The sequence below is a fragment of the Tamandua tetradactyla genome, chromosome 2 (genome assembly GCF_023851605.1).
Source record: "Tamandua tetradactyla isolate mTamTet1 chromosome 2, mTamTet1.pri, whole genome shotgun sequence".
NCBI classification, from domain to species: Eukaryota; Metazoa; Chordata; class Mammalia; order Pilosa; family Myrmecophagidae; genus Tamandua; species Tamandua tetradactyla.
This window is the reverse complement of record NC_135328.1, coordinates 43,611,372-43,683,460: the sequence shown is the minus strand read 5'-3', so window position 1 is coordinate 43,683,460 and position 72,089 is coordinate 43,611,372. Positions and strand designations below refer to the sequence as shown.

At 37.0% G+C, this 72,089-nt stretch overlaps 3 protein-coding genes across 3 annotated transcripts; 1 reads left to right on the top strand and 2 right to left on the bottom strand.

The window, feature by feature from the left end:
• Positions 1-23,635: 23,635 nt before the first annotated feature.
• On the bottom strand, positions 23,636-24,577 carry LOC143659855 (olfactory receptor 1J4-like). Its single transcript, XM_077133187.1, has one exon. It carries the CDS (start codon positions 24,575-24,577, stop codon positions 23,636-23,638), a length of 942 nt encoding a protein of 313 aa, XP_076989302.1.
• Positions 24,578-39,973: 15,396 nt separating this feature from the next.
• On the bottom strand, positions 39,974-40,912 carry LOC143659848 (olfactory receptor 1J2-like). The gene has a single exon (XM_077133175.1). It carries the CDS (start codon positions 40,910-40,912, stop codon positions 39,974-39,976), a length of 939 nt encoding a protein of 312 aa, XP_076989290.1.
• Positions 40,913-64,645: 23,733 nt separating this feature from the next.
• On the top strand, positions 64,646-65,623 carry LOC143656063 (olfactory receptor 1J2-like). Its single transcript, XM_077127778.1, has one exon. The coding sequence runs from the start codon at positions 64,646-64,648 to the stop codon at positions 65,621-65,623; it is 978 nt and encodes a 325-aa protein (XP_076983893.1).
• Positions 65,624-72,089: the final 6,466 nt, after the last annotated feature.

Genomic DNA, 72,089 nt, shown 5'->3' with positions numbered 1-72,089 from the left:
GAGACATAACTACTGACCTCACAGAAATAAAGGAGGTAATAACAGGATACTATGAACAACTTTACGCTAATAAATACAACAATTTAGATGAAATGGATGGGTTCCTGGAAAGACATGAATAACCAACTTTAACTCAAGAAGAAATAGATGACCTCAACAAACCAATCACAAGTAAAGAAATTGAATCAGTCATTCAAAAGCTTCCTAAAAAGAAAAGTCCAGGACCAGACGGCCTCACATGTGAATTCTATCAGACATTCCAGAAAGAATTAGTACCAACTCTCCTCAAACTCTTCCAAAAAATCGAAGCGGAGGGAAAACTACATAATTCATTCTATGAAGCCAACATCACCCTCATACCAAAACCAGGCAAAGACATTACAAAAAAAGAAAACTACAGACCAATATCTCTAATGAATATAGATGCAAAAATCCTCAATAAAATTCTAGCAAATCATATCCAACAACACATTAAAAGAATTATACATCATGACCAAGTAGGATTCATCCCAGGTATGCAAGGATGGTTCACCATAAGAAAATCAATTAATGTAATACACCATATCAACAAATCAAAGCAGAAAAATCACATGATCATCTCAATTGATGCAGAGAAGGCATTTGACAAGATTCAACATCCTTTCCTGTTGAAAACACTTCAAAAGATAGGAATACAAGGGAACTTCCTTAAAATGATAGAGGGAATATATGAAAAACCCACAGCTAATATCATCCTCAATGGGGAAAAATTGAAAACTTTCCCCCTAAAATCAGGAACAAGACAAGGATGTCCACTATCACCACTATTATTCAACATTGTGTTGGAGGTTCTAGCCAGAGTAATTAGACAAGAAAAAGAAATACAAGGCATCAAAATTGTAAAGGAAGAAGTAAAACTATCACTGTTTGCAGATGATATGATACTATACGTCAAACCCGGAAAAATCCACAACAAAACTACTAGAGCTAATAAATGAGTACAGCAAAGTATCAGGTTACAAGATCAACATTCAAAAATCGGTAGCATTTCTATACACTTGCAATGAACAAGTGGAGGGGGAAATCAAGAAATGAATCCCATTTACAATTGCAACTAAAAGAATAAAATACCTAGGAATAAATTTAACTAAAGAGACAAAAAAACCTATATAAAGAAAACTACAAAAAACTGTTAAAAGAAATCACAGAAGACCTAAATAGATGGAAGGGCATACCGTGTTCATGGATTGGAAGACTAAATATAGTTAAGATGTCAATCCTACCTAAATTGATTTACAGATTCAATGCAATACCAATCAAAATCCCAACAACTTATTTTTCAGAAATAGAAAAACCAATAAGCAAATTTATCTGGAAGGGCAGGGTGCCCCGAATTGCTAAAAACATCTTGAGGTAAAAAAACGAAGCTGAAGGTCTTGCACTGCCTGACTTTAAGGCATATTATGAAGCCACAGTGGTCAAAACAGCATGGTATTGGCATAAAGATAGATATATCGACCAATGGAATCGAATAGAGTGCTCAGATATAGACCCTCTCATCTATGGACATTTGATCTTTGATAAGGCAGTCAAGCCAACTCACCTGGGACAGAACAGTCTCTTCAATAAATGGTGCCTAGAGAACTGGCTATCCATATGCAAAAGAATGAAAGAAGACCCATATCTCACACCCTATACAAAAGTTAACTCAAAATGGATCAAAGATCTAAACATTAGGTCTACGACCATAAAACAGTCAGAAGAAAATGTTGGGAGATTTCTTATGAAACTTACAATTGGAGGCGGTTTTATGGACCTTAAACCTAAAGCAAGAGCACTGAAGAAGGAAATAAATAAATGGGAGCTCCTCAAAATTAAACACTTTTGTACATCAAAGAACTTCATCAAGAAAGTAGAAAGACAGCCTACACAATGGGAGACAATATTTGGAAATGACATATCAGATAAAGGTCTAGTATCCAGAATTTATAAAGAGATTGTTCATCTCAACAACAAAAAGACAGCCAACCCAATTACAAAATGAGAAAAAAACTTGAACAGACACCTACCAGAAGAGGAAATACAAATGTCCAAAAGGCACATGAAGAGATGCTCTGTGTCCCTGGCCATTAGAGAAATGCAAATCAAAACCACAATGAGATATCATCTCACACCCACCAGAGTGGCCATTATCAACAAAACACAAAATGACAAGTGCTGGAGAGGATGCGGAGAAAGAGGCACACTTATCCACTGTTGGTGGGAATGTCAAAGGGTGCAACCACTGTGGAAGGCAGTTTGGCGGTTCCTCAAAAAGCTGACTATAGAATTGCCATACGACCCAGCAATACCATTGCTGGGTATCTACTCAAAGGACTTAAGGGCAAAGACACAAACAGACATTTGCACACCAATGTTTATAGCAGCATTATTTACAATTGCAAAGAGATGGAAACAGCCAAAATGTCCATCAACAGACGAGTGGCTAAACAAACTGTGGTATAGACATACGATGGAATATTATGCAGCTTTAAGACAGGATAAACTTATGAAGTATGTAATAACGTAGATGGACCTAGAGAACATTATGCTGAGTGAGTCTAGCCAAAAACTAAAGGACAAATACTGTATGGTCCCACTGATGTGAACCGACATTTGAGAATAAACTTGGAATATGTCATTGGTAACAGAGTCCAGCAGGAGTTAGAAACAGGGTAAGATAATGGGTAATTGGAGCTGAAGGGATACAGACTGTGCAACAGGACTAGATCCAAAAACTCAAAAATGGACAGCACAATAGTACCTAATTGTAAAGTAATCATGTTAAAACACTGAATGAAGCTGCATCTGAGCTATAGGTTTTTTTTTTTACTATTATTATTATTTTTATTTTTTTCTCTATATTAACATTCTATATCTTTTTCTGTTGTGTTGCTAGTTCTTCTAAACCGATGCAAATGTACTAAGAAATGATGATCATGCATCTATGTGATGATGTTAAGAATTACTGATTGCATATGTAGGATGGTATGATTTCTAAATGTTGGGTTAATTTCTTTTTTCTGTTAATTAATCAAAATAAATAAATAAATAATATAAATCATTGGTCTCCTCTTAATGAAAGATTCTTAACCATCTAAGTAGTCTGTCTAAAAAAATAAAAAATTATATCATGTCAGAATAATATTCTTATTAATGTTTATGTTGACCGTATCATCCTTTATTTCTGAAGTTTTCTCATTCTTAAAGGAAAACTGTTCACCTTGTTAAAAGTGAAGTGCTAAAATAGTTTAAGATATTAAATATTACAATAATTAAAAGAAATTTTTCTATCCTTCTGTTAAGCTAAAATTTGTCATACATTTAGAAATTGAATAAAATTCCTAAAAACTTAACAATATTCTCACTGTTTATCTTATATCCTAATATTATCTATATAATAACCAAATGTTCTTGTAAATTATATTACTTTTCTCTAAGGCCTCTGTGTTAGTTAGATTCAGTTGTCAACTTGGCCAGGTGAGCATACCTAGTCTTGTTGCTGCAGACATAAGCCAATGGTACGTGACCCTCATCTGTTGCTAATTACATCTGCAGTCGGCTAGGAGGCATGTCTGCTGTAATGAGTGACATTTGACTTAATTGGCTGGTGCTTAAATGAGAGAACGCAATGTAGCACAGCCTAAGCAGCTCAGCGTTCCTCATCTCAGCACTCGCAGGTCAGCCCAGGCCTTTGGAGACGCAGAAAGAAGTCACCCCAGGGGAAGTTGTTGGAACCCAGGGGCCTGGAGAGAAGACAAACAGAGACCATCCTGTACCTTCCACGTAAGAAAGAACCTCAGTGGAAAGTTAGCTGCCTTTCCTCTGAAGAACCTACAAAATAAATCCCCTTTTATTAAAAGCCAATCCATTTCTGGTGTGTTGCATTCTGGCAGCTAGCAAACTAGAACAGCCTCTATAAAAGTACACATGGATAGCTCTAAGTCAGAACTTCACCTTCAATAAAAAGGACTTTAAAGGAAAAACAAGGGAATTATATAAAATATGTTTTATTTGTTAATTAACATAGTCCTAATAGATGCTTAAAGGCAAAAGAGGACAAAACTTCTGCTATAGTTTGTCAAATATTTCTTTTTCTAAAAGTAACTTCATTAACCAACAACAAAAAGTGCCAAGTATTCAATATCCAGGCAAACTAGTGTGAAACCAAAACCCTGTCCCCAGGAACCTTAGCTCAAAAAGCAGAACTAATTGCCCTCACCTGAGGTCTAGAACTAAGAAAAGGGAAAAGGCTAAATCTCTCCACTGATTCCAAGTATGCTTTCCTAGTCCTGCATGCTCATGCATCAGTGTGAAAAGAGCGAACCTTTTTCACAAAAGGCAGAAGTCCAATTAAACACCATAAAGAGAAACTCAATCTCTTAAATGCAACAGAAATAGCTGCAATTCATTGCCTTGGCCATCAAAGAAATAATACTAACATCTCTTGAGGAAATAAACAGGCCAATTCAGCAGCTAAGAAATCAATCCAGCCCCTTCTAAGTCTCATTCAAACATCTCTTAGCTTGACACATGTGCCCTCTTATTCTCCAGTTGAACAGGAATAAGTTTCCCAGCTAGGATTCATCCTTGGACCTGAAAAATTCTTTCCCTCTTCCCCAGTCCCACTTGGCTAAAGCTTCTCCTAAGCCCACTCACTTCTATCCTCCCCTTGCTATTAATCATCCCTTGCATTTTCTTTTTTTTTGGGGGGGGTGCATCATCCAGGAATCAAACCCGGTCTCCTGCATGAAAGGCGAGCATTCTACCACTGAACCCCTGCATTTTTAACTTTTCACCAAGTTCATTTCTTTCAGACTAGAAACATTTCACTCCAAACCAATGTGAGGATTTTCAACCAATCACCCTTCCAGAATACTCTTAAATGAGATAGCCAGAAAGTTCTATACCCTCTCAGGCAAGGTCTATACATCCTGACAAGCAAGAAGGAGCTACAGAAGACCAGATCCTCATCCCTCAGCACCCCTTATGATTAACGGGCAAGAACTCTTTGAGGAGAAAGTTGAGGCAGGCTGGAAGAGAAGCAACCTAAGCCCACCTCTACTTTGGCCTTGGTCTCACACACACCCCTGGCAGGGAGAGTCTGCTAAAAAGTAAAGGCATCACATCACTTTATGCTGATGAGAAGCTGCAAGCAGACAAGCACCACATGCTGGGCAGGATAGGAAAAGCAGAGAGTCTAGAGGCTTCATAGGAAAGTCTGACAACCTGCTGTGTCTCACCCTCAAGGAAACTTGGTACAGGCTTCTCTCCCTTCCTGAGACATGGGCCTGTCTAGTCTGTGAAAATTTGACTGGGGTCAGTCAGATCTGGAGACATCCTCCTCCTCAAAATAAAAAGTTTCCATATAAGTAGGGAAAGAAACAAAAACAAGAACTGAAAAATTCTGATCAGTTAAACAGAATGTATGCTGGAGGCCTAGAATAAATTGAACTGAATGCCAAGGAATAGATTGCCAAAAAACAATCCAACAGGAAAATCTTAGGTAAAAGAGTGAAAACAGCCTATAGAACAAACTAATTAAGGGAATCAAATGGCTAGACACCGGCAAAAAATAACAAGTCATGCTAGGAAAATTGAAGATATGACCCAGTCAAAGAACAAATCAACATTTCAAATGAGATACAGAAGTTGAAGAAATTAATTCAGGATGTTTAAACAAACATGCAAAATCTCATCAAAAATAAAATCAGTGAGTTGAGGGAGAATATAAAGAAGACATTGGGCAAACATAAAGAACTCAAAAGTTTGAAAAAACAAGTCACAGAACTTAAGGAAATAAAAGGCACAATAAAAGAGATGAAAACAATGGAGGTCTACAACAATAAATTTGAAGAGACAGAAGAAAGGATTAGTGAACTAGAGAACAGAGCATCTGAAATCCAACATACAAAAGAAAATACAGGGAAAATAATGGGAAAAAATATGAGCAGATTCTCAGGGAATCGAATGACAACATGAAGCACATGAATATATGTGTTATATGTGTCCTGGAGTTGAAGAGAAAAGGAGCAGAAAGACTAATGGAGGAAATAATCACTAAAAAGTTCCCATCTCTGATGAAAGACATAAAATTACAGATCCAAGAAGTGCAGCACACCCCAAACAGCATGGATCCAAATAGACTTACTACAAGACTCTTAGTGTTCAGATTGTCTAATGCCAAATACAGAGAGAGAATTTTTAAAGCAGCAAACAAAAAGCAATCCATCACATACACAAGGGAAGTTTTATGATACTGTGTATGGATTTCTCAGCAGAAACCATGGAGGCAAGAAGGCAGTGGTATGATATATTTAAGATTCTGAAAGAGAAAAACTGCCCACCAAGAATTCTATACCCAGCAAATGCGTCCTTCAAATATGAGGGGGAGATTAAAATATTTTCAGGCAAACAGTCACTCTGACAATTTTTTACTAAGAGACTGGTTCTACATGAAATACTAAAAGGAGCACTACAGACAGACAGGAAATGCAGGAGAGAGAGATCTGGAGAAGAATGTAAAATGAAGGCTATCAGTAAAGGTGAAAAGAGGGAAAGAAAATAGATATGACATAAAATCCAAAAGACAAACTGGTAGAAGGAAGTACTACCTTTACAGTTATAAAATTAAATGTTCATGGATTAAACTCCCCAATCAAAATACATACTAGCAGAACGGTTTTTGAAAAAATCAGAACCAATCTATATGCTGTCTACAGGAGACTCATTTTAGACCCAAGGGAAAAATAGGTTGAAAGTGAAAGGTTGGAAAAAAGATATTTCATGCAACCAATGATCAGAAAAGATCAGGGGTAGCTATACTAATATAAAAAATACTAGAACTTTAAATGTAAAAAATTAAAAGAGACAAGGATGGACACTATGTATTAATAAAAGGAACAATTCAACAAGAAGACATAACAATCATATATATTTATACACCAAGCCAGAGTGCTCAAAAATACGTGAAGCAAACACTGACAACACTGAAGGGAGAAGTAGACAACTCTATTATAATAGTTGGAGACTTCAATTCCCCACTCTCATCAATGTATAGAATATTTAGACAAAAGATCAATAAGGAAACAGAAATTTGGAATAATGCAATAAATGAACTGTACTTAACAGATATTTACAAAACATTAAACCCAACAGCAGGCTACACATTTTTCTCAAATGTTCACAGATCATTCTCAAAGTTGGACCATATGTTGGGTCACAAAGAAAGTCTCATTAAATTTAAAAAGATTGAAATTATGCAAAGCACTTTCTCATATCATTAGGAAATGAAGCTGGAAAACAATAACAGGCAGAGGGTCAGAAAATTCACAAACATATGGAAGCTAAACAACACACTGTTAAACAACCAGTGGGTCAAGGAAGAAATTATAGGAGAGATCAGTAAATAAATTGAGGGAGATCTGGAAGAAGGCACAGAATTGAAGAGTACTACTAAGGATAATTTAAATAATACAAAGAGAAAGAGAGAAAAGAATATATACAGCTGACAAATAAAATAAAAAAGATAAGATAGTGGACTCAAGAAATGCCTTTTCAGTAATAACTGAATGTAAAGGACTAAACTTACCAATTAAAGATACAAATTGGCAGAATGGATTAAGAAACATAATCCAGTATATACTGCTTGCAAGAGACTCATCTTAGACACAAGGATACAAATAGATCGAAAGTGAAATGATGGAAAAGGGTTTTCCATGCAAGTTGCAACCAAAGGAAGCAGGAGTAGCTATAATAGTATCAGGCAAAATAGACTTTAAATGTAAAGACATCATAAAGAGACAGAGAAGGACACTACATATTAATTAAAGGGCCAATTCACCAAGAAAATATAAAAATCATAAATGTTTATGCTCCTGATCAAGAGCTCCAAAGTACATGAGACAGACATTGGCAAAACTGACATAAGCAATAGATATTTCAACAATAATAGTAGGGACTTCAATACATCACTGTCCTCTATAGATAGAAAAACAAGACAGAAGATCAACAAGGAAATAGAGAAGTTAAATAACTTGATGAATGAATTAGACCTAACAGACATATACAGACCATTGCAGCCCAAAGTGCAAGGTTATACATTCTTCTCTAGAGCTCAAGGAACGTTCTCCAGGATAGATCATATGCTGAGGCACAAAACAGGTCCTTATAAATTTTAAAATACTGAAATTATTCAAAGCACTTTCTCTGATCACAATGGGGTGAAGCTGGATCTCAATAACCAGCAAAGAATGAGAACATTCACAAATATGTGGAGATTAAATAACACACTCTTAAACAACCAGTGGGTCAAAGAAGAAATTATTAGAGAAATCAGCAGCTATCTGGAGGTGAATGAAAATGAGAATACAACTTATCAGAACTTATGGGATGCAGCGAAGGTTGTGCTGAGAGGGAAATTCATTGCCTTAAATGCCTGTATTAAAAAAACAGAAAGTGCAAAAATCGAGGACTTAACAGCAAACCTGGAGGAGAAAGAACAGCAAACTAACCCCAAAGCAAATAGGAGAAGAGAAATGGCAAAGATTAAAGCAGAGATAAATGAATGGGAGAATAAAGGACAATAGAAAGAATCAATAAAATCAAAAGTTGGTTCTTTGAGAAAATTAATAAAATTGATGGGCCACTAACAAAAATGACAAAGAAAAAAAGAGAGGGGGGATGCAAATAAACAAAATCAGAAATGAGAAGTGATGTGTTACTACAGACCCTGAAGAAATAAAAGAAGTCATAAGAGGATACTATGAACAACTATATGCCAACAAACTAGACAACTTAGATGAAATGGACAAATTCCTGGAGACACACAAACAAGCTACACTGACTCAGGAAGAAATAGAAAATCTCAACAAACCAATCACAAGTAAAGAGAGTCAATCAGTCATCAAAAATCTTTCTACAAAGAAAAGTCCAGGACAGATGGTTTCACAGGGGAATTTTGTCAACATTCCATAAAGAACTAACACCAACACCAATCCTGCTCAAACATTTCCAAAAAATTGAGGAAAAAGGAATGCTACCTAACACATTTTATGAAGCTAATATAATTTTAATACCAAAGCCAGATAAAAGGTTATAAGAAAGGAAAACTACAGGCCAATCTCCTTAATAAACATAGCTGTAAAAATTCTCAATAAAATATGAGAAAATCAAATCCAACAGCTCATTAAAAGAAATATACACCATGACCAAGTGGGGTTTATACTAGGAATGCAAGGATGTTTCAACACAAGAAAATCAATTAATGTAATACAGCACATTAATAAATTAAATGGGAAAAATTACATGATCATCTCAATTAATGCTGAAAAAAATTTGACAAAATTCAGCATCCTTTTCTGATAAAAACACTCCAAAAGATAGGAATCAAAGGTAACTATCTCATGATAAAAGGAATATTTGAAAAACCAATTGCCAGCATCATACTCAATGGAAAGAGACTGAAAGTCTTCCCGCTAAGATCAGGTAGAAGACAAGGACAATAGTCACCACAATTATTCAACATTGTGCTAGAAGTTCTAACTAGAGCAATCAGGCAGGACAAAGAAATAAAAGGCATCCAAATAGGAAAGGAAGAAGTAAAACTCTCATTATTTCCAGATGATATAATATTATGCTTGGAAGATCCTGAGAAATCTACAGCAAAGTTACTTGAGCTAATAAATTCAGAAAGGTGGCAGGATACAAAATTCATGTGCAAAATCAGTAACATTTCTATACACAAGCAATGACATAGCTGAAGAGTCAGTTAAGGAAAAAATTCCATTTAAAATAGCAACTAAAAGTATCAAACACTTATAATTGAACTTAACCAGAAACATAAAGGATTTGTACACAGAAAACTACATAACATTGCTAAAACAAATCAAAAGAGATCTAAAAAGGTTGAAAGACATTTCCTGCTCAAGTATAGGAAGGCTAAATATAGTTAAGATGTCAATTCTCCCCAAATTGATCTACAGATTCAACACAGTATCAATCAAAATTTCAACAACCTACTTTGAAGATTTGGAAAAGCTACCAAATTCATCTGGAAGGGTAAGAGACCCTGAATCACTAAAATCATCCTTAAAAAAGAAGAATGAAGTGGCAGGATTAACATTCCCTAACTTTAAAACCTGTAATAAAGCCACAGTGGTCAAAACAGCAAGGTACTGGCACAAAGACAAAAGCATTGACCAATATAATCAAATCAAGAGTGCAGAAATAGACCACCAAATCCATGGTCAACTGATTTTTGGCAGGGCCCCCAAATCCTCTGAACTGGGACAAAATAGTCTTTCCAATAATTGGGCATGGAAGAAGTGCATATCAATAGCCAAGAGAATGAAAGAGGACCCCTATTTTACATCCTACACAAAAATTAACTCAAAGTGGATCAAACCCCTCAGTATAAGAACTAGCACCATAAAGCTTCAAGAAGAAAACGTGAGGAAACATCTTCATGACCTAGTAATAGGGGGTAGCTTCCTAAACTTTACATCCAATGCATAAGCAACAAAAGAAAAAATAGATAAATGGGAACTCCTCAAAATCAAATGCTTCTGCACCACAAAGACTTTGTGAAAAAGGTGAGGAAGCAGCCAAGTTAATGGGAGAAAATATTTGGAAATCATGTATCAGACAAAGGTTTGATTTCTTGTATATACGATGAAATCATACAACTCAACAATCCAATTATAAAATGGGCTAAAGATATGAAGAGGCATTTTTCCAAAGAGCAAATACAGATGGCTCAAAAGCACATGAAAAGATGCTCATTTTCACTGGCTGTAAGGGAAATGCAGATCAAGACTCCAATGAGATACCACCTCACATCTATAAGAATGGCTGCTATTAAAGAAACAGGAAACTATAAATGTTTGAGAGGATGTGGAGAAACTGGGACAGTTATGCACTGCTGGTGGGAATGTATAATGGTGCAGCCACCATGGAAGATGTTTAAATATTGAATTGCCCTATGACCCAGCAATAGCACTGCTTGGTATATACCCAGAAGAGCTGAAAGCAATGACACAAACCGACATTCCACACTGATGTTCATAGCAGCATTATTTACAATTGGCAAAAGATGGAAACAAACCAAATGCCCATCAACAGACAAGTGGATCAACAAAATATGGTATATACATACTGTGCTAATTTGAAAGGATGTATGTAACCCTGAAAAGCCTGGTTTAATCTTAATCCCATTTTGTAAAGGCAGCCATTTCTTCTAATTCTTATTCAGTATTGTATGTTTGAAAGTATAATCAAATCATCTCCCTGAAGATGTAATTTAATCAAGAGTGGTTGTTAAACTGGATAAGGTGGAGGCATGTCTTCACCCATTTGGGTGAGTCAAGATTAGTTTACTGGGGCAGGCCACAGTGGCTCAGCAGGCAAGAACGCTTGCCTGGAATGCCAGAGGACCCAGGTTCGATTCCCAGTGCCTGCCCATGTTTAAAAAAAAAAAAAAGATTAGTTTACTGGAATCTTATAAAAAAGAATGACAAGAGAGAAAGCCAGGAAGTTCAGAGAGAGAGCAGAAAATCCTGCAGCCCATAAAGCAGAGTACAACAGAGAGTGCTTTTGAGATGAAGAAGGAAAATGTCTTCAGGGGAAATTCATGAAACAGGAAGCCAGGAGAAAAAGTTCACAGATAATGCCGTGCTCACCATGTGCCCTTCCAGGCAAGAGAGAAATAATGACTGTGTTCACCATGTGCCTTTTTACATGAAAAAGAAACCCTGAACTTCATCAGCCTTCTTGAACTAAGGTATCTTTCCCTGCATGCCTTTGATTGGACATTTCTATAGACTTTTTTTAATTGGGACATTTTCTCAGCCTTAGAACTGTAAACTAGCAACTCATTAGTTCCCCTTTTAAAAAGCAATTCTGTTTCTGGTATATTGCCTTCTGGCAGCTAGCAAACTACAACACATACGATGGAATATTATGCAGCAATAAGACAAAATGATGTCCTGAAACACATGACAAGACAGATGAGCCTTGAGGACATAATGCTGAATGAAATCAGCCAGACACAAAAGGATAGATGCTATATGATTCCACTTTTATGACCACCATAAAGGTATGATCAGAGGCTTATAATACATTTAGATACCCCCTCACACCTAAAATAATGGCTACAAGTAAGCAAATAGGAAACTGTAAATGTTGGAGAGGATGTGGAGAAATTGTGACACTCATGCACTGCTGATGAGAATGTATAATGCTGCAGCCACTATAAAAGACTGTTTGGCTATTTCCTTAGGAAACTAAATATCGAGTTGCCTTATGACCCAGCAATACCATTACTTGGTATATACCCAGAAGAGCTGGAAGCAATAACCCAGAGATTTTCACACTGATAGTCATAACAATATTATTCACAATTGCCAAAAGATGGAAAGAAACCAAATGTCAATCAACAGAGGAGTGAATTAAGAAAATGTGGTATATACATAAGATGGAATATTATGCAGCAATAAGATGAAATGAAGTCCTGAAATACGTGGCAAGATGGATAAGCCTTGAGGACATGATGCTGAGTGAAATAAGCCACACACAAAAACCTGGATATTGTATGATTCCACCTTTATAGCCATGGAAAAGGTAAAATCAAAATTTATAATACAGAACATAGGGGACTTAAAGATACATAGAAGCTAGAGATGGGTAAACCATTAGCTAATGAGTTTGAACTCCAATGTAAGGGAATAGATAGAAGTGAAGGTGATTCTCTAGTGGGTCTAGAAGTAATATTACCATATTGAAGATGAACAAGATTGAAAGGGGTTGTATAGACCTACGTGTCCCACTGACTCACACTAGAAATATGAATGAGTTCTCATAAGACTTAGTTCAAAGATACGAATCTTGTATGAAGAATGTTTAAGTCCAGGGTACAGGGGGAAAACTGCTAATGCATGCTATGAGCTATGTTCAAAGGGAGGCCATCAGCACTACCACAGCAACAGCAGAGGTAAGGGACAAGAGTTAAAAAGAGGTTTAGATTTCCTTATTGGTCAGGATGTGTTTATTGATTTTCTGTCTGTTGGGGACAACGAAATTATCGAAAATTGAGAATGCTGACAGACTGTGGACTTTTTACATGATGCCCAATGAATGCAGGTGGCGGAAGATACACTGATGGAGAAGTAGATTGGTGAGCAATGGTGTATACTTACGAATGAAGGTTGTGCTGCTACAAAAAGGAACAATGTCGTGAGGCATGTGATGATGTCAATGAACATGTGGGACATTTGGTGAGACAAAATAAGCCAGAGACAAAAAAAACAACAATGGTACTGTCTCCCTTAGAAAATGGTTATCAGAAAACAGGGGCCTAGATTATAAGCTTTTAGAGCAGACACATTAAGTCCACGGTGTTAATTATTATTTCTGCATTTGAGAGATTGTTTTTTATATGTAACCTGATATTTAGAGATAAGAACAAAGCCAAACAGGTTGGGGTTAAAGTAATTCAGAACATAGGGGTAAGGAAGACAATGTCTATATTTTAGAACCACACATACTCTTTGAGACCAATGGAAGAAAGGTTTACTTGATCTGCAAGTGAAATTTTCTGTAGTCCATGATCTAATTCAACCTATCTGTGTAGCTCATTTGAACAGCTGAAGCACAAAGAGCACAGAATGAGAAAGCAGTCCTTTAATTCTGTATAGATTATTGTAATGCCTGGAAACATCCTAGAGTACATTAAGCAGATAACCAAATGGTATTGGCAAAGTCCCCTGAGGGATGGGAGAAAGAATATGGAACTAGGAATCCCCGATACTGTGTCAAACTTTAGGGATACCCAAATCAATAGGCTATGCCCTCGATCATGAGACTTACTCTTGTGAAGCTTATGTAGGTAGTGGAGAAACTTAGACTACCTATAGGCATGCCAAAGAGTTACTTCTGGAAGACCTCTGTTGTTGCTCAGATGTGGCCTCAGTCTCTCTAAGCCCAACTCTGCAAAGGAAATCATTGCCCTCCCTCCTATGTGGGACATGACATCCAGGGGAGAAAGTCTCCCTGGTGACAAGTGAATCCAGACCTGGCACCATGGGATGAACAACTCCATCCTGACCAAAAGGGGGAAAAGAAGTGTAGTTAATAAAGTATCAGTGGCAAAGAGAGTTCAGGTTGAGTCGAGAGGCTACTATGAAGGTGGCTCTTACACAAGCTTCAGGTAGTCCTTACTACCTATCATAACCTGCCAACCCCTAACCAGGACCATTTCAGCCAATCCTAAAGAACACCTAGGGCAATATATAAGATTCCACAAGTGTTCCAGGCACTAGAGTAACTTTCCAGAAACACACAACCTCCAGATGGGTGCCTGGTCCAGATAAATCCTGAAACCTAGCCCAGCCTCTCCAGAACATCACATAGTTCCATATCCCTACCCCATAGTAGTGACTGACCCTTCCAATATGATAAATTTAGAACTGCCATAGCCCGAACAACCCCAAAGAGAGGTATAGAAAGATCAAAGCTGATGGTGGAATTTTACATAGAAGATAGGACTTAACAAATGGTATGAATGCCAAATCATTAAATTGATATCTCTTTTAGTCTCCAATATTTTAGAGCAACTAGAAGTAAAAATCTAAAATTGTGACACCCCCATGTCAAAGTCTGAAATATGTTCTACAGCTAATTGTGGTGCTGTGCTTTGAAGCCTATAGCTTTTTTGTATATATGTTAATATTAAGAAAAAAAAGAGGGAAAAAAAGTCAATGGTGATGATGAAAAAGTATTTCAGCCCTCTAGCCTCTTATATTCTGGAGCAGCTAGAAGGAAATATATGAGAGGATTGTATGGTCGCCCATGACAAACTCTGGGATCTGTCCTGTAACCATTTGTTGAAGAGTGCTTTGAAAACTATTGCTTTTTTATTTCTTTGCTTTGTGTATATGTTAAACTATACAATAAAAAAGTTTAAAAAAATAATGAAAGTCCTAGCCAGAGCAATTAGACAAGAAAAGGAAATAAAAGGCATCCAGATCAGAAATGAAGAAGTAAAACTCTTATTGTTTGCAGAGGATATGATACAAAATGTAGAAAATCCTGAAAAAAATCTACTGCAAAGCTAGTAGAGCTAAAAATGAGTACAGTAAAGTGGCAGGGTAAAAGATCAAAACCCCAAAATCAGCAGTGTTTCTATACACTAGTAATGAGCAATCTGAGGAGGAAATCAAGAAAAAAATTTCATTTACAATAGCAACCAAAATAATCCAATATTTATTAATAAATTAAGTTAAGGATACAAAATACCTGTGCACAGAAAATTACAAGAAATTGCTAAAAACAAATCATGGAAGACCTACATAAAGGGGATGCCATACCACGTTCATAGATTGGAAGACTAAGTAGGTTAAAAGCCAATTCTACCCAAATTGATATATAGAATCAATGCAATACCAACTAGATCCCAACAATTTCCTTTGCAGAAATAGAAAAACCTATAACCAAATTTATTTGTAATGGCAGGGTATCCTGAATTGTTAAAAATACCAAGAAAGAAAAATGAAGAAAGGTCTCACACTCCCTGACCTTAAAGCATATTATAAAGCTACATGCTTAAAACAAAATAGTACTGACATAAAGATAGATATACTGACCAATGGAATCAAACTGCGTGCTCAGAAATAGACCCTCTCATCTATGAACAATTTATCTTTGATAAGGCAGTAAAGCCAGCCCAACTGGGACAGAGCAGGCTTGTCAATAAATGTTATTTGGAAAACTGTATATCCATATGCAAAAGAAGGAAAAAGAATCCATATCTTCACCCTATATAAAAATTAACTCAAAATGGATCAAATACCTACACATTAGAATTAAGACTCTAAAACTTTAAGAGGATAATGTAGGGAAATATCATAAATTTTGTGATAGGATATGGTTTCCTAGACCTTAACCCAAAAGCACAAGCAATGAAAAAAGAAATAGATAAATGGGATTATCTCAAAATTAAATACTTTTGTGCATCAAAGAACTTTGTAAAGAATGTTAAAAGGCAGCCCATCAATTGGAGACAATATTTAAAAATCACATATCAGACAAGGGTTTAATACCCAGAGTATATAAAGTGATTCTACAACTCAACAACAAAAAGGCAAACACCTAATTAAAAAGTGGGCAAAACACATGAACATAACTTTTCAGAAGAAGAAATGAAAATGGTTAAATGACACATGAAAAGGTGCTTCATTGGCTATTAGGGAAATGCAAATCAAAACCACAACGTGATAGTCCCTCACACCTACTAGAATGGCATTAACCAAAAAACAAAACAAAATTTAAAAAACAGACAATTACAAGTACTAGAGAGAATGTGGGAAAAGAGGCACACTTACCCACTGTTAGTGGGAATGCAAAATGGTGCAATGGCTCCGGAAGGCAGTTTATTGGTTTCTCAGAAAGTTGCCATGTGATCCAGCAATACCATTAATGGTATATATTCAGAGGAACTGAAGGCAAGGACACAAACAGACATTTAGCACACCGATGTTTGTAGCAGCATTATTTACAATTGCTGAGAGATGGAAACAGCTCAAATGTCCATCAATGGAAGGGTGGCTAACAAGCTGTGGTATATATATATATACAATAGAATACTATGCAGCTGTAACAAAGCATAAAGTTATGATGCATGTAACAATGTGGATGAAATTTGAAGACATTATGTTAAGTGAAATTAGCCAGAAATAAAGGACAAGTACTGTATGGTCTCACTAATATGAACTAACATTGATGAGTGAACTTTGAGATTAAAGTTAAAAACACAAGTTATCAGGAGATAGACAGAGGGTAGAGATTGGGCATTGGCACTGAAGGCATATGGAATGTGCACCAGGAATGATTGTAAAAATTCAGAAATGGAGAACACAATACTATACGAGGGTAGCACAATAATATAAGTATGCTAAATGAAGGTGAATGTGAGTATGGTAGAGGGAAAAGGGCAGGGTGTATGTGTGACACCAGAAGGAAAGTTAGAGGGTAAAGACTGAGATGGTCTAACTGAGGAATGCCTAGAGTGGACAGTGGTGGTGATTAAATATACAAACATGAAAATGTTTTTCATAAGGGGAAACACATGAATAACAACATTACAAGGTGTTGAAAATAGGATAGTATACAAGAAAAATGCAATCGCTGTTATTATAGTCAAAAGTAACATTGTAATATGTTTTCACTGAATGTAACAAAGATATTATGCCAAAACGAAATGTCAACAAGTGGTGGATATGGGAGAGGGGAATGGATTGGTTGCAGAAGAAAAGAAAATGTCTTCATATAGATTATAGTGGGAAAGACATGGCTATTTACTTAGATTGGGTTGTATAATGTAAGGAGAATAAAACTGTTTTAAAAATGAACATAAAGAAACAAGTGTAGAAAGAGATGTACTTATTCACTGCTGGCGGGGACTCAGATGTGCAGTTTCTCTGGAGGGCAGTGTGGTGTTTCCACAGGATACTAGGGGTGAGGATGCCATATGATCCTGCAACCTTGTTGCTAGGTATTTACATGAAGGAACTCAGTGGGAACAGGAATAGACATTTGCAGGTTGGTGTTTATGGTGTCAGTGTTCATGATTCACAATGGACAGAGGGAGCCTAAGAGTACAATGCCTGAGGAATAGAAGGGGGAACTGTGGTGTATACATACAATGGACTACTGAGAGGCTGCAAGAAGGAATGAAGTTGTGAGGCATGCAACTAAGTGAATGAAATTTGTGGACACTATTTTGAATGAAATGACGGAAACAAAAAGACAAATATTATTATGCATCACTCATATGACTAACGATAATACACAAATTTGGAGAACTGAAGTTGAGAGAATGAGTTATAAGGTTGGGGCCTATTTTAAAGTGTTTTAGATTGTAAGCTCTTACAGCAATCACATATATTCAGGAGTTGAAACTGCTATTTCTAAATTCTGAGATACTGAGTTATTTGTGTATACTGGTCATTCCCTGAAACTTCAGGTATTTATGTGACAACTGAGATTCTGAGTTAGAGCACTAAAGCTATGAAGTCAGCATTACCCCATAGAGCAAACTTTTAAAAACTTGAAAAAAATGATCAGACTTCAACTAAAGATATGAATGAAGCTGGTCTGGATAGTACTAAGGTAAATAAGATTACAGGGTAAAGGATAATATGGTCCATATTTTAAAACTTCAACTTCTATGTGAGACCAAAGGGAGAGATGTTTATTTGGTTCAAAGTTTACATTTTGGGTAGTATATTACATAATTTAATTTGTATGGTCAGTTTAGTTGAATTCCATAATTACATGGATCTGGAATAGTGTGTGAGATCCTGTTGTTTGTACAGGTTAGTGTGATGCCCCAATACATCCCAGAGTAATTTGAGTAGAGAATAAAAAAGGAATTGCCAAGTTTCCTTCAGGGACTAGGGAGTTAAGAGGAAATATTAAACCTCGCCATCTGGAGTATTCCTGATATTTGTCCAAGCAGTGGGGAAAACCAGTTCAATAGGCTGAGCCCTTGGTCTTGGGTTCAGCAAGATTGTATAACTATCTAGCTTTTATGAAACTTATTTTTTTATGAAACTTGTTCTTGCAAAAGAGAAGCTAAGTCAACTTATAATTATGCGTAAGAATCGCTCCCAGAGAACCTCTTTTGTTGCTCAGATGTGGCTTCTCTCTCTCTAAGCCAAATCAGCAGGTGAACTCATTGCCTTCCCCACCCAGCCCGTGTAGAACACGACTCCCAGGGGGTGTAAATCTTCCTGGCAATGTGGGACAGGACTCCCAGGATGAGCTGGGAACTGGCATCATGGTATTGAGACGTTCTCCTTGACCCAAAGGGGGAAGAGAGAAATGAGACAAAATAAGGTTTCAGTGGATTAGAGATTCCAACCAGAGTTAAGAGGTTATCATGGAGGTTATTCTTATCTATTATATAGATATCCCTTTTTAATTTATGGTATATTGAAGTGGCTAGGGGGAAGTACCTGAAACTGCTGAACTGTGCTCCAGCAGCCTTGATTCTTGAAGACAATTGAATAATTATATAGCTTTTACAATGTGACTGTGTGATTGTGAAAACCTTGTAACTGATGCTTCTTTTATCAAGGGTATGGATAGATGAGTAAAGAAATAGGATAATAAATAAATAAATAAGAAGAAGCATAAGGGGTAAAAAGTATTTGGTAGACTGAAATCCCAATGGTCAATGAGAGGGGGGAGACAAGGGGTATGGGATGCATAGTTTTTTCTTTTTCTGGAGTGACGCAAATGTTCTAAAAATTATCATGGTGATGAATACAGAACTATGTGATGGTCTTGTGAGCCATTGTGTACTATGGATGGACTGCATGTGTGTGAATATTTCTCAATAAAAAATTTTAAAGCAGTATGTTTATTGGTAATAATTTTTAATAGTTCTCATAGGTTAGTTCAACAATTCTGTAATCTCTGCAGCTGTTTCTATTGGCTGCTAATTTTTAGATCACATTTTTCTGCTTCTTTTTATGCCTAGTAAGTATTGATGGTACAGTAAACTTTACAGATGGTAAATTGTTGAGAATTTGAACTATATTGTTTTCTTTTAAGACCAATTAATTTAATGGATGCTCATCTTGGTATTTCAAGACTTGGTTTTAGATTATGACGGTGCCAGTCTAAAGTTGCCCTTGCTCTAGGGCATGTGTGGATCTCCTAGTGGGCTGTGGCCTTTCGTGGATTTCCACATGACGACTAGCTTGATAATAAAGTCTCTCCACTCCACATATTTAAAGCCCCAGTGTTCAGTTCACTGCTCCCCAGAAGCTGTTCTCTGATAGGTCTTGCAAAGTTTTGCCCTGCACGTGTGCTTCTTAGTGTTCAGCCAAACCCCAATGGGAGCCTCTATGAAGGTTTCCTTGGCTCCTTTCCTATATGGCTTCCCCCTCTCTGATACTCTGCCCCACAAATTCAAATGGCTCGGGCATCCTGAATTTTGAACTCTTGTTTTATCCGTTAGTAACTGTGCTGCTCTCTGTTTGGACTGGACTTACCTGGGACAGTTTGGAAACTGCGACAGGAAGAAATACTGAGCAAAGGTGGAAATTATCTCATTTATTTTACTGCTTGTGAGGATCTAATCCCTGCACTGTCCGCTTTTATACCTGAGAACAGCTGCTTCATATGTTTTGTCCAATTTTCATGTTGCTTAATGTGGAAGGTTAATAATGATGATATCATTATTCCATCATGGAATTGGAACATTTAAGCAAAATATTTATGTGAAATAATTTTAAGTTGAATTCAGACTTGTTTAAGATCTATTCCAGTACCAGGTTCTGAGAATTCTTACCTGATTTTCCTTTGAGTTAATTGGTAAGCTATGGGGATGTTATTGCAAATGCGTTGTTGAGAACTATGCAGATATAGAAACAAAGTTAGCTGTTACTGTCTCATGGTCAGGTTTTATGGTAGCATTAATGCCGAGCTGTTGATCAATCAATGTTTTATTTTATTTTACCATGAAATAGCCCACTTACTTGATTTTTAATACTTTTAATATTTTCCCAAGCATGTGTCCTAGGTCATACCCTCTCCTTCACACACCTAATTTAAAAATTCTGTTCAGTATAAAGTACCAACAGCATCAATTTGAGCTACCCAAAACTTTTCACAACCTGAGACTCATTTAAGTAAACCACACTTTGTTCATATTCCTTAATTTATAATGAAAAGAAAACTCTTACTCTAATTATTCATTTAATCAAACAAATTGAAAATACATCCAGAAGAATAATGTTCCAGGACCCCACTACCTGATATTTTAAAATCTGGTTAACTATATTTTAATGCAAGTATAAACAAATTTAGGAAATACACGCCTGTAGTTGAGAGTGTAGGAGCTAAAGCTAGTTTGCCTGATATGAATTCTGTTTCCATAATTTACCAACTCTGTGGTCTAGACGTGAATTAATATTGCTATTCCTGAGTTTTCTTCTCTGTAAAAGGATGGTAAATAATACCTCAGATAGTTGGTTTACTTTTAAAGCACCCTAAGGTTTATGATTTGCAAAGGATAAACATTTAGTAGATGGCTGTCATTGGAAAAAGGCAAAGAACTTTTATAAAAGAAAAGAAGAGGAAGGAGAGAGGCATTCCTATACACACCAGTCAAAATCTGTGTCTAATTCCCTCATAAAGTTACCACATTTGACTTTTAATCAAATATTGATATCTGGGGATATTTTGAAAGTTCAGAAAACAGGAATGACTCTTTTCAAATATCCGTTTAGTTTCTGAGACAGTACATACAAGAAGGACATTTGGTCACATAAGAATGGTTTGGGTCTGTATATTAGGAGATAAAAATGTACAGATTATGGTGATTGGTGGGCACCAAGTATCTTATAATTATTGGTGTGACTGTGGAGGAATTTCACCTTGGGTGAGGTTCAATAAATTAAGAAAGTCCCAGTATAGCCCTACAAGGAAATATTACTCATAATATTAGCCTTATATCCCTTCTTACGGATGAAGAGTTTAGAAGGGGTTTCCTAGGGTCTCATTGTATATCTGGGACCTATCAGTGACGGCAGCTAATTTTTCATCACCTTACCATGAATTAAATTGTGTCGATAAATAAGTGTTGATAACATTCCTATAGAGCAAAGTAAGCATGTTTATTAGTTTTAAGGTTACAATTAGTAGTCTTTGGTTTTACAGATGACGCTATAAATAAAATTTTCTTCCTCTATAAAATAGTATCAAAGAATAACTGAGGTGGCTGATGAGTGAGCTCTACGAGTGAAAGAAATATGTATAGGATTTGTTCATTTGTAAAAATCTCCAGGGACACAAAAAATACTTGTCTAAAGAATAAATGAAGTATGTGCATTTATGTTTGTCTTACTTGAAAGTCACCATATCTGTAAGGCCAGCCAAGCAATAAGTCCTGTTCAATGATTAGAATTACACAGACAGAGTTGTCCTCAAAAAGAAAAGCTCACATGGGGAGAGACTAAATTGGACATTGGTTTGGGAATAGAGGAAAGAGATTGCTCTGACTCCTCTCTTGGTTTCATAAAATGTGCACAAATTTAAGGATAATAAAGCCAAATCTTTGCAACATATTTATGTGTTAATAAAGCAACAGATAATGTATTAACTAGCCACAACATTAAAAAGGCAAGCATTTTGGGCGGTGCGACAATGGCTCAGTGGCAGAATTCTTGCCTGCCATACCAGAGACCGGGGTTTAATTCTTGGTACCTGTCCATGCAAAAAAAAAAAAAAAAAAGGTAAGCATTTTGAACTCTCTTATTTTCAATACAGAGACAAACCTACTTTCCATAAATATGGAAAATAAATGAAAGAATGACGGAGAAACCAAAATCTAATAGCTATCTTATAGACATAAAAGATACCCATTATGACTTATAATTACATTTCATATTAATCAAAATTTATTATATTTATGTAAGATAATACTCAACAAATCTTGAAACTAACTTAACTGTCAGGGTCCAAATGAGAGTTTTTTATGTAAAAATAAAGCATCATGTCACATTTGAGAATTCTAATCTTATCAATACGCTATCTGTAATTTGAGTAAAAAGATGGAAATTTTTAGATGCAATATTATTCACATGTCTAATCTTAGTCTAAAATTGTTTCTCTTCTTAAAGAGGATAATATGTTGCTGCATATATTTTTGATATACACTATTCAGAAAGATGTGGCTCATGTATTTTGATATTATAGCAAGTCATTCATATCTTTCCAACAGATAAGGTAGTAACTTAACATGATTAGGAATATCGTTCTCACGCTTGACATAAATGGGCATCACTTGCAATGCCACACACTGAGAGTTATGAGATAAAGGGGAAACAATGACTGCACTTAAAGCTAAGGCAATTAGTTGTGAACATTTTCACAGAATATATGAAAACCTGTAGGTTTTGAATTCTGTGGATTTTAGAAAAATCAACAGTAAAGGAAATCTAATCAGGATCCAAAAAGAGGGAGGGAATATTGAAAGGGACAGTTTAATACTCAAGGGCAGACACTGTATTTTGCTGCATAACAAACTGTCTAAAAACTCTGGGCTAATACAAAAAGCATGTATTTCTATCACAATGTTTTGGGTTGGCCTTTTGACCTGGGGCTGTGCTCAGTAGGATGGTACTTCTGTTCTGGACAGGTTCAGGTGAGTAAGCAGAGGTCAGGCCTCTGAAATCATTACCAGGTTGTCTAGGGGCAAGATGATGACTTCCAGGACATTCTGTTTCTCCTCTATGTGGTCCCTTGTCTTCAGGTAGCCTAGCTTGAGTTTGTTCACATCCTGGTCTCAAGGTTCAAGAGCTGTTAGAACAAAATCTACAAAGCATTGGATGCCATGGCATGGACCTCTTAAAATATCACTTCCTAAATCTATTAATTAATGAAAGTCTCCAGCCTTACCATGATTTAATGTGTGGGCAAATAGATCCCACATGGAGAAAGGGCTGTATGAGGTTGTGGCTACTTTGAGTCCACCATCATCACCTACACATTTTTTCAGAAAGAAATCATAAGATGTATCACTAGGAGATTTAAGAACATGAATAGCTAACTATCACTTGAGGAAACTCATCAACTTTCTGCACAGTATCCCCAAGGCCAATTTCATGTCTCTGTTCCTCAGGCTGTAGATGAAGGGGTTCAGCAGGGGAGTCACCAGTGTGTACATAATTGAAGCAATTATATCCTCGATTTTGGAATTGTTTGAGGAAGGAAAGAAGTAAACAATGGCAAGAGTCCCATAGTACAGAAACACCACGGACAGGTGGGAACCACAAGTGGACAAGGCTTTACAAATCCCCTTGGTGGAGGGGACCTTCAGAATACTGACCCCAATGCGGATATAAGAGCCAAAAATAGCATTCACTGACAGCAAGACGATCACTCCTCCCACAGCAAAGATGACAAGCTCATTGAGGGAAGTGTCTGAGCAGGACAGCTTCAGAAGGGCTGTGAGGGCACAGAAGTAGTGGGGGATGGTGTTGTCAGCACAGAAGGACAGGTGGGCCAGGAGCAGGGTGTGCAGCAGGGCATGGGCACAGGAGCACAACCAGGACCCAGCCACCAACGAGACACACAGCTCCTCCCACATGATGGTGGAGTAGTGCAGCGGGTGACAGATGGCCACATACCTGTCATAAGCCATCACTGCAAGAAGAAAACTGTCAACAGAAGCAAACAGCATGTAAAAGTACGTCTGGGAAATGCACCCCACATAGGTAATGGTTTTGTGATTACTTAGCATGTCCAGCAACATCCTTGGGGTGGTGACAGATGAGAAAGAGACATCAGTGAGGGCCAAGTGGCTGAGGAAGAAGTACATGGGGGTGTGGAGGCGAGAGTCCAGCCTGATGAGCAGGATGATGAGCAGGTTCCCCAGCACCGTGGTCAGGTACATGCCCAGGAAGAGGCAGAAGAACCCACCCTGCTGCTCTGGCCAGATGGGGAGCCCCAGGAGGAGGAATTCAGACACAACACTCTGGTTCTCAGTTATCATGCTGCTCTTTTCTTTCTTGGAAAATAAGAAAAGTGGGAAATGTCAAGGATGTAAAAATAGTGAACATGGCTATAACATTATAGTAATGTCCTTTTCAGTTTAAAATTACTGATACTTACCTACATTTAAGTTTATTTCTCATACTGTTGATGCATGAATCACAAATCTTACCCATTTTGCCTCTAATAATGCATTAAAACCTTAAAATAACCACGGAGGGCAGAGAACCATTTCTTTATTCAACCTTTATTTATTGAATTACAGCTCTATTCCAGATAATACACTAAGACCACAATAGAGAAGAAGAAATGCAAAATCTCTCTGTCTGTGTGCCAGGGCCTGTGCTCAGTATTTGTATATGTATCCTCATTTAACCATCAGAGAGGCATTTTGAATTAGAATAGTTGTCCCTATTTTACCAGTAAAGAAACTGAATCGAAGAGAGCTGGAGTCACTTCCTAAAGTCAAAAAACTTGTAAGGGCTGGAAGAATATTGGGGCCCGAGTTTGACTTTCTGCAGACCCTGAGAATACGAGCCCTGCCCACTGGTGGAAATAAGCAGGAGCCTGTGTACCCTTGAAAGAAACATGCCCACTACTGAAAGAGAATTCAAGAAGTATTTTTTAATAAGATTCAACCAGAAAACCCATATGTGAATAAACCTAAAACATATATAAATTACACGCACACATACACACACTTAACTTGCAGATTTAGGAATTCTTGCCTCATGTTACACACAGCAACTCTGTGGCTCAGTTACTCACAGGTCATATATATATACAACACACAGTAATACACACAAATATTGGTGACATGGCACAAAAGAATCAATACAACAACATGTAAACACAAATCCTGGAACAGACACAAAACAAATATAAAACACCCAGAAACGCATGAAAATCCCTTATCAACTATCTATAACTCATCTTCATGCCTAGACACATGAGGCAGCATATGTGAATTAACAAAATGTCACAGGCATCACACACAAATCATACAAGAATCCCAATTGCATACATGTGCCCCTTAACATTTAGGTGACAAACAACACCCTTGGTGTTGCACACACACCCCATCAGGTGAGGCCTTCCAGACCTCTGCAGAGCACAGGAGAAGACGGTTAGTGTGTCACTTAGCCCCATTCATCACAGAAATTATTGCAAAGTAGGTACCTAAAAATAAATGAATGGCAAGTACACAAATGCCATCAACACACACACACATCTTGCATGCATGAAAATGTACGTCGTGAAAGAGATTTCACAAATCCACATCATCAAGTAGAGATCTCAAGCCTCTCTTATGCTTGTTATAGAAGAGATCAGAAAACTTGTGTTCCACTTGGGCAGCACATCAGTTTTCCTCCAGATTCCTCCTAGCTGTGATGTCAAGTCTGGGGGTGAAAAAGTGGGAATTATTGAAAGATCACAGACCAAATATTTGGGGTCAATGACATTGGTTAAGAGGCTCCATTCATGCACGCAATGGTACACTTTCCAAAGTGGGGCCTATTTGAAGCTTTATGTTCTGGGTAAAAGGGAGGCTGGGGAACCAACCAGGCTGTGAGTCAGTTACATATCATAGGCACTATTGTGGGAGTGCATACACACACACACACATGCAGAGAAATGACAAAGAAAATATGTATATACCTATATTACACTTGCACAACAAAAACACATAGACCCAGCGAACATATAGTTATACCTTGCCGACTGAAAAATTCCCAGACCGCTCTGAACTATGCCAATCTGTGGTGAGCTCAAACATCTTCTGATCGCTTTCCTGAGTCTCCACTTTTGTTAACACCAGAACAAACATTAAGTGAAAGGTTGCAAGCTCATAACCTCTAGTGCTCTCTATGTATGACCTTGAGCTCCAGAATAATAAGCAGTAGGTTTCCTTTCTACTAACCAGTGAGGACTCAGAAAAAGTCCTTAAACTCCTGGCTTAAGAAACAATGTAGTAGGCTAATTGCCTCCAGTTTATCTTCAGACCCTGGGGAGGAAACTGGGCAGGGACTGCAGAGACTGGACTTCTCAGCAGAGAAGTTGCCTCAATTATTAAAGACAGCCACAGCTTCTCTCTGTCTACACAGAGTTCCGACAGAAAACAGGAATGGCTCAGCCCTCATCCAACTTTTATTTTGCCCATGCATGGGTCAGAGTAATCTGGAATTGGGTCTGGACAATCTGGTCATTAATTGTTGATTCTAAGCAAGGAACAGTTTCTCTCATTCTTGCTTCATTAGCCAAAGTTCAGGCAATAATAGTATCGTTATCTATGAAGTCATAATTAAATTAAATGAAGTAATGCCTACTAAAACACATAAGCACACAATAAAATTAATTTTGATTACAATTTTTCAATCAGACAAAATACAGTTCTTTAAATATACATATATATGAAAATATTACAGATATTGAAAGAATGACTGAATTAATTCATTATTAAATTCTAAGAGCTTAATACCAACCTGCTTTAGCAAAGACCTAAGTTGTCCACAAAGACCAACACATTATTTGATTCAGATTCCAGTGGATCCACCAAACTAATTTTACTCCACGTTGTTTTACACATTTTACTGAAATCTGCAGTGGCTGAGCAGGTAGCTATACTCTGTTATGACTCATGAAAATGCCATTTTTACAAGATCCTTCTCATGGTTCCCTCCTTCCCACTTTACCCAATTCTCAGCTCCTAACTTCTGCATTAAATCATATATAAAATCTACCCTCCTTTTTGGAACATACTTCTTTCCTGCAACTCAAGCAGTTACAATCATCACTAGGACAGACATTTGCATACTTTACTGCTCCCCTCTCCCCCACAACTTAGAGAATAGCACTGTGCACACACAGTAGGGGCTCAACAACTGTGAGATTCTGAAACCAGATCCTGACATCCAGAGAGAGAACAATAGAGTCGCCACTATTCCCTGTCCTAGCTCACAAGTCATTTTACTTCTTTTTATCTGAACTCTGTTAGGAAAGAGGGAATGAACAGATATTTAGGACTTTCTTTTACTGTGAGTTTCTGTACTATTTTATATATATTCAGTCAGGTCAATTCACTGAAAGAAAATTAGTTGCATAAACAATTGGACAAATAATCACTCTAAAAATGCTAAAATGCAAGTTAAGTAAGAAATTGGGAAATAATGAACACATAGCAAATGTTTTACTAATATTCTACTAACAGTGAGTTACATGAAAAGCTGGCAAAATCATCCTTATAAATTGGAAAGCAGAAATAAGATTTGAATAGATTAGATAAGCTCAGTAAAAAGTGAATAGATCCCATTCCAAATACTGAAACATCAGTAATTGAAAATGAAAAATAATTTCATTAAAATAAGTGCATTTTAATAAGTCTAAGCAGTCTATGACCAATAGCTTTCAAATATTTAAATTTTCTTTAACTGCTATCATGAAGACCCAGTGGAATGGGTTTTTAAAAGGTCTTCTGAAATATAAAAGCTTAACAAAACCAAAATGCCCAAGGTTATTCCCTTTTTATATATTGTGTTCAATTTGCTAAAAATTGTGTAGAAACATTTGTATCAAAAATGTGAGTGGCTTTGTGTATAGGATCCTTTACTGCAGTGTATCTGACTGGTGTTTGTGTTAGGATAATGCTGGCCTCATAGAATGGTAGAGAAATATCTTAGTTTTCCAGGTGCTGAGACAAATATCGTACAATGTGTGGGCTTAAATAACAGGAAATTATTGGCTCTCTGTTTTATGGCTTGGAGAAGGCCAAAATAGGGACATTACCATGGTAAAGCATTGTCCCTACAGACCATGGTGCACTGGGGCTGACTGCAGGTGATCCTTGGAGGTCCTTGTCTTTTCTCTCCCATGGTGATGTCCTCTCCTTTTCTTCCAGATATCCTTGACTTCCAACTTTCTAATCCTCCCCATGGCTTTCTCTGTTACTAAATTTCCTCTGCTTGTAAAAGACTCCAGTAATCTGATTAAGAGCAATCCTGTTTCAGGTGGCAACATGTTAACAAAAACAACATCTTCTTCAAAAGTTCCTCTTTACAATGGGTTCACAGCATTGTAAATTAAAATGAAGGACATGGTTTTCCTGGGTTTCATAACTCAACCTACCATAGAAAATATTCTCTCTTCTTCAGTACTTTGGAGAAATTTTTATAGACTTGGTTTCATTTCTCCATTAAGTAACTAAGAACATTTACCAATGACCATCTTTGCCATAGATTTTTCTGACAATGTTTCTGATGAAAAATTAAATTTCTTTAATAGGTATAGAATTGTTCAAACTTGTCTATGCTTGTTTCCCTTCTTGTTTTTTTTTCACCCTTATTGATATATGATTGATAATTGATATAAAATAAACTGCAGATATTGAAGGTAGACAATTTGATTAGTTTTGACTTATGGCTACATTCAGGAAACCATCACAAGTCAGTGAAAATATTCAAAACCCTTATGGCTCTCCTCATTGAGTTTTGTAAGCCCTTCCTCCCACAGTTCTCTTATGCACACCTTCTTCTCTACAACCAGGAAGCCACTGCTGTGTTCTCTTTCATTAGATATTATTTATCATTTCTAGAATTCTATGTAAATAGAATCATACAGTACGTACTACATTTTGTGTTACTTCTTTAACTAAGAACTTAATTATTGGGAGATTCATCCAGGTTGATGTTTTATTCAGAGTCTGTTCTTTATTACTAAGTAATATCCCAGAAATTGGTTAATATTTATGTTGTTGTTGGGTTTCCAATTTGGGACTATTACCAGGAAAACTGGTGCGAACATCATGAACAGTTTTGAATGTTTATGTGCTTTCACATCTCACAGTTATATACCTAAGGGTAGAATAACTGGATCATATGGCAAGTGTTTCATCAATAATTTTAGAAACTTCTAGAGCATTTTTCAATATTTTTGTATGTGTTTTATTCTCAAAAAAGTGGGTGAGAGTTCAAATCCCTTCTAATCCTGATCTACAGTTGGTGTGGGCAATCTCATTATTGTTTACATTATAACAAATATATGATGTTGTCCTGCTTAACCCAGGATCATAAATGTTTTCTCATCTATTATCTTTTAAATTTTCTCTTTTCAGGTTTTATATTTACTTGCATTGTCCATTTTGAGTTTCATTTTGATACAATGCAGGGTCTGGCTAGAATTCCATTTTAATGAAGGATATTCCATTCTTCCAGCATCATTTTCTCATAAAACATATTTCTCCCCATATGATTGGATTGTGGATCCAATCATCTGTCACAGAATAAATCAGAAACAGAAATGCAATTTGTGGGAGGCCAGAACCTAGTCCCCCTCCTATACAGCCCATAAGAAAGGGCTTTAACCAAGGACAAAGGAAGGAAAGTAAACAATATCACTGGGGAGGGGAAGAATATACCATGATGTAAAATAGCATGACAGTATCTTAGCCTTAAACACTAATCTTAGTAAAACATCAGGTTTTAGGCCCCTTTAATGATTATACTAGAGACCTGATGTCCTCCTACTGTAAGGAAAGTCTTTGTTCTAAAATCTTCTATTACTCCTATAACTCCCCCATCTCTTGCAGAGTGCTAAATGTCAGGATGGCTGCCACCGAGAACTTCTCCTGTTCATAAGTCCCAATAAACCTATGACTGCTCGTGCCCGGTATGTTTTTCAGTCTCATAGCAGCCCCAGCCCATGGTCTGCCTGAACCCAGTCTGGGCCAGAACACAACTATACAGCATTGCCTAATTCTTACCCTGCTTCAGATGTTTTGCCTACAAATATCCTCAAGGCCCTCTATCTTGACAGTTTCAATTCTTTGTTCAAATATCACTTTCTTGAGGAAACCAATCCTCATTGTACTACTTTAATTTGCATCTTATTCCCATCACTATGATCTCTTTACTGCAGTAGGTTTTTATAGCTTTATTTTTTACTTTTATTGTAGTAGCATGTATACAACTCAAAATTTCCCATTTTATCCACTTTCAGGCATACAATTCAATGATTGTTTTGGAAATCAAAAAATTAAAAGAAAAAATTTTGAAAATTTAAAAAATATGTATTTTATTATATTTACAATATTGTGCTACCAACCCACAAATATTGCCTAAACTTGTCCATTACCCATTATTCTGAAATTCTGTACCCATTAAGCAATAACTCCCCATTCCTCTTACTCCCAACTTTGGTTTTCCCAGGCTGCTATGACAAACCCTACAGAATGGATTGGTTAACTACAGGAATTACTGGCTCACAGATTTGGAGGTAAGAAATGCAAAACAAGACTTTCTCTTGAAGTCTGTTGCATCCTGGTACAGGTTTCACGAAATCCTTGCAGTTCCTCGTCTTGTATCTCTGCCTCCTGTCTCACAGTGATCTCTCACCTCTGTGTCTTCTCTTCAGGTTCCCCCAATTTCGGCTTCTGAATTATTTCTCTTGTAAGACATCCAGAAATACAGATTAAGGCCCACCCTTATTCAGTTGAGCCACGCATAAATGAGTGAACACACCATACCTGATAATATATCCGCATAGGGACCTATTTACAAATGGGGCCAAATCCAGGAATTCAGATTAAGATTAAGAACATGTCTTTTCTGTTAGGGACATAATTCAATCTATCATGCACCTCTGATCCTAAGTAAACTGTAATCTACTTTCTACTGCCTTTCTCTCCGAATTTATTAAAAACAATATTTTCCATCAACACATGGATGCAATAAAAATGTGGCAGATAAATACAACGGCATATTATTCAACATATAAAGAAATGAAGTTCTCATGCAAGAAAAAACAGGGATCGGCCCTGCTGACATCGCAGTGAGTGAAATTAGAATGCTGTTTTTTATGCCACTTAAACACCATAATATCTACTGATTGATTATGTTTGTTTTCATTTTCCCCACAAATATAAGATTTACAAAAGAAAAGTATTTTTGCTTAGGATTTGTGCATTTCTAAAAATACCCAGAAGCAGTCAATAATTGTTAAAGAATAAATGAAAAGCATACTTGTAGCATTGTTTTACTTGTGAGACACTTTTGTGGTTTGGGTTGTGTGCTGGTTTGAAACTGTTGTGTCCCCCAGAAAACCCATGTTATTTAAACCCGATTCAATATTGTTGGGTGGGACCTTTTTGATTAAATTTTTTCCATGAGGCTGTGACTCATTCAATTGTAGGTGGGACCTTTTGATTAGATGGCTTCCATGGAGATGTGTCTTCACCCATTCAAAGTGGGATTGTTTACTGGAGTTCTTTAAGAGGAAAGCATTTTGGAAAAAGCTTTAGAGCCCAGAGAGCTGAACAGACAAGATATCTTTGGAGACGCAGAAGGAAACCATACCCAGGGAAGCCAGTTTGAAGCCAGAAGCTAAGAGAGAAAGGTAGCAGATGCAGCCATGTGCCTTTGCAGCTCAGAGAGTAACCTTGAATGTCATGGGCCTTTTCTTGAGTCAAGGTATGTTTCCCTGGATGCCATAATTTGGACATTTTTATGGGCTTGGAGTTGTAAACTCACAACTTAATAAATTCTTTTTAAAAGCTGTTCTGTTTCTGATATATTGTATTCTGGATGCATTAGCAAACTAACACAGGCAGTAAGAGAGAATTCCCTTTCAGATTCTAGAATGAAGACAGATATAAGCAGTACCCATGAAGACACACAGAGAGAAAAAATACAGTTTACAGTGGTTTGGGATTCAAGTAATGGATTTTATTGCTCTCTGCTCCTCTGATAGGTTTCTCACACCAGCACAAACAAATGTAAGGTAATAAAGCCAAAATGTTTGCAATATGTTCATATTTTAGCAAATCATCAGACACAATGCATTCATTATCTAGCAAATATATTCAAAAAGATAAGCATTCTGATCTCCACTCCCTTAAACACTTGAAAGTATGATTTGCTTTCTATAACTATAGAAAATGGAAAGCAAAGTGATGAGGAAACTAAAATCCTGATTGATATCCCATTTATGTAAAAGTACATGTTGTGACACATTTAAATATCAAATTGCACAGTTTTTATGATATTTGCCTAAAATAGTATTCAACACTCCTCGAAATTACCTCAACCGTGTTTCAGTTTTTTAAAGTTAAACAGAATGCAATATACCAGAAATGGAACAGCTTTTAGAAAGGGAATTTATTAAACTACAAGTTTATAGTTCCAAGGCCATGAAAAAGTCTCAGCTATGACATCCAGCGAAAGATACCTTGACTCAGGAAAGGGATGATGATGTTTGGGGTTTCTCTGTCACCTGGGAAGGCACATGGTGGTGACTGCTAGTTTTCTCTCCTGGCTTCTTATTTCAAACTGGTTTCCCCAGGGAGGATTTTCCTTCTGCATCTCCAAATGTCTCTGGCTGTGTAGGCTCTGAAGCTTCTTCCCCAAAGTGGTTCCCTCTTAAAGAACTCAAGTAAGCAATTCCACCTTGAATGGGTGGAGACAGATCTCCATGGAAACAGCCTAATTAAAAGATCCCACCTATAACTGTGGGTCACATACCCATGGAAACAACTTAATAAAAAAGATCCCACCCAACAATATTGAATGGAAATTAAAGAACATGGCTTTTCTGAGGTACACAACAGTTTCAAGCCAACATATTCCACCCTCTGGAACCCCAAAAGATATGTTCTTTCTATATACAAAATACGTTCATTCCATTACAGTATCAGAAAGATTTAAACCATTTCAGTAACAATACAAATACAATACAAAGCCAAAAACAGTATAAAATCTCATCAAAGTTGGCTACAGCTTTTGTCTCTCCTAAGGCAAAAGTTCTCCTCAGCCTGTTGACCTGTGAAATTCAGAGCAAGATATCAGCTGCCAATACACAAAGGAGGGACAGTCTAAAATACATGCTTCCATTTCTATAGGGAGAAACTGGAAGGAACACAGTGGTCACAGGACCTAAACAGTTCCAGATAAATGCAGGGCAAACTCTGTTAGATTTCAATATCTGAAAGTCATTTATATTGGGTGGTTTAGAAAGTGGCAGTCCCACATTTTCCAAAGACCTGCCTTGGAAAAAGCTGGCAGCTTTGATGAAGATTCTCAACAAACTCTGCAAGAGAGGCTCGCTGGCTGAAGAAGCAGTGTAAAATCTCTCTTCCTCGTTAAAAGCCTTCCACTGATTGGATTATCTTGGTTGCTGGAGGCATGTCTTTAGTTGATCATACATGTAATCAGCCACAGTTGCAATCAACTGACTGAGGGTTTAATAAACCAGCCTTCCAGTTTACCATCCAGCCACAAAATATCCTTGCAGCAATGCTTAAACCAGTGCTTGCCTGACCAGATAACTGGGCATCAACACCTAGCCAATTGAGTCAGAACCTAACCATCACAACAGCCTTATCTAGATAGTACCCTACACCTTGAATAAACAAGAAATGTAAAGTCTCTATGTCTGTGTGCCAGGCCCTGTGCTGTGTACTTTTCATGAGTTTCCTCATTCAACCCTCAAGTGGCATTTTGAAGTAGGATAGGTTGTCCCTATTTTACCAATAAAGAAACTGAATCTAATACAGTTTAAGTCACTCCCTAAGGGTATAAAACAGAAAGTACCAGAAAGAAAATTGGACCCCAAAATGACTTATGGTAGACACTGAGAATATGATCTCTTCCCTATAGTGGAAATGCATAGGAATCTGTCAGCCCATGGAAGAAATATGACAACTAATGAACAAAAACTAAAGAACTATTTTTCTAATTATTTTAGGTGTGTGCTGGTTTGAAAGGATGTAGGCACAAAGAAAGCCATATTTTAATCCTAATCCGACTTTGTAAAGGCAGGCATTTCTTCTACTCCCTATTCAGTACTGTATGTTTGAATCTGTAATTAGATGATCTTCCTGGAGATGTGACTCAATCAAGAGTGGTTGTTAAGCTGTATTAGGGGAGATGTGTCTCCACCCATTCGGGGGGGTCTTGATTAATTTATGAGAATCTTATAAAAGAGGAAACATTTTGGAGAAGCGAGAGATTTGGAGAGAGCAGAGAATGCTGCAGCACCACGAAGCAGAGAGTTCACCAGCCAACGACCTTTGGAGATGAAGAAGGAAAATGCCTCTGGGGGAGCTTCATGAAACAGGAAGCCAGGAGAGAAAGCCAGCAGATGACGCCATGTTCACCCTCCATGTGTCCTTCCAGCCAAGAGAGAAACCCTGACTGTGTTCACCATGTGCCTTCTCACTTGAGAGAGAAACCCTGAACTTCATTGGCCTTCTTGAACCAAGGCATCTTTCCCTGGATACCTTTGATTGGACATTTCTATAGGCATGTTTTAAGTGGGACATTTTCTCGACATTAGAACTGTAAACTAGAAACTCAGTAAATTTCCCTTTTTAAAAGCATTCCATTTCTGGTATATTGCATTCTGGCAGCTAAAAAAGTAGGACAAGGTACATGGTCCTGGAATCGAACCCAGGCCTCTTGCATGGAAGGCATGCATTCTGCCACTAAACCACCCATACACCCAAAGAAATACTCTTTTAATAAGAATCAACCAGAAACCCTAAAATGCATACATGAATTACACACACACATGCACACACACATAGACATAAGTTTCTGATTTGGGAATTCTAGTCACACGTGACAACACAGTAAATCTGTGGTTCACTTACCCCCAGTCAGATAAACACAATACATAAAAAATGCACATAAATATTAGACACAGCACACAAGAAACAAAACATACAAGCACAAATAGTGGAACAAACACAAGACAAATATAAAATACCCAGGAACACATGCAAGTAACGTATCAAATATCTACAACTCAAACTCGTGTCTAAATGCACATGAAGAAGCAGCATATATGAATAATGCATCATGCACAAATCCTACAGAAACCCAACAATTGCACACACGTGCCCCTTTACATTGAGGCAACAGAGAAGTCACCTGGTCAAACACACCCCCTCCCTCCAGGTGAGGCCTTCCAGCCCCCCAGGTCTCCACACAGCACAGGTGCAGGCACCCAGTGTGAGAGTCACCTGGGCCCTGTTCACTCAGAGGCACAGTCGCACAGTCACTAGGTTCAACTAAAGAACTGGCAGGCACACAAACAATCACCAAACATACACGTATCTCACATACAGGCAAATATATCTCATAAAAAGAGATCACACATGCCCACATCATGGAGTACAGATTTTGAGCCTCCACTCTTATGCCGAATGTAGAAAAAGTCAGAAACTTGTGCTCCTCTTAGGGAGCACCTTGAGCTTCCTCCACATTCCATACTCATTTACTTGGCCATGATGTCAGGTCAGTGGTGAAAAAGTGAGAAATATTGAAGGACGGACCAAATATTTGGGTGAGACACTGGCAGGGGAGAGTGTTATTAGCAGAAACAGATTATGAATATATTTCTAGATATCTAGGATATCTTCATCCACCATCTGGAGAATACAGCACCAGCCAGCATCTCTGGGCCTGCCAGGGAAGCTGACAGGTGGGGGACTGCAGGGGCTGAGGGGTCCTGTATCAAGAGTTCCTTTTGCTCTTAAAATTCTTTTCCTGAGATCAAACAATAAATACTATAATAAATAAGAACAATAGGTGGTTATGCTTCAAAGGATGAAAATAGTATTCATACAGATGGAGAATGAAGAAAAACTGGAGACATTCCCAGAAAACTGGCTGACCAGAAGTTGTCAAATTGTACACACTTGATAATGTTCCCTGAAGGAAGCCACCTAGGGTATTAGGGAAAATGATGGATTGTCTGAGAATTCTGAAGAGATCATCTGTATAGAGTGTCTCTGTGATGTTTGCCAGTGTCTTTTCCTTGACACTTCCAGTCAAAATAAGACATGATTACATCATTTCCCACATTAGAATTGCTCAGTGTGGGTGATGGGAAACCCATCCCTAAAAGTAGTTGAGAGGATTAAATGAGGTAAAACACATCACCTGCTTAGATTATTTGGCATTTAGTAATTTAGTTTATTCAAATCAAAAAGTAGAAGTAATCCTTGACTTTTATCTTTCTCTCAACTGCTCTCAATTCATCAGCAATTTTTATTCATTCTAGCTTCCTACTACATTACCACCTCCACTGCTACCAGCCTAGAGCAGCATTTTTTAACTGTGCTAATGTAATAGTTTCTCAGATGTTCTCCCTCCTGCCCCACATGACCCTTTTCCAACTGTCTATTCTTAACACAGAAGCCAGGAAAATCTTTTTTTAAGCTGAATTATGTCATTCATCTGTGGAGAAGAAAAATCAAATTGTAAAGCTTAAAAAGACTTGCACTCCTGTTAGCTCTAAAATTATCTCCAACTTCTTTTTCTACCTCCTCACTCCAGCCCAGTCACTCTAACCTCCTTTCTATTCCTGTAGCATAACTTGCACTCACCCATCTGTGCAATTTTTAGGTTATTATCACAACTTCCTTGAATGTTTTGCCTAAAAATATCTTCATGGCTTATCACCTTTGATTCTTTCTCAAATATTACCTTCTTGATGAAACCAATCCTCATTGCACAATTGCAATTGCAACTTATTCCCATCATTCCTGATGTCTTCAATGAACTTGGTTTTTAATCTTTGACTTTTTTACACTAACATGTACCACTCAAAATTTCCATTTTATCCACTTTCAGGTGTACAATTAAGTGATACTAAAAAATATTCAATTGGAGTGAACAAGTGGTTCAGTGGCAGAATGTTTACCTTCCATGCAGGAGACCTGGGTTCAATTCCCGGGCCATGCACCTCCCCCCATATATATATATATTCACTGCATTGAGCTACCATCATGAACATACATTGCCTAATGTCTTTTATCACCCATTCTTAATTCTATACCCATTAAGCAATAACTCCCCATTCCTCTTACCCCCTGTCATAATTTAACATGGCTGCTATGACAAACACCACAAAATGGTTTGGTTAAATGCAGAAATTGACTCACAGTTTAGAGGTAAAAAATCCAAAATCAAGGCATCACCAAGTGCTTGATTTCTCCTGAAGTCTGTAGCATTCTGGTGCAGGCTTCTCGAAAGCCTTGGGATTTCCGGTCTTGTGTCTCTGCTTCCTATCACAGGGCTGTCTTTCACACTTTGTGTCTGCAATGCAGCTTTTCTTTGATTTTGGTTTCTGAATTTCCTCTTTTATAAGGCATCCAGAAATACAGATTAAAGTCCACCTTCATTCAGTTTGACCACATGTAATAGAAATGCATAAGATCTTATTCACAAGTGAGTCCACACTAAAATTGATAATACAGGGGGACCTATTTACAAATGGGCACACACCTAGGAATTCAGATTAAGATTAAGAACATAACTTTGTCTTGGGATCATAATTCAATATATGACATGACCCTTGGTAACCGTAATCAACTTTCGCTATGAATTTATTTATTGTATTTCCTAAAGTCATACAATACTGTAAGTTTGTGTCTGGTTTGCTTCACTCAACATTAAATCTGTACAATAATGTTCACAGCAGCATTATTCAAAATTGCCAAAAGGTGGATGCAGCCCTGTTGTCCATCAACAGATGAATGGATAAACAAAACGCGGTATATGCATGCAATGGCGTATTATTCAGCTATAAAAAGGAATGAAGTTCTTATCCATGCAACGAGAATGACACAGGTTGAGTAAATAAACCTGCTGCTTTTTATACTGCTTAAATACCATGATATCTACTGATTTATTATGCTTGTTTTCATTTTTTCCTACTAAATTTAAGCTCTACAAAGCAAAAGTATATTTGTTTCCTATTTGTGCATTTATAGAAATATCCAGGAACATGCTAAATAACTGATAAAGAATAAATGATATTTGTCTTTCTCTTACTTGGAAGTCACTTTTGCTGTTGGGCAATAAAAGTTTACTCATTCGTCTAGAATTATCAGGCATTTTATGCTATTCCCAGAAAGTCTCACAGGGAAAAAATATATTTTACTTTGTTTTAGGAATTCAGTAATAGGATTGACTGCTCTGTACTTCTCTTGTGGATTCCTCTCACAGGCACAATCAAATCTAAGGATAAATAAAGGCTAAATCTTTGCAATATAGCTATATTTTAACAAATCATCAGGCACACCATTTTAATTCACAAATACATTTAAAAGATCAGCATTCTGAACTCCATTAGCTTAACAACTTGGATGTACATATATTTTCTATAACTTTAGAAAATAAAAGACAAGTAATGGTGAAAGTAAAAATATGATTGCAATCACATTTACATAAAAGATAAACATTATGATTTATCATTCAATTTCAAATTACCCATTTTATGCTAGGTATCTAAAATAATATTCACCAAATCTGGAAACAAACTCAACTGTAAGGATCCAACTGAAAATTTTTACCTAAACAATACAGGTATCATATTACCTTTGCAAATTCTTATCTCTTCATTATGGCATCTGTAACTTAAGGAGTTAAAAGATATACAAAATGTGATATTATTCAGGCCTCTAATCTTAGTCTAAATTTTTTTTGTTCTTAAAAAGGGAACATATTTCTTATGTACCACAGTCTTTCAGAAAAAGGCATATATGAATTTCAGTGGCATAGCAAAACATTTATGTCTCTTTCAAAAGATAAGGCACTTACCTAACATGATTAGGAATATTGTTCACAAAATTGAATTGATAGAAATGAGAGTCACTGGGAATGTGAGATATCGAGGTTTATGCAAGAATGGGGGAACAAATGAATACACCTAAAGCTAAGGCAGTTGGGTATGAAGAATACAACATATTTTCTGTGAACCTGTAGGTGTTGAATTCTGTGGATTCTAGAAAAATAGGCAGGGAATAAAAGCTAAGCAGGAGTCAAAAAGAGGAAAGGAGCATTGAAAAGGACAGTTTGGAGTATGCCAGAGACAAGGGCACACCCTGTATTTTTGTGACATTAAAAAAAAATCTCAAAACTTAGTGAGTTAAACAATGATTTATTCACATCACAGTTCTGATGGTTGGCAATGGGGCTGGGGCTGGGCTCATTGGATGGTGCCTCTAGTCTGGCCAAGCTCAGCTGGAATAAGGAAGGGTCACATGCCTCTGAATCATCTACCACATCACCTGGGGACTAGCTGATGGCTTCCTGGGACATCTTGTTTCTCATCCTATCTTCAGGCATCCTAACTCAAGCTGGTTCACACGTGGTCTCAAAGTCTAAGAGCTGCTGGGAAAGAATCTTTGAAGACATTGATGACATTGACATGGATTACTTGCAATATCATTCCAGTAAATCTATTAGTCAAATAAATTCACAAGCTCTGCCATGATTTAAGTAGTGGAGAAACAGAGTCCACACTTGATAAAATGTGTCCATTATTTTGGTGATTGCAATTTTTCAAGGAGTCATCCCTGGGTATCACTGGGAGAATTAAGAACATGAGCGGCTAACTGTCACTTGACAAAAGTCATCCTCCTTCTTAGAATCCCCAGAGCAGATTTCATGTCTCTGTTCCTCAGGCTGTAGATGAAGGGGTTCAGCAGGGGAGTCACCACTGTATACATAACTGAAGCAATTATATCCTCAAATTTGGAATTGTTTGTGGAAGGAAAGAAGTAAACAATGGCAAGAGTCCCATAGTACAGAAACACCACGGACAGGTGGGAACCACAGGTGGACAAGGCTTTGCAGATCCTCTTGGTGGAGGGGACCCTGAAGATGGTGGCCCCAATGTAGATATAAGAGCCAAAAATGGTACTCACTGAAATGAAGACAATCACAGCTGCCTCGGTAAAAATGACTAGTTCATTGAGGGAAGTGTCTGAGCAGGACAGCTTTAGGAGGGCTGTGAGAGCACAGAAGTAGTGGGGGATGGTGTTGTCAGCACAGAAGGACAGGTGGACCAGGAGCAGGGTGTGCAGCAGGGCATGGGCACAGGAGCACAACCAGGACCCAGCCACCAACAAGATGCACAGCTCCTCCCGCATGATGGTGGAGTAGTGCAGCGGGTGACAGATGGCCACGTACCTGTCATAAGCCATCACTGCAAGAAGAAAACAATCAACACAAGCAAAAAGCCTATAAACGTACATCTGGGAAATGCACCCCAAATAGGGAATGGTTTTATGATTAGTTAGCATTTCCATCAACATGTTTGGGACAATGACAGATGAAAAGGAGATATCAGTGAGGGCCAAGTGGCTGAGGAAGAAGTACATGGGGGTGTGGAGGCGAGAATCCAGCCTGATGAGCAGGATGATGAGTAGGTTCCCCAGCACCATGGTCAGGTACATGCCCAGGAAGAGGCAGAAGAACCTGCCCTGCTGCTCTGGATGGATGGGGAGCCCCAGGAGGAGGAATTCAGACACGCTGCTCTGGTTCTCCATCCGCATGCTGCTCTTTTCCTTCTTGGAAAGTAAGAAAAGTGGGAAATGTCAAGGATGTAAAAATAGTGAACATGGCTGTAACATCATGGTAATGTCCTTTTAGTATAGTATTACTGATTCTTAGCAATTCATGTTTACTTCACACACTATTGATACATGAATCACAGGTCTCTCCATTTTGGCTTTAATGATGCATTACATTTCACAATAACCAACAATATTTCATTCCATGGAAACCAGGGGATATTTTTTCTTTATTCAATGAATAATTAATGAATACAACCTTTATCCTAGATAATACTCTAAACACTGAATAGAGAACAAGATATGTAAAGTCTCTATGTCTAGGTTACCCTGTGCTGAGTGACGTGTGTTTGTTCCTTTAATTTTAACAGGCCTTGCAAGTTAGGAATAGTTAACCCTCCTTTACCAGTGAGGAAACGGAATGTCAGAGCACTGATGTCACTCCCTAGGAGAACAAACACTTTTAAGGATGAGACAGAAGATTGAGCCCAGACTGACCACAGCAGACAGTTATCTCTTACGCACTGGAACATGATCCCTGCTCACTGGCGGAAATGCACAAGGACCTGCCTGCCCCTACCAGAAATGGCACTGTGGAAAGACAATTAAGGACATACTTTTGTATATAGAATCAACCAGAAACCTCTAAAACATTACATGAATTACATACACATACACAAGTTACTGATTTGGGAATTCTAGCCACCTATAAACAATAGTAGCTGTGTGGTTCAGTTATGCACACAATCATATAAACACAACTCACAAATAATATTTAAAATTGAATGCACAACACTCAAGAATCAGTACAGCCACACACAAACACTAAAACTGGTACAGTCACAAGACAAATTTAAAACACACATCATATATGACATAGACAACTCATTCCCTGAGTCTAGACACACAAATAAAGCACAATATGAAAAAACAGACGTACAATGTCACATGAATCACACCAAAATAATTTTTAAAAAAAGACACCAATTGCACACATGTGTCCCTTTACATTCAGGGTATATAGAACTCACCTGGTCAAACCCTACCTCCAGGTGAGGCCTTCCAGCCCCCCGGGCCTCCACACAGCACAGTTGCAGGCGGGCAGTGTGCGAGTCCTCTGGACCCCATTCACTCACATGCAGTCACACGATCACCGTCTATGATTAAACAAGTGGCAAAGGTGGTAGTCAGGTTCAGTTGTCAACTGGTCAGGTGATGGCCTAGTGCTGTTGCTGTGGACTTGAACCATTAGCATGTGAAACCCTTCTATGGCTGATGACATCTGCAGTTGGCTAGGGGGGTGCCTTCCACAATGAATGATGCTTAATTTAATTTGCTGGAGGCTTAAAAGAGAGAGCTTAGTGCAGCACAGCCCGAGCAGCTCAGCATACCTCCTCTCAGCACTCAGAGCTCAGCCCCGATGTTCGGAGATGCAGAAAGGAATCACTCTGGGGAAAGCTGTTGGAACTTAGAAGCTAGGAGAGAAGGCCAGCAGAGACCGCCATGTGCCTTCTCGTGTAAGAAAGAACCTCTGATGAAAGTTAGCTGCCTTTCCTTTGAAGAACTGTAAGTTTCTAACTAAATAAAGCCCCTTTTATTAAAAGCCAATCCATTTCTTGTGTGTTGCATTTTGGAAGCTTTGACAAACATAAAAAGTAAGACACAATCACAATCACCAAACACACACAAATCTCACATACATGCAAATAAATCTCATAAATGAACAGAAGATCTCATGTAATCACATCGTGGAGCAGAGTTATCAAACCTCCTCTTCTATGCAGGTTACAGGAAAAATCAGAAAACTTGTATTTAGGGTGCACATCAGTCTTCCTCCGTATTCCACACTCATTTAGTTGGTTGTGATGTCAGTCCAATGGTAAAAAAGTGGGAATTATTGAAGGAGAGCAGGCCGAATATTTGGTATTAGAAACATGGAGTAAGAGACTCCATCATGCACACAAGTGCTAACCTTCCTTAATCGAGCCCTATTTGGAGCTGAATGTTTTGGGTCAAAGTGGGGAAAGGCAGGCTGTGAGTCAGTTACATATCATACACACCATTATTCACACACACACAAAATCACCACACACGAGACTGAAGTGACAAAGAAAATAAGCATTCAATTATATTATATATGCAATAAAAACCACATAGACCCATCAGAATATACATATGCAGATCTATAATCACACAGATACACTGCGCCAGTGGAAAATTCTCAGCTCACTGTGACCTTTGCCAGACCTTGGTGAGCTCAGGCACTTTCTGATCCACTTTCCAGAGTCCTCCACTTCTGGTGATAACACGAAAACAAGAGTGGTGAAAGATTCTGTGAGCCCTGACCTCTAGACCTGCCTATGTATGACCTTGAGCTCCAGAGAAATAAGCGGGAGGTTACTTTTACCAACCAGAGAGGAGCCAGATAAAGTCCCTAAGCTCCTCGTGAAGGAAATGATCAAGTAGGCTAATTGCCTGCAATTTTCCCTCATACCTTGGGGAGAAGGCTGGACAGGGACTGGAGGGTCTGGGCTCCTAGAGTCACCTGAGAGGGTCCTGGAAATTGGGGACATCCTGGGCTGCTCTCTGCCTGCTCAGAGTTCCACCTGGGAAGCAAGAGTGGTCAGTCCCACTCCTACTCTGATGTAGTCAGTGAACAGGTCAGAGAATACTGGAATTGAGTGTGGATACTGCCAGCCATTATTTGTTGGCTTTGAACAATTAAAGCAAATTCCTTCAACCTTATTTCCTGAGCTGAAATGTATAGATAATAATAGTATTGTCATAATGATGTGATTATTAAAATGAAATGATAATAGGGTGCATGGGAAGTTCAGTGTGAGAATGCTTGCCCGCCATCCAGGTTTGATTTCTGGCCCATGCACAAAAACCTCCCAAAAAATTTAAATGAAAAGAAATACTATATGCTAAAACATATAATAATTGCACAATAAACATTAATTCTGATTAGTATTATCTTTGTATCTTCTGAAAAATGTAGTTGTATGCCTGTATATCTAAAGATATATAATTATAATACTGAATGAATGACAAAATTAATTGATTAGTAAAATCTTCAGATTTCAGTAATAATCTATGCCATCTATAAAAGAGGTATAAGCTGTCCATAAAGAGCAGCACTTTATGTGATTCCGATTTCAGTAGATCCACCAACCCTATTTTACACCACTTTTGTTGTCCCTCTTGGGACTTCATAAAAAATGGACATTTTTACAGGATTCTTCTCAAGATTCTTTCTTCTCCACTTGACACAATCCTCAGCACTCAATTATACATACAATCTACCCTTCTATTTGGAGCACATTTCTTCTCAAGGAGTTATAATCACCACCAGGACAGAGGTTGTATACTTTACTCCTCCCCTCTCCACTCATACCCAGAGAATAGCACCATCTGGACACATAATAGAGACTCGTCAAGTGTCAGATTGTGAAATTGGCCTGTTACATCCCAACAGAGAGACCACTAGAGTCACCCTAAGTGCAAGCCCTAGTCCACATGTCACTTTTTTCCTCCAATTATGACCTCCTACGCAAGGGAAAGAGCAAACTAATAGGGATTAAGAATACCATTTTAGTGTGACCTCTATACAACTTTACATAAAATTAGACAATTCATTGAAGGTTAATTAGTAAATTAAGCAGTTCCACAAATGATCACTCTTAAAATGCTAAAAGGTAAGTTAAGTAAGAAATCAACTAGGCAGTAATAACATTAGTAAATATACTACTAGTTCCTAAATGTAACAAACCAAGTGAATGTGTTACTTTAAAAGCTGGCAAAATATCAACATATTGTACATAGAAAAATATTTGAAAAATTAAATAAAAGTCAATATAATTGATTAGAAAAACTAATTTTCATAAATTGAATTTATTTTTAAGAAGTCTAAAGTAATATGTAACTTGTAACTATAAAAAATCTGAACATTCCTAAAGTGCTGACATGAAGATCCAATGGACTGTTTTTAAAACGCCTTTTAAAATATAAAAGCTTACTAAATCCAGAATGTCCATGTTTTTCCCTTTCTATATACTGTATTCAATTCAGTAAAATTGTGTAGGAATTTTCGTATTCTGTATTTTGTATTTGAGAGAGTCTGATGGAGAGTATCTTTTTCTTCTATCTGGTGTTTACATTAAGATAATACCGGCTTAGTAGAATGAGTAGTGTAGGGTCTGAGTTTCCCAGCTGCTAAAACAATTACCACACCATCATTGGCTTAAACAACTGGAATTTATTGGCTCATCGTTTTGAGGCTAGAAGTAAAAAATAGAGACATCATAAAGGCAATGCTTTCCCCCTGAAAATTGTGGTGTACTGGGCTGGCTGCCAGAGATTCTTGAGGTTCCTTGGCTTTTCTGGCACATGGCAATGTTCTCTTCTTTGTCCTCAGGTTCCATTCTTGCTCTCTGCTACTGAATTTCTTCTGCTCATATAGGACTCCACAAGTCCAGTTTAAGACCTAACCTCTTTCAGTTGGCCACATCTTAACTAAAATAGCATCTTCTAAAGGTCCTTTTCATAATGGAATCACACCACTGCCAATTAAGATTAGATATGTTATTTTTTGGAGAACATAATTCAACCTACCACAGGAAGCATTCACTCTTGATCTTCAATGTTTTGGAGAGGTTTGTGTAGAACTCGTATTATTTCTTCATTAAATGATTAATAACATTTACCAGTAAGCCATTTTTGCCAAGAGGTTTTTTTTTTTTGGCAAGAATTTTTAATGAAAAATTAAATTTCTTTAACTGATACACTACTAATAAATTTATGTATCATCTTGTTTATTTTCAAGTTGTTTTAGCCTTATTAATATATAACTGACATAAAATTAATTTAAGGTATTTAAAATGTACAGTTTGATAAGTTTTGAAAAATGTATGTACTCAGAAAACCAACACAACAGCCAAGACAGCAAAAATATCTAACACCCTAAAATATTTCTTCATTCCACTTAGTATTCCATTCCTCCGTCAATTCTCTTCTTCACTCCATCTTCTCTATTCTCAGGTAGGCACTGATCTGCTCTCTAGCAGTAGAGAATACTTTGACTGTTTAGAATTTTATATGAATGGAATCACACAGTATTGACCATTTTTGTCTGATTTCTTTCACTCAGGCTAAATATTTTGGTAATTGAGACTATGTAATACTGGTAAGGACTAGACAAGAAGATTAATGTCACAGGATAGAGAGCCAAGCAATATATCCATGCATTAGTATATACTTGATTTATGAAATTAGGCACTGTAGAGCAGTCCTTTCATAAATGAACATAAGATCATTAAGAATCCACCTGGAAAAATAAAATTGGAACCCTACCTCACACCATATACAAAAATTAACTCTCGAAAAATTACAAACTTACGTATGAAAAAGAAAATTAAAAATACTTTAGAAAATAGAAGGATAACAATCTGTGTCTCTTCAAGATAGGAAAATAGGTCTTAAATAAGACAAAGAAAGTTCTAACCATAAAGGAAAAGCATAGGGAATGTACACTGGGTTTAATCGTTCTGTTCTGTTCATGAAAAGACATAATACAGTAAAAAGATAAATGCCAGATTTGTAAGAGATATTGAAAATTCATAAACCCCACACTCATATTAAGAATTTATAAGGATCTGTCATGGTTAGGGACAGGTGTCAACTTGGCCAAGTTGTGGTACCTGTTCATCTGATTGGGCAAGCGCTGGCCTGTCTGTTGCAATGAGGACATTTCATAGGATTAGGTCATGATCATGTCAGCTACATCCACAGCTGATTCCATTTGTAATCAGCCAAAGGGGAGTGTCTTCTGCAATTAGTGATGCTAAATCCAATCATGGGAAGCCTTTTAAGGAGGACTCAGAGGAGACAGGTTCCATTCCTGCTTTGGCTGGTGAGCCTCTCCTGTGGAGTTCATCCAGGCCATCCATTGGAGTCATCAGCTTCGCAGCCTGCCCTGTGGATTTTGGACTCTGCATTCCTACGGTCACGTGAGACACTTTCATAAATTTTATATTTTCAAGTGTTCCCTGTTGATTCTGTTTCTCTAGAGAACCCTAACTAATACAGGATCCCTCGAAACCAAATAGGGAAAGACAGGAAAAAAGTATGCCCACACCCATATGAAAAGATGTTGAATTTTATTACTAATCAGAGACATTCAAATGAAATCAAAATGAAAATTCACTACACTACACATGCATTGAATAGAAAAAAGTTAGAAGTCAGAGAATAGATACAAAGGTTTGGAAAGAATGTGGAACAATCAAAGCTATATGCTACTGGGAGCATAAATTGGCACAATCAGTTTGGAAAACAATCTGTTATAATATATTATAGGTAAGATACACATACTGTATAAATTCCACTCCTAGATGTATATTCCAGAAAAACACATATACATGTGCAAGAAGAGATCTGTATAAAAATGTTTAATGAAGGAATTAAAGTTTTGCAGCCTAAAACTGGAAATAACTTAAATGTGCATCTATGGTAGAATGGATAGATTAATTGTATAAAGTGTGCTATATTCATATATTGGGACAATTAACAGTAAAAGTGAACAAAATAAAGACTTCTACATAACAAAATAGAGGAATCTCACAAACATGTATGCAAAATTATCCCATTTACAATATCATCAAAAATTTAAAATAGTAGAGTATAAACCTATAAGAAATTGGTAGAACTTATATCAAAGAACCTAAAAGAAGGCCTAAATTTTAAAAAGAAGCATACCATGTTGCTAGTTGAAGACATAATTTTATAAAGACATTAATTTTCCTCAAATCAATATAAATTCAATCCTGTACCAGTTAATTGCTTTGGAACTCTCAGTTCCACCTTCTCCCTTCCCCAGCTCTGATTCACATTACAGGGAACCCTGACTCACTTGCCAACTGACTTCTGGGAAGGTTGGACCAATGGGAGATGGGAGCAGCAGAGCGCAGAAGTCAATGCGTTTTGAATGTATCTCCTCCCCATGTAAAACATCCCCACTGTGTACTTTGCTCTTTCTGAAAGCCCTGGTTTCTAGACTCTGCTAACACCTCTTTGACCATTGTCCTTCCACACCTATAGAGTGGTGGTGGCTTCTGGTTGTTCCTAAAATATGGGTTGGCCCACCAGTCCCGTTTTAGCACCTCAACTCTTTTATCGTCTGTGTACCCAGCATACTATATCAAATTCCCTCTGTTTAAAAGACCTCAAGTGTCTCCCTTTTTCAAGCTGGACCCTGACTGATACATTAATTCTTTGTCACTTATATGTGGCTTGAATATTTTCTTAAGTCTTGTGCGTCTTGCTTTCAATTGTCTTTTGATGAAAAGAAGTGTTTCATTTAAATGAGTTCAGAGCACTAAGAAATATTGCCGCGAGGACGTGAAAATATTCCTCCTTATTTTTATCTAAAAATGTGTAGTTTTGTTTCTCACATATAAGCCTTAATAACAACAACAACAATACAACAGCTAGCATATATGACATTTACTATGCGCCGGACACTGTTCTTCGTATATATTTGAGCAGTGCTTCTCACAAAAGGCATGCGGTTTTTTCTTTTTTGACAGATAAGGAGACTGAACCACAATTTTTAAAAGTTGCATTTGATATGCAGCAAAGAGTCAATTACATTATTTTTCAGATGGATATTCAGTTGTCTTTGCGCCACTTGTTGAACCATTTATAATTTCCCTATTGATTTGATGACACCTTCATCATACAGCAAGTTTCCATCCCTCAGTGGGTATGTTTCAAAGATATCTCCTGTATTTTTTGACGTTCTACTTTATCTGAGCAACAGTATTATACTCTGTTAATTGTTAAAGATTTATAATAAATACTGATGTCTAATAAGGCAAGTGCCGCCTTCTTCTAGAGTGTCTTGGATATTCATGGTCCTCTGTTAATCTACATAAATTATGGAATTAGCTTGTCAAGTTCCATAAAATCTTCCTTCAGATTTAATTGGAATTGTGATAAATTTACAGATTAACTGGAGGAGAATTGAAAGCTGCAAGACATTGAGTATTCCTTTTCACGAACATGAATTTATTTGTATTTCAATAAAAAGTTTAATGATTTCATTCCTAAGGGTCATGCATTTTTGCTAGGTTTATTCTCAGGTACCTTATAATTTTTATTGCTATTGTAAATTATATATATTTTAAAAACATACATTTTCTACCTGTTTTCTGCTTGTGTATCTTTTTTTCCTTCATTTTATTGCACCAACTATGACCTGCACTATGATGGTGACTAGAGGCAGTGAAATTGAGCATCCTTGTCTTGTTCCTGATCTTAAAGGGAAAGCTTTTGACATTTTACTATTAACTATCAAACTTGTTGGTAAGTTTTTGGTAGATACCTTTGTAGATTAAGGAAGTTTGTCTTCATTCCCAGTTTGCTAAGAACATTTATCAGGAATAGGTGCATTGTCCCAAATGCTATTTGTGCCATTCTGAGGCTGTTATGTACCCCAGAAAAGCTATGTTGTAATCCTGATCCTATCTTGTGGGGCCATACCTACTGTTTAGGGTGCGGTCCTTTGCCTGGATTGTTTCCATGAAGATTGACCCACTCAGTTGTGGGTGTCACCTTTTGATTGGGTCATTTCAATGGAGATGTGACACACCCAATTGTAGGTGTGTCCTCTTGATTAGATGTAGATGTGACTCTGCTCATTCAGGGTAGGTCTTGCTTAGTTTACTGGATTCCTTTAAAAGGGGGAATGTTTTTGAGAAACTTCAAATGCAGATGCTTGGACAGAGTTGCTACAGAGCTGGCAGAGATGCAGACCTTTGGAGATGCTTGGAACGCCAACAGAGAGAGTAGAAACATAGACTTGGAAGTTTGAAGAAGCAGAGTCCAGCAAAATTCACCATGTGCCTTCCCATGAGATGCTAAGCAAGCCAGAATCCTGGACGAGCTAAGTGAGGGCCCACGGATGCTTAGAGAGGAAACCACTGACATCAGAAGCTGTACACAATGGAACTGGGAACAAGGACCAGCAGATAACACCCATGTGCCTTCCTAAGCAGCAGATATCAACTTTCCTCTGGAGTCAGGGTATTTTTCTCTGAATGCCTTGGTTTGGACATTTTTATGGCCTTAGAACTGTAAACTTGAAACTTAATAAATTCCCTTTTTAAAAGTCATTCCATTTCTTATATATTGCATTCTAGCAGCATTCGCAAACTAAAGCAATTTTATTCTATCACTTGAGATGACCATATATATGATTTTTCTTTTATTAATTAATATGATGAATTACATTAATATATTTTTCTAATATTAAATTATCTTTGTATTCCTGTAGTAAACTAAAATGTGATCATGATGTATGAGTAACATATATAAACTATATAATATATATATATGTACACACATATATATTCCTGTATTTGTTTTGCTGATATTTTTGCATAGGGTTTTTGCATTTTTTATCATACAGAAGATTAGGCTCTAATTTTCAAATTTCATCTGTTCTTTTGAATGTTGAAATCACTTGATAAATTTTGAAGGGAAGATGTAGTTAAAGATTCCATTTCTTTATTGGAATAAGGAAATATTTGTTTTATTTTGATGCTCTATTTTGATTTTCTGTTTATTCTTGAAAATTTTTGAATATATTGGTTTTAAAAAATACATAGATTTAATTTGTTTTCTTTTAAATAATTGCTATATATGCAGTATTTTCTCTCTTTTATGATAATATTGTTTATGGATGCCATCTCCATCTTTTTCCTGGGAAGTTTGCAAGTGTCTTGCTTATTTTCTTAACATTTTTAAAGAAATAATTCTCTGCCTTGTTTGTCACTTATATCTTTGTTTTGTACTTCATTAGTTTCTACTCATGCTTTCATTATCTCCTCATTTCAACTCTTTTTGGGTTTATTTTTTCTTTCTTTCCCTAACTTATGAAGTTGGACATGGACACTTATTTGTGAGCCTTTCTTGATTCTTCCACTGAGATATTTCACTTCTTTAATTGCCATAGAGTAGTCCAAATAGAGTAGCTAAGGGAAGATGGGATTGACTGAAACAACAAAATCTAGAAGGATTGGCAGCGCATAAACCCAGGAACTTGTGAAATAATCATCTTTTTTGGAAAATGAATAGAATCCCCACAACCACATAAACACAAAAGCCACAACTACCATCAACAGTACAGCATATTACATCACCTCTCCCTTCTCCAAGAACCACAGGGAAGGAAAAGAAAAACTTTCAAAAGAGTGATGAAAGTAATCACTTCACATACAAAAAAGCAACAGAACTCGGCATCACAATGATACAAATAAGAAGTAGCTTTTACAGAGCAAGGAAAATATCAGAAAAGCCTCGACCTTTGCCAGTATTGTCGTAAGTGCTTTATGTGCATTGTTTATTTAAACTGAAGCACTAGAAGGTGAAGTATCTCTCCAGCACAGACCTCTCCCCTGAACACTGGACTAATCAGTCTGAAAATCTTGTTGTTTCTACCTTCACAAAATGGCCACCTTCACCACCATCATCTTTAACCAAACCACCAAGGTCATCCACCTGGATTACTGCCTCCTGACAATTTCCCTACTTTTACCCTCACCCTCCTACACGTAAGTCCCATCATGGTACCCATAGGGAGTCTTTTAATGCATACATCATATCATGTCATTTTCTGTAAAGCTTTTGCATTTCTCCCCATTTTCCAGAGAGCAAGAACCAAAATCTTCACAGTGACCTACAAGGCCTTAACTTAAACAATATGGTTGCTTCTCAGACATCATATCCTCTACTTACCTGCTCCGGCCAGATGGCCTCCTACCTCTTCCAGAAAGATACCAGCTGTGCTCCTCACCTCCTTTGAATCTCTGCTTAAGTGTCACCTTGTGAAGCCAGCCTGCCCACAACATTCAAATTTAAGCACTCCCATCATGCATGTCCTCAATCTCTCTCAGCTTCTACAATTTAAATTGTCCATCTCCTAGTCTATGTTTTCTTTCCTATAATCACCATCTAATATATCATGCAGTATACTTATCATGTTATCTGCTTCTGCCCCCATTAGAGGTATAAAATTCGAAAAGAGATTTTTTTTTTAAAATCTTTTGTTCACAAATGCCTAGAAAAGTGCCTAGTACATGGTAGCTACTCAACAAATATTTTTTGCACAAACAAATTTAAAGGAAGAAAGTCAAATAAATAATAAGCGTAGGAATGAGGACTCAAACACAGAGATTTTGTGTCTGTAGCACAACTTTAATAGTTTAAAAGTGAGCTCAAGAGTAAGGAAAAAAGTCACAGATGTATTGTGTGAGACAGCGTTTTATATTGAGGACAACAGCTGAAAGTATTTGTATTTTCTATGAGACATTGTGGATGTTGTTCACCGTAATCTCCTCTAGATAAAAACCCAAATGAAAGTTTTCTCTCTGGTCTCAGTACCAGGCATATAGTTGTTATTCTCAGTTTTCAGATGAAGAAATTAAAGCTTATGGAGGTTAATTAATGTGTTAAAACCAACTAGAGAGGATTGTGGGAAGATAGTGGAGGAGGAAGCTCCAGGAAACAGTCCAGCCATCAAAACAACAATTGAACTGTCAGGAACTACTTGAACCCCTATTTTGGAATTCTGGAGTCTAGTGAAAACCTGCAGCTCCCAGAGAAGAGCAGGATGAAGAAGCTGCTAAATTTTGGTAAATACTGTTGATTTCACCTTCCCTGTAGTAGCTACAAATCCCAACCCACATCCATGTGGCAGACACCTTGGGATTAGTCCACATTCCTGGTGCAACTTGTTGGTGCCAAGGGGAACAAAAAGGACCTTGTCCTCCAAAAACTAGGGAGGTGTTCAGATTGCTGATCAATACTTTTGATCACTGAAGGACCCGCAGGGAGGATGACCATCATTTCAAGCCCCAAAGGCTAAAGCAACTGAGGGGTCTTAAAGAGACAGTACCCAATTTTTTCCTTTCCTTATTTGTGAGCTAAAACAGTTTGAAAATATCACAAATCATTGGTGCCAGTATTTAACAGTAATCCCACAGGGAGAGTTAGATTTCCAGATTGAAACAACAAAGTACTCAGAATGTCCAATTATCAACAAAAAAAATTGTAAAGCAGACAAAGAAAGGGAATACATGTCCTATTTAGAGGAAAAGAAAAAGAATCTGACAGGAACAATCACTGGGAAAACTCATGCATTAAAACTATAACCAAAGATATTAAATCAACATTCTTAAATATGTTCAATGAGCTAAAGAAAATGGACCCCCCCCAAAAAAATGAAAGGAAATTAGGAATACATTGTCTGAACAAAATAAAGAGAAGGAAATTATAAACAGGAACCAAACAGGAATTCTGGAGGTACAAAGTAAAATAATTAATCTTGCTGCTGGAGGTTTTATGAAGAAAAGGACATGGAAAGGAGAGAAAAGCTGGAACTGAATGGAACCTGGAGGAAAAAGGAAAGGATCTTACCATGTGACAGGAAAACCAAGGAACTCCAGAGAACCCAGCCCTCTACAATGCAATCAATCCCAGGAAGAATCAAGTCTTCTATCTTCTGAAATTTTGTGCCAATAAACTCTTGCTGTTAAGCCAACACATTTTATGGTATATGTGATTGCAACTGAGACACTAAGGCAACTGAGACACTAAGACAGCGTAAATGTTTGCCCTGTGGAAATTACCAATTCTGCAAAGCAAGTCCTCCCTCCCACCCTTTGGAGGGCCAATTGGTATTTATTTAACAGCACACTGCTGCCTTTATCATTGGGTGATATTTCTCTCAATCTTTAGCAATGCCTACTACTTTAAAAATCTACTTCTTCTGATATTAGCTTTCTTTTGGTTAGTGTTTATATTCTATTTTCCCATCTTTTTACTGAAGCCTTTCTGTGTCCTTCCATCTGGATATGTCCATAGTAAACACTGTACGGTTAGGTTTTGTTCTTTTTATGTAGATTGACAATCTTCTTGTTTTTCTGAAATATTTAGTTTATATATATATTTAATGTAATCATGATCTATTTGATTTATATTTTCCATATTACTATATGTTTTCCATTGGACACATCTTTTAAATATTTTTCTCTCATTTATTTCCCTTTTTTGATTAGTTATATACTTATTTATTTTGTCCATTTCTTAACTTGGTAATCAAACACTATTTTACTATTCTTTTTGTGCTTATACTAGAGATTATATCTTTTATTCTTTTTGTATGCTGTATGGCGGGGTCACATTTCATTATTTTTGCATGTGCGAATCCCATTGTTGCACACCATTTGTTGAATCTTAGTTGGTTTGATTTGCTCGTTTGTTTGTTTTTTTTTCTGGAGGGGCATGGATAGAGATTATGTCTTGCATTCTTGACTTGCATACTGTCTATTCCAACTTATTATCTCTACTTCTGTTTAATAATGCTTGAACTCCAGAACACTCTGTCTCTAATAAATATTCTCCTGTAATTTTAATTTGAAAATTAATTTTCATTTTTTGTTTGACATTCCGTAATACATAGATAAAACATTTTTGTAGTCAGTATTTTTATCTTATTCCTATTTTCTCCTTCTGATTCTTGCTATTCTTTTGGATCTCTGTTTGTGTTGGATAGTTTTCATTTTTTCTGAAGAAATTCTTAATATTTATTTTATGCTAGGTCTATTGATGATAAATTCTTTTGTATAAATTATTTTAAATAACTTTAAATGAATGTGCTTCTTTCTTTTCATTTCAAGAGTATTTTCAGTGGTTATAATGCCCACATTTTACAGGTATTTTTTTTTAGGCTTTTAAGTATATTATTCCATTATCTTTGAATTCCATTCTTTATGTTAAGATGTTAGATATCAGAAATATTGTTGCTTGTTTGAAGGATATTTGTATAATTTTCTAGCTATTATAAAGATTTTTCTTTGTCTTTCATTTTCAGTGGTTTCACTGTGTGTTCAAGTATAGTTTTCTGTATATTTATCCTGATATTTTCACGTAGTTTCTTGTTTATTTGGGTTGTTTTTCATCAGGTTTTGCAAAATTCTCATCCATCATCTCATAAAATACTGCTTCAAATTTAGTTTCTCTCTTCTCTCTTTCTGGGCTAAAATTTCACATATATTTTATATTTTGAGTATGTACCACAATTGTATTTTGTTCATCTGAATTTTTCATTCTTCTTTCTTACCATGAATCTATTTCTCTGTCCTCTAAAACCTGTCTTCCAGTTCAATAATTCTCTCCATATTGTATCAGTCAGGATCCCACGAGGAGAGAGAAACCACACAGGAATTTGAGTAGGAAAATAAAGGTTTTAAATGGGGAGATTTTTTTCAAGTCACTAATTATGCCAGTGTCAAGGAGCAAGAAAATGCAGGTTACTTTGTGGATATGTTTTTAAGCATTTGCTGATAAAATGAGAAAATAGCTAGATCTGGGAACACAGGATCATCTTTTTTTTTTTTTTTTCAGAGAAAGGGACTTCAGTGTTTAGAAAGGAAATTAGGAATATTTGGTTTTGCTTGACTTGGTTTTGGTTTCTGATTGATTTACAAACTGAGTGTTTGCTTATAATCACCTTAATATCATTATAAGACCCTCACGTACTTTGAGGGATAACTCTCAGGATTAATCGAGAATTTTTAAAAATGTCTCTCTTCTAACTATTCAGGAGCAAATATTCCTTGAGCACATTGCCCAACTATCTTTTTATTTGAAAATGGAACAAAAGTAAAAAACCCTTGCAATAATATATTTGAAAATCAGCTTAAAAAGAGAAACACAAAAGATTATGATACAATATAAAAGTGCAATTACCCTTCAAAGCTTAAATGAAGTACTGCAAAATATGGTTCAAAGTGAACACAATCTAAGGTGATGACTGAAGGCTAACTCATTATCCATTCAAAAAGTAATATTAAATAATTATCAATTGAGTGAAAATTTCTAATACATTAACAAAAATGGAATGAGAGGAGTTATGAGATAGAGAGGGATAGGTTTTTGGTTTGCTGTTTTATTCACTGTTTGTGCAGTTTGTATATCTGACTTGCTGCATAGCAAATTGCCACATATTTTAGTGGCTTAAAACAGTAATCATTTCTTATCCTTTCACCATTAGGTTTCAAATGGTATTTTTGAATGATTTTTTTTTAAGTATTTGCTATGAGTGCATTCCACTTTCAGATACTAGATTCTGTATTAGTTATCTATCGTTGCATAAGGTATTAGATCAACAGGAAACCTTTATTAACTAAATTTAGTCATTTAGTAAACTAGGTAGAGATTAGTTGCATGCTTCTCCCTCAGAGTCTCTCACATGGATGAAATCAAGGGGTTGGTCAGGGCTACAAGGTTCAACTTGGAGGAAGGTCTGGTTGCAAGTTCATTCAATGGCTCTTATTAAGTCTCCAGTTCTTCCTGGCTGTTGGTACAGACATTATTTCCTTGCCTTGTAGGCTTCTCCATAGGACAACTCACAACACGACAGCTGGCTTCCTTCTGAGTGAGCAAATTAGAGATAGTGCAAGAGATAGCCAAGAGGGAAACTTCTGCAACCTAACACAACCTAACCTTGGAATTAAGAGGCCATCATCTCTGTCATATTGCATTGCCTAGAGATGAGCCACTAAATCTACAAAAATTTCAAGGAGAGAGGATTCCACAAAGCAAAGAATATCAGGTTAGGCTCATTGGAAGGCATCTTAGGACTTCCCACAGTACTCAAATATATATTAATTTCCCAGTGCCTCCATTTCTTCCTCTGTAACAGGTAATAAACAATATCTACTTTGAAAGATTGTGAATATTAAATTTGATTGTAACTGTGAAATTATATTTGTGTTCCACAATCTACAAGTACAAGGAATGTCACATCACTTAATTTTGCAAAAAGTACTCAAAGTGTTGAGACGATATACAACATATGTGATTACTCATGGCCCTTTTCCTCATTTAATATAGTAAACCCTGTCCAAAAACACCATAGGAAAAAACAAGAGTTTTGGTTCTCAGTCCTTCATGGATGCTCATTGTCAAAGCACAAATAGTTACCTCAAAGCATATGTCTCCACAGTATCTGTGCCGGGGCTGGGCACTGGCACCTTTTGATGTAGTGCTAAGACTATGGTATTAGATGTTGAAATCTCTAGCCTCCAAATTAATTCACTCTATTCAAAATACCCAAACTTCTACACTACGCTGGTACCTGCTACTTATGAAACTCATCACCAAATGCCTTTTGTCAAGTCCCTGAAGCCATTGATCCCAGGCTCCCCAACTGCAGTAATTACATGGGAGGAGTGAGAAGGCAGCAGCCTTGATTCCCTGAAGTTCTACTTTACCTCACTGTGAAACCCATATTTGCCTTTGTAACCTTCGGATAATTTAAACTCACGTTCACAATGGAGTTTATGGATAAAATCTTCAAAGACAAAATAAAACTTGACTGTGGCTTCTTCCTTAATCTGCAGATTCTAGTTTAGTTTTGTTAAATCTCATTTTAGGGTGTTTCCAGGAATATTAGCATCTTAGAAAGATCCGAGCCTCCAGAGAGAAATCTACTGCCTCCACAGGTATGCTGTAGGGTCCCTGTGTCCACTACACTCCAAGCTGCTAGGCAATTCATGCATTCAGTTGTTCTGGTATTAGGTGCGTGCTATAGGAGTTGATGCTCTAAAAATGCAGAAAGACTCTTGTTTTATTGTACATTTGTGGCATTATTGGAACACAACTTTGTACACAGTGAGTAATGCACCTTTAAGTTGTCTAACACTGTGAGTTCGGGGTAGGGGCACAATGCATTGTGAAATAGCATGTTATTCCATTAAGGAAGGAATTTTCCTTCCTTTGGTGCTATCAGACTTGCCTATATGGGCAGCAGTTGGGAAAGGGAAACATTTTTGAAAGGTCACTCATTAGTCACCTCTCTATTCATATCCTGTCTGATTGCTTATCTCAGAACTCTGGGGATAAGCAAGTATGTGACTACAGGTATGACTTGCTATGTGACCCTACCACGGATATTTAACCTTTTGTCAGAAAGAAACAGAGCCACTCTAGCCCTAGTAACCACTACTCTATTTTCTGTTTCTATAGTTTTGTCTTATCCTGGACATTTAATATAAATTGAATCATATAATACATTACTTTTTTTTACTGACTTCTTTCATTAGGCATAATGCTTTCAAGGTTCATTTATATTATGGCATGTATCAGTATTTCATACTTTTTGTGGCCCCAAGGTATATCATTGTATGGATACACCACATTTTGTTGACTCATTCAAAGTCTGATGGACATGTGACTTGATTCCACCTTTTGGTTATGAAAAATGTTGCTGTAAATGTTAATGTATAACTATTTGCATGGATCTATGTTTTTGTTTTTCTTGGGTCAAACTAGGAGTGGAATTACAAGGTCTTATGGGAATTCTATGTTGAATCATTTGAGGAACCGCTCAATTGTTTTTCCATTGTGGCTGAACTATCTTACATTCCTACTGCCAGAATAAGAGGGGTCCAATTTCTCCACATTGTCATCAACACTGGTTATTGTCTGACTTTTTGATATGCTAAGAGAAGATAGAAAAAAGAATTGTAAAAAGTGTTCAATTAAAGCTAGAGAAGAGAAAGGGGGGAAGATAAAAAAAAAACTAACAACGAGCAAGGGCAATGAGTAGAAAAGAGTTACAAAAACGGTAGATATTACCCAGATAAATAAATAATCACTTTAAATGTGAATCACCTAAATACATCAATTAGAGGATAGAGATTATCAGAGTGACTAAAAAACCCCACAACTCACATATAAGCTGTCAAAAGAAACTAAAGATAAACCCAAAAATAAGTTAACAGTAAAAGGATGGAGAAAAATATACCTTGCTAACAGTAATAAAAAATCTGCAGCAACTATATTCATTTCTGAAAAAGCAGATTTCAGAGCAAGGAAAACTATCAGAGATAAAGAAAGACATTATAAAAATAAAAGAAAGACATTATATAATGAAGAAGAGCTCAATTCTCCCAGAAGACATAATCCTGAATGTTTGACTCTAATAAAAGGGTGTCAAAACATATGAAGCAAACACTGATCAAACTGCAAGGAAAAATTGATGAGTCTGCCATTAAAGTTGGAGATTTCAAAATCCCTCTGTCAGTGGTTGACAGATCCTGTAGGCAGAAGGTCAGAAAGTTTGCTAAAACTGAGCAGCATTATAAACTAACTTGATCTAATTGAAATTTATAGAATATTTCAGCAGACTATACATACTTCTCAAAGTTCATACAGAACATTAACCAGTAGGCACAATACTAAGCCATAAAACACATTTTAATAAATTTAAGAGAATATAAATCGTGCAAAGTATGCACTCACTTCTGAAACAGAAAGCACCAGACACAGATTGTTTCACTAATTAAACATTTCAAGAAGAAATGATACTAATTCTCTACTACCTCTTTCGTGAAAACAGAAACAAAGAGAACACTTTCTAACTTATTTATGAGGTCCACTGTGCTCTAATATTAATACCAGACAATGATATTATTAGCAAGCAAAATTACAGACCAATATCTCTCATGAACATGGATACAAAAATCCTCAACAAAATGCTAGCAAACCAACACAATATATATCAAAAGAATTATATACCACCACTGGGTGGCATTTATTCCAGGTATTCAAAACTTATTTAACATTTGAAAATCAGTTAACATAATTCATCATACCAACAAGCTAAAAAAGAAAAGTTATCTGGTCATATCTGTAGGTACAGCAAAAGCATATGACAAAAATCCAACATCCATTCATAATAAAAACTCTCAGCAAAATAGAAATAGAGGGGGCTTCCTCAACTTGATAGAGAACATCTATGAAAAAAACCCACTACAGTTAACATCATATTTAATGATAAGAAACTAGATATTTCCTAGTAAGATTGGGAACAAGACAAAGATGTCCCCCCTCACCATGCCCATTCAACATCATACTGGAAGCCCTAGCTAATCCTATTAGAGAAGAAAAGGAAATGATTTATATACAGATTGGTAAGGAACTAAGTAAAAAAAATATGATTTTTATGTAGAAAATCCAAAAAAATAGATAACAAAACCAGCTCCTGGAACTGATAAGCAATTATTGCAAAGTTGCAGGATACAAAGTTAATAATATACCATGAACAGATTTAGATTTTGTTAAATGTTTTTTAAGCATTGATTGAGACGATCATAAGGCTTTTGTCCTTTCTGATATTGATATGGTGATTTCTTTAATTGATTTTCAGATGATATGGTTGAATTTCTGCCTTCCATTTTTGTATGCCTCATGTCATGTCTGTTCATCTGATTCTCCCTTACAGCTTTCCTTTGTGTTAAATAGATAACTTCAGATATAATATTTTAATTCCTTTTGGAGTTTTTAAAAGTTAGTTTTTGTGTTATTTTCTCAGTGGTTGGTCTGGGAATTATATATTCACTTTTGTAGGAGCCAAGTGTTAAAACAAGATCTGCAGAATTTGTTGGAAACAGCTGGCCTCAGAATGGTGGCAGTAAACTGTGTAGATTGTTATGTAGAGCAGTCTGGGAGGAAGAGAATGTTTACCCCAAATGGTTATTTTAAGTATGAAGGAAGAGAGCACTGAAAAATAAGCTCTCTGTTCTTTCAAGAAATGCATGCATGCCTTTTGTTACCCTGCAGTATTTAAGTAGGATCTGGATAAAAATAAAGTTGTCTGAAGTCTGATGTCTGATGTAAAGTTAAGCTTCAGACCCCTGAGCCCGTCTGTGTCTTTCTTTCTTTCATTCTTCCTTTCTTTTTTTCTCATCATTCCTTAATATCCTTCGAGCTCCGTTTCAGTAGGAAGCAACACACTTTATCTTAACCCTATCTACTTCTGATTAGTACTAACTAAATCCTAGTAAAATATAAAAATTTTGTTCCAAATAGCTTCTTTTCTTCCATTCTCCTTTGTGTAATTTTGTCACATATTAATATTTATATGTTTAAATATTTGCATTGTGATGGAGCTCAGTGCAGGCAAATCAGAACAAGTTATAGTCAGGTCTTGCCCTTCCCAGGTCATTCTGAGGTCTGCACAGTGGCTGACTTACTTGGGTACTTCTGACACCAACAGTGACTGCAAACCCTTCATCCCACCATGGTCATTTCCAGGTAGACATTGTAACGGAGAGGAGAGCATAGGGCAGGATAGACATCAGGGATACTTTCACCTGTGAGTCTCATGTTTCTATGCCTTCCGCTCCTGTATGTGTCCCTGCACACACCACTCTCCTTGGATCATAGGAAATTCAGCAGTGAGTCCATGCTGGCTTTTCTCTAACGATGTTGTTTTTTCCTAACCATGTTGGTTTCTTGTCTTGTTATGGGATTTTTTAATTGAATTCCTTTTCCAGGCATTTAGGGAGAGAAAATAAGTTAGCTTCATGACTCTACCTTGAAATACATGTAACTCTTGTGATATAGGAAACAAGCTCCAATATATTGCACACAGAGTGGTGTGCAATGCAGTATGATAGAATCACCCAAGATTCATCCTTTGGTGGGGTTAGCAAAACTCTAGGTGGAGAGGGAGATGGTCCTCTCAGAAACTAAAAAGCAATTCAACCATCAGCTACATGAGACCTTTCCTAACCAACCATTTAAAACTTAACTCTTCTCTACTCTCTCTATATTTTCCCTGTTTTATTTCACTGTGTTACACTTATTACCATTTTACATACTCTTCAAAACTTATTTTTTACTGTATATCTTAAAAGAGAATGTATTGTATTGTTTATAGAACCCAACACAATATCTCACATATTGGATAAACATATATATATATTTTTGTACAAGAAGAATTAAGGAAAAAGGGATGGTGTGAATGAACTTAGTATTTTGTTACCAAGTAGTATGAGCACCTGATAAATATGTGCATGATCTTTAGGGATAAAAATATTAATCAACACTTACTGGGCATTGATAATGTTCTAAAGATCTATGCTCAGGACTTAAAAATGAACTATTTCATTGAACAACCTTATAAACTAGGTGAAGTTGCTGTCAACACTTTACAGTTATGGGAATTGAGCATCCACTAACAACCTTGCTTAGGGACAGTGATGAGTAAATGGCAGAGATGGTACTGTTCTCTGATCAGTCTGCATTCAATGCCCTTGGGGTCAAACGCTGTATTTTACCATCTCCTAAACAAGTCTCAGCCCCTGCCCTGCAGGGCATTACAAGGGAGTACAGAGACCTGCAAACTCTCAAGTGGCAGTGGAATTTGTGCTCTAGTGGAGGTTGGAGTCTGTGGTGTGGGAGTCTGCAAGGACAAGACCTTACTCTGTCAGGGCTATTCTGTACTATATGGAGAGGCTGATTCCAATGCTGTGGGTTCTTCATGAGCCAGGGACATTCTTGGTCATTGCTGCTTCTCACTGACATCACAGATACCTTCACCTGTGTGTCCTATGGCTCAGCTCCTTTGGCTTCTGCACAGAATCCATCTCAAGAGGAAAGCAGGAAATTGGGCAATTAGCTCTCTTAGCTCCTTCTCTAACCAGAAGCTTGCAGTTGTTTCCCCTAAGACTTAGTCCTTCTGGTAAATGGGGATTTTCCCGCCCATTACTCTGGTGCTCATAAATAGCAGGTGAGATGCTAAAGATCCTTAAGCCAAGGATGATCTTAAGAACAAAAGGTGGGGATGGGTGGCACTTTGACCACCAAAGATTGACACATATCATGGCAAGGTGGGGCCTAGATATGTGTGTTTATGTGAGAATGAGAAGGATGTGTGTGCTCGTGTGCATGTGTGCTTGTGTTGCCTTTTATCCATGTGTTTTCAGTGTGCACCTGACTCACGAGCTGTTTTCTCCATGGAAAGATTTAGCTCTGCACTGTCGAATGTGATGGCCACCAGCAACATGTGGCCATATAATTTAAAATTAAAATTAAATGAATTTTAAAAATTGATTCCTCAGGCACACTAACCACATTTCAAGTGCTCAATAGTCACATGAGGCTGGTGGCTGCTGAATCGGGCAGTGCAGATGTAGAACGAGTCCATCATGCAGAAAGTCCTGTTGGACAGCGCTCACACAGACCATGGATTACAGAGTCATTTATCAATGCGTGTGCATGTTCTGGTGTATGCTTGTGTTGGTGTGTGTACATGTGTGTGTGTGCACTGCTTCTTTTTATGTTTTCTGTGTGTTGTGTTCAATTGTATGCAATCCTTGGTTATTTAGTGTGGTTTGTGTGTGTGTTCATATGGTTTATGAATTGGCTGAGTGACCAGTGTGCTGTTTTTGAGGTGTATGTGGCAGTGTTTCATTTAACAGTTATATGTAAACTGACTTGAAATCTGTGCAAATAACTATAGTTTTCAACTAGGATGAGTATAGATAACAAAGAACTAGAAAACAGCACTTTGAGTTTGTTTGTTCCTGTGACCCTGTGTATAAAACACTCATATTCAGACTCTCTTCACCTTGAAAGAATAAGAAGAGAGGGGGATAAATGTGTAATGCAGCAGTATTTGTGTGCACTTGATCTGGTGAAAAAGACTCATAGTCTGAACTTTCTTTGTTCTCTAGTCATAAACAGGCAGCTCCAAGCAGAGTGCTCTTGCTATGCTGGCAGCAATTTATCCATGTGGTTTGAAGGCTACAGGACCCACAACAAATTCCTCATTGACCTTTCTTGGGAACATGGTATAGTTAATTTTATAACCTGGCCCTGTAATCAGATGGCTATGAATTCTGCTGTAACTTCTTAGCCCTACAGCATCTGGTAGATCTTGGTTCTCTGGGCAGGTCACTGGGCAAATCCTTAGCTCACCCAGTGTATATGTGTGCTCAGGAATCAGTCTTTGTGAAGCAGTGGAGATGGATGGGGAGAAAGAGGCAATGGCAGATATGATGAAAGTTATTCATCAGCAAAATTATTAAAAATTCAATAATTTAAAGGCCATGGGTGTATTAATTCTCAGGGGCCATGGTCTGAACCTGAGTTTCCCTGAATGTGGGACAGAGCACAGAGAGATACATTGATTTTTAGTAAGCTGTTTGATCTTGCTTAATGGACCCTCATATTTTTATCATCTTTAATTCTGACATGTATCTTGGTCACTCGCCTGCCAATTAATGAGAGCTAATGTTTTCAGCACGTCTTTGTTTAAGGCATATTCTAAGTATTACTACATGTATTAGTTCATTTACTCCTTCCAATAATGCTATAAGTAGGTCGTTTCTGTATGTGCACACATGAAAAGGGAGAGATGGAGGTGTACAGAGAATGATTAAGGAATTAGTATAATTTTACATCAATTTGTGAAAGCGAGAATCAGACACCAGCACACGGCAGTCTGGCTGAAAAGCCATGGTCTCAATCAGTGCTTTATGAGGCTACTCAGTAGATTTGAGCTCCTCAAAGGAAGGGACTTTGTCTTATCTACTACTCTCTCCTTAGAGCTTATCATAGTGTCCCTCACAGGTTTGAAAAAAAAAAGCAATTATCCCTGGTTTTCATTGGAGGACCTGATGTCTTTCTATAACTAGTATGGATGAGGCAGGAATATGGGAGTGAAATGCAATAAGGATTGTGTGTGTACTGACACAGACACCTGGAGAAAGTATGTGACGGTACAAAAAGCCAAACTCAGCATTTCTAAGTTCCTGACATTTCCCATTTCATTTCATCTCCTGTGGAGAGAAGAGCAGCATGCGGATGGAGAACCAGAGTGTTGTGTCTGAATTCCTCCTCCTGGGGCTCCCCATCCGGCCAGAGCAGCAGGGCGGGTTCTTCTGCCTCTTCCTGGGCATGTACCTGACCACGGTGCTGGGGAACCTGCTCATCGTCCTGCTCATCAGGCTGGACTCTCGCCTCCACACCCCCATGTACTTCTTCCTCAGCCACTTGGCCTTCACTGATGTCTCCTTTTCGTCTGTCACAATCCCAAAGATGCTAATGAACATGCAGACTCATAACCTATCCATATCTTATCAAGGATGCATTTCACAGATGTATTTTTATTTATTTTTTGGTTGTGTTGACAACCTCCTTCTCGTAGTGATGGCATATGACAGGTATGTGGCCATTTGTCACCCTCTAAACTACACCATCATCATGAGAGAGGAGCTGTGTGTCCTGCTGGTGGCTGGATCCTGGGCTCTCTCCTGTGGCAGTGCCCTCTTACACACACTCCTTCTGGCCCGGCTGTCCTTCTGTGCTGACAACACCATCCCTCACTTTTTCTGTAGTCTCCCCATCTTACTCAAATTGTCCTGCTCAAACACCTCTCTCAATGAGCTGGTCGTATTCACTGCAGGGGCTGTGCTTATGGTCTTTGCATTGAGTGGCATCCTTGTCTCTTACGGCTGCATTGGGACCTCAATCCTTAGGGTCCCCTCTACGAAGGGGATCTGCAAAGCCTTGTCCACCTGTGGCTCCCACCTTTCCGTGGTGTCTTTATTTTATGGAACAATTATGGCTCTGTACTTTTTCCCCTCATTGAACAACTCCAATGACCAAGAGATGATTGCATCGCTGATGTATGCAGTGGTGACTCCCATGTTGAACCCCTTCATATACAGCCTAAGAAACAAAGATATGAAATTGGCTTTGGGGATACTTTTGAGAAGCTTGAAAAATTGTGTGTTGGCCAGACTTGTTTCTAGCACCACCCAAACTCTCCTTTAAAATAGGCAGTTATGCTCTGGGACCTGAGCCTTTTCACTGTTTATTTATCTTTCCATTTACTCTTCCATAACCCTAAATATGGCATTGCATGAAGCACATTCATCTTCGTGGGTTTCAAAGTACAAAATTTTTTATTAGTCAGGTGTGGGGTAGATCATTCTGAATAAGTTACATTTTTATCTCACCTTCTTGAAGAGCTGTGAGAGGTTTGCTAGGATTGCAAAATACACAGGAAAATATGACAACAGCATTTTATGCTTCCTCTTTATAAAGGGAAAACCAGTTTCTCTATCTGGAAGCTTTAGGGTAATCTTAGCCTACATGTGATCATAGTTTAGACTATGCTGTATCTTCTCACTCCTTGAGTTTCTATCCTCATGTGTCAGGTGGTAAGAATTCTCATATGTGATATGGCACTTCTCTTTATCTATAGTGAAATGAACAATTGGACCCTTAAGTGGAGTCAGTTTAAGTCTTGTGGAACACTCTTTTGTTAGTTTGAAAACAATGAACAAAAGTTACCATGGTTTTTAATAACTGGGAGTTTTATATCTGTTGAAGTAAGTGAAACAACAGTGAGGTCTTTGATTTCTCTTTCTTTTCTATTGTTTTCTAGAGCTACAAATATTTAATAAAGTTTAATTTTAGTAAGGCTCAAGAATGCTCATTTTCTTGATGGCTTAGCTAGTAATAAAGTGCATTTGATGATTTTCTAAAACCTACATAAACTTTAATTTGATTGTGTCTGTGATGAGAACTTAATGGGGATGGGGGACACAGAGCAGCCAATCCCATGACCAAATTTCCCCATCTTAAGAAGACTAATTTCTTCTTTAAGATGGAATTTTTGCAGTAAGAACAGCCTATCCATGCCTCATTAATACTGATTTGGGAAAATAGTGTTTTCTTTTAACCCCCAAACAGATTTCCTTGTCTATCGGAAAAAGCTAAAGCAGTCGTTCATAATTCATACTGCGGAGATAGTTATTGCATGGCTATGCGGCAGGCAATTTTTTAGGTTCTGGGCATACAAGTTAAACAGAAAGTCACAAACATCAGTCCTCATGTACGCTTTACTTTCCAGCGGTCCTGATCCCCTCTTCATGCTCCTTTCCTCCATAGCAGTTTTTAACCTTTTAATACACTCTATGCTTTCCTTATTTATTTAATTTATTGTCATTGTTCTCTGTACTGAAATGTAAGCTCTGGAAGGAAATGGCATCTTTGTGGACATTCTAAGTTTAGGTAAAGACTGCTATGAAGAAAGGGAACATAAAAAGAGGGAGCTAGAGTGCTAGCTGTGGAATCTCAGATTGTGTGGTTGGTTAGTGCTTCCTGAATATGTTACATCGGAGCAAAGACTTGAGTGAGGACAGGGAATATGTGGGAGAAAAGCATTCCAACTATGAGGAACGGCAAATGCTCTCAAGTGAGACAGTGCCTGATCTCTTCCAGAGACAAAAATGGGAACCCATTGCTGGACGGGGCTGAGTGAATGTGTGACAGTAGGAGATAATTTTAGAGATATAGGGAGACCAATCTGTAGGACACTTACGGCTGGGGTAAGTTTTTTATTTTTCACTCTGAGTGATTTAGGGAGCCATCTGAAAGTATTCAGTAGAGGAATAACATGATCTTGCCTTTATTTCTTTTCTTGTAATTACTTAAAAACAGGCTTATTGAGGTATAGTGGCATACAAAAAACTGCACATATTTTAAGTATATAATTTGATTTGTTTTGGCATAATTATATACTCATGAAACTACCACCACAAATAATCAAGAGGATGATGTGTCCCCATGCTTCCTCCCCTACCTTTTCTCCCTTCCCCTACCCAACCCCAGGGAACCAATGATATGCTTTCTGTCTCATAGATTAGTTTTCATCCTCTAAAGTTTTATTTAGACATAAACACACAGTATGTACTTTTTGTTTCTGCCTTCTTTCACTCAGCATAAGTATTATGCGATTGACCCACATTGCACTGTGTATCAATAGTTCATTCGTTTTACTGGTGACTAATATTCTATTATGTGAATTTACCATAGCTTTTCTATCCATTTACCTATTGATGAACATTTGATTTGTTTCCTGTTTTAGCCTATTAACAATGTTACTATGAACATTCTTGTATAAGTCTTTGTTTAGACACATGTTTTCTGTTTCCTTGGGCAAACACTTAGGAGTGGATCATATTCTAGGCATATGTTAAATATTTAAAGAAACTGCCAAATTGTTTTTCAGAGTGGTTGTACCATTTTACATTTCCATTAGCAGTGTACAAAAGTTCCTGTTCATCCACTGGAACACTCGATATGATCTGTCCTTTAAATTTTAGCCATTCAGATAGGTGTATAGTTATAAATCATTGCAGTTTAATTTGCATTTCTCTAATGAATAATGGTACAGCGCATCTTTTCATGTGCTTATTTTCCATGCATATATCTTCTTTGGTGATGTGTATATTAAAATCTTTTTCTCCTTTTAAAATTGGTTTATTTATTTACATATGGAAACAAATTATGTATTCTGGATTCATGTTCTTTATCTGGTACATGATTTGAAAATATTTTCTTACAGCCTGTAACTTATGTTTTCATTTTCTTAATCATATCTTTCAAAGAGTAGACACTTTTAATTTTCATGAAGTTTATTTTTTCAACGTACTTCTTTATGGATTGTAATTTTGGTATAGCTAAAAAAATCTTTACCTAACCGAAGTCCACAATGATTTTTTTCCAGCATTTCCCCTTAAGTATTATTTTGGTGCATTCAACAATCTTTTTGTTTATTTGTTTGTTTTTTGCATGGCCAGGCTCTTGGACTCAAACCCAGGTTTCCAGCATGGCAGGAAAGAATTCTTCCACTGAGCCACCATTGCACTGCCCTCAACAAATTCTAATGTGTTGTGTTTTCATTTTCATTCATTTAAAAATGCTTTCTAATTTCCTTTTTATTTTTTCTTTGACCCCCAAATTATCTAGAAATATGCTATTTAGTTGCCAAACATTCTGGAATTTTTCTAGATAACTTTTGTTATTGGTTTCTGATTTGCTTCAACCATGCTTAGAGAGCATTTATTGTATGATTTAAATTTGTTTAAATTTACTGAAACTTGTTTTATGGCCCCCAAACATGGTTTATCCATCTGTTTTCCAAAAGAATGTATATTCTACTTTTGTTGGGGAAAGTGTTCTATAAATGTTAACTAGGTCAATTTGGTTGACAGTATTGCTTATTGATGTTATGATCATTTGTTATATCAATTATTGAGAGGAATGTATTGAAATCTCCAATTATGATTGTGAATTTGTCTATTTCTTTGAATCATCAAGTTTTTGCTCCACATATTTTGATGTCCTGTTACTAATTGTATAAACATTTAGAATTATTTTTTATATATTGATGAGTTGACTCCTTAGTCAGTATGAAACAACCTTCTTTATTCCTGGTAATAGTCTTTACTTCCAACTCTATTTTGATGTTAACAAGCTCAGTTTGTTTTCTTTTGATTTGGGTTAGCATGGTTTATCTTTTTTTAAACATTTAATTGCATTCTTTACTTTTATCTATTTGTGCCTATTTTAAGTGTTTCTTGTAGGAAGTGTATAATTTGGGACTTGTTTTATTATTCATTATGACAATCTCTGCCTTTCAGTTAGTTTATTTATACCATTTACATTTAATGTGATTATTTATAGAGGTAGGCTTAAGTCTCTCACATTGCTATTTGTTCTCTTTGTCCCATTTCTTCTCTGTTTCCATTTTCCTCTTTCTCTTCCCAATGTTTCAAGTCATATTAGCCTGTAAGATTTTTTTTCCATTTTCTTTTAGTCTGCTTTCACTAAATAATTTTTCTTGTAATTATTGTAATTTTAATTAAATTTGCAGCCAGCTGTCCTTTGAACACTAAATACCTCCTTGTTAGAAAAGTAGGCAAGCCTTGACAACAAATAAATAATTTATATTGGTTTCTTTTCCAATTATCCATAAAATATCCACTGACATGCTTGATGTTCCAGCAAAGTAAAATATTTTACAATGGTAAATTATGCACAATTTCTTTCCATTCCAGTCCATGCTCTTTACCAATTTTAGGTCTTAGAGTTCTTAGATATTAAAGTGTCTGTAATAACTTTATATGAAGAAGTTGCCTTGCAAATGGATGCCTAATTTCCAGAAGACCCATCACCCCCATAATAAGTGCTAGATTTCAGAGTAGCCAAGGAGGAGAATTGCAAAATCTTCTCCAGGAATAGCTAGCATATTGACCAAAGTAAGTGTAAGACCTTGTTAATTTGTGTCAACAAGATGGTACATATGGAAGTTTATTCCCAGTACATATATTTAAAGTGTATTAGACAAAAGGGGATAAAATAAAAGATTACATGGGGCCAAAATTATTGGTATGAATGGGCTTACCTGAAATGCTAGATTTTAGTTGGTATTAAAGTACCTAAAATTGACTCTTTAAGTTTTGTCAATTGACTGAAACTTAGGTTTACCAATGATTTACTCTTTTTTAAATACTTCTATTGAGAAATCTTCACACACATATAGTCCATCCATAGTATACAATCAATGACTCACAATATCATCACATAGTTGTGTATTCATCACCATGGTCATTTTTAGAAGATTTGCATCACTGCAGAAAAAGAAATAAAAAGAGAAAAGAAAAACTCATACATCCCATACTCCTTATCCCTCCTTCTCATCGACCACTAATATTTCAATCTACCTCAATTTTTTAATCTATTATCCCTCTATTATTTATTTATATTTTATCCTTATTTTTTTACTCATCTGTCCAGACCCTGGATAAAAGGAGCATCAGACACAAGGTTTTTACCTTGTGAAAAAAAAAAAGCTGCATAGTTATATCATTGTCTTCAAGAATCATGGCTACTGGAACACAGTTCCAGATGTTTCAGGTACTTCCCTACACCCACTCCAACACACCATAAATTAAAAAGTGATATCTACATAATCTATAAGAATAACCTCTGGGATAACCTCTCCACCCTGCTTGAAATCTCTCAGCCACAGAAACTTTATTTTGTCTCATTTCTCTCTTCCCCTTTTTGTCAAGAAGGCTTTCTGAAAACCATGATGCCTGTTTCATACTCATCTTCAGGAGTTATGTCCCATGTTGCCAGGGAGATTTACACCCCTGGGACTCATGTCTCAAGTAGGGGGGAAGGTAGTGAGTTCACGTGCCAAGTTACCTTAGAGAGAGAGGCCACATATGAGCAACAAAAGAGGTTCTCTGGGAGTGACTCCAGCATAATTATAAGTAGGCTTAGCTTTTCTTTGCAAGAATGTTTCAGAGGGGCAAATCCCAAGATTGAGGGCTCAGTCTATTGAATTGCTTGCAAGAATATCAGGAATTCTCCAAATGGAGAAGTTTGATATTTCTTCATTTATTCCCTGTCCCTGAATTGCACTTTGCAAATAATTTTTTATTCTCTGTCCATATTACTCTGGGATAAATGGAGTTATCACAGTGACCTGTACAAACCAACAAGATCTTATGCCCTATACAAGATTCCATGTAATTATGGTGTTCAAATAAACTGAACATACAAGTTAAATTACATAATGCAGTATACAAAATATGAATTTTGCACCAAATAAAATTCTCTCCCTTTGGTTTCACACAGAAGTTGAAGTTTTAAAATATGGATCATATCCTTTACCTGTATTCTGATTTACCTTAGTCCTATCCAGATCAGATTCATTCATATTTCTAGAAGTCTGATCACTTTTTCAACTTTTTAAACAGTTCTCATATAGAGTAATACTGATGTTTATAGTTTAAGTCCTCTAATTCTGAGTTTTGGGTCCAATGACTACTCTTAATAATGTCAAGATACCATAACTTCCATGACAATTATAGAGGAAGCAATCCACAGGCTTAGAGAAATGGAAATATTTGGAGCATATTTTTTATGTGAAACCTCTCCATCCTTTTCCACCTATGTCTCCAGGAAACACTTAGAAGATGAATTCTTTACAGAAACACTGAGAAATTCATTGGTAGCAACAGAATCTTTGAGATCTGGGATGATAGTGAATGATACTGCCATTGAGATCAACTTCTTGATTAATGGGACTTTGCTTAACCAACAAAAACTCGACCAGACACTCAAGGTATCACTGACATTAGGGGTACTTTCTCCTGTACTCTAGGAGCAGCTCCAGCCCCCTGGATCCTACATATGCTGCTTCCCAAGGCACCAGGGGTAATAAGTTGTTTGCTTCTCTAATCAGGGATTTGGGGCTATAGAACTCTAGGTCCTTTTTATGGCTGGGTAAAATTGTTCTGCCCTTGTATTGAAACTGCTGAACAGAAAGGTCTTTGTGCCACTGCCGTTTCTTCTTTGATCTTGGATCCTGAACTTTTTGGGCAGGAAGTGAGGATTCAGGTATCAGCACAAAGCAGAAAGGATCTGCACTCATATA

Bases quoted from the DNA above. Each gene is read 5' to 3' on its own strand.
- LOC143659855 (XM_077133187.1), bottom strand. From the start codon at position 24,577: ATGATAACTGAGAACCAGAGTGTTGTGTCTGAATTCCTCCTCCTGGGG.
- LOC143659848 (XM_077133175.1), bottom strand. From the start codon at position 40,912: ATGCGGATGGAGAACCAGAGCAGCGTGTCTGAATTCCTCCTCCTGGGG.
- LOC143656063 (XM_077127778.1), top strand. From the start codon at position 64,646: ATGCGGATGGAGAACCAGAGTGTTGTGTCTGAATTCCTCCTCCTGGGG.